The following is a 72,089-nucleotide window of genomic DNA, read 5'->3' as shown; positions in this document are numbered from 1 at the left end:
TAATTTTTATCTAAACGTAATTTTGAATGAATGTAATCCAAACCACGTTCATTTTATTATAATCTATTTTGGTACAAAATTACCAAACATAAATTACATTAACATCAACTCACTCTTTATCAAAATCAAGTTTTTAAAATCAATTTTATACAAACTCTCATTTATAAACTCTAATCTAAACAGTGGATTCTTTTTTTTTTGTGGAGAAATTCACCCAATGGACCAATATTAAAAAACAAATTCCAATAATAAATTTGATATTGAATTTAATTCATAAATAAATGAGTTAGTCTTTTCACATATTTTATTTGATGCGTTAAATAGATGTTGATATAAATTCTTAAATTGCATACCTCAAAAAAAATTAATGTCATATACTTCAAAAAAACTAATGTCATATTAACATATTATTCTTTTTATTTTTATAATATTTTTTAATTCGACATATTAAATATTAATCTATCGCAAGTTTTAAATTTTATTTAAAGATTTATTGCTGATTAACAAATTGCTACATACATTAAATAAAATTTAAAATCCCCAATATTTATTTAAAAGATTAGGTGAGTTAACCAAAATAATTAGATATTATATATATATTTTCAGAAGATTTTAGATATTAGATTTTAAACTTATTTAAGTGTCATTAAATTATTAATTTTTTTATTTTTTAGTTTGTTGGGCAAAATCTTAAAAATAAAAACAAAAGCATTAGAAAATAAAAAATTTTTGTTTAGAAATAATAATTTACATCTTATTTAATATTTTTTATTTTTAAAAAATATTTTTATATTATTTTATTTAAATATAATTGATAAATAAAAAATATTTTACGTGAATCCTAATATCAAATTATATTTTTTTAAAGATCTTAAGAAAACTTAGAAAATAATTCTTAAAAAGTGACCTAAACAGACTCTTTGATGTAATTTTTTTGTAATATGTATTTTTTACAAAAATGTTATTTGTAAATCAAAATTAGTCTCTAAAATTAACTATCAATATATTTGTGTATAAAATATATATGTGGTTTAATTTATTTTTAATATGTAACATATATTTTATATTAGTGATTGATTTTAGTGATTGATTTTGGTGTACATATAGTATAGTTAATTTTTTAAAATAAAAATATGTATTTTATTTTTAAAATTTAGTGATTTTACAACAAGTGATTTTTTTAGCAAATGACCAAAATTTTTTAAAAATAAAAAGGATGTCTAATATTATAAATGAGCTATAACTCAAATAGTATAGTCTTTCCATATTTATTTAGAAGTCGCTGATTTGAGTCTCACTCCTAACTTAAAAAAAATCTACTATTTATATTTTATTTCGACTTTCTGTATACACTTATAAATTTTTATGCAAACATTTCTACAAATCTTTAAATTAAATTTATAAATTATTTACAAATATAAAATTCTTTCGTTACTTAAAAAAGTATTTTTATTATATTTTTAAATTAATTATAAATTTATTCATTATTCGTGTCTTTCAAAATTATATTTGTCAGTTATATAAATTCTTATTATAGAAAGTTATCCTTCTTTTTCAGTCAATTTCAGAAACTTTTCATGTTTAATAATTTTGTAATTAATAAGGAGTTACTTGATTAAAATAAACCACATGCAGAAAGAAAACAAAAGGAAAAAAATTTAAAATAATTAAAAATTTATTAATCATTTGTGTCTTTTAAAATGGTATTTATCAGTTATATTAATCCTTAAGTATTATTATATAATAATTTATCATTCTCTTGTAGAAACTTTCCATGTGTAATAATTTTGTGATTAATATGGCGTTACTTGATTAAAATAAACCACATGCGGAAAGAAAAAGAAAAGGGGAAAATGGTAAACTCCAGGCTTTTTATTGAGCTCTTTTACAGTTTTACCCTTCGTTTGAAATACACTCACAGTTACACACACTCCCATTTGGTAACTGGAACTGAAGCCCCACACAATTTTCTTTATAATCTTCTCCCAAATATCTCTCTCTCTCTATACTCAGATGACATCATGATCCATAAATAATTTCGTATTTTATAACATTATCAATTAAGTGTTAAATAATCATGATAATTGATAAATTTATAGAGACTAATACAAAAATAATATTTTATGGACAAACAATTTATTTAAAGTCTCCAATAATTACTATCCAATTATATTAATATAATAAAATAATCACAATTATGTGATAGCGATGGTGTTGTGGGAGTGTGTGAGATCTGCTTCGTTGGAGTAAATAGACACAGATACAAAGAAAAGAAGAGAGCGCCTGAAATTGAGACGAGAGAAGAAGAAGCTGAAGAAGAGGTTATAGATTTTCTTCTCTCCAGAACCCTAACTAACTGGTTAACTATATACTAAGTCTTCAAATTTGTGCAACTGTTTTCTTCTATCACATGCTTCATCAGATCCAAGTCTACGTTTCCCTTTTCGTTCTTATCTTTTTCAAAAGCTTGAGCTTCTTTTGAGCTTTATCCACTGTAGGGTTTTGTTTTTATCCCCTTTCTCTTTCTTCATTTATTTGTCTTGGATTTTTAGGCTGATAAATCTGTGATTCTCTGCTTTTATATTTTGTTGCCTTTAATTAGTGTCACTGTGTGCTTTGCATTTCTGGAACCTTGAATGTAATCTAATCGGGATGATGATGCTTTCTTCGTTGATGCTTATTCCTCTGTTTTTAACATGTTCTGTATTTTTTATTTTGTTTTATTTTTTCTTTCTATTTTTTAATTACGGTAATAATGCTGTTTTTGAATCAATTTGATGCAGGATTCAAGCAGATTGAAGAGGAAGTGATTGAATTTATCTGTGGGTCTTTTCATTGTGAGCTTTGTCGTGAATTGGATTCACTTTTGGTCATGATGTGTTGATGAATGAAATATTTATTTGGGGGTGTTGTAAAATATTTTTGTGATTGTATATCAGGGTTGACTTGATCAGGAACACTGACTACATATGTATTCGATGATAACTAGCTTTTGTCTAAAACATTTAGTCAAACGGCAGGGATATAAGGATTATGCCCTTTCGTGAATTGTTTGCAAATAATTGTATCAGCTGGCTGGTTATAGTTTATATGTGAAGCTGCTACCGTGTTGATCATTGTCATGTAGGCGATGACGTCTTTCCATATGAATATAGTTAAGTTGCAGTTATATGATTATCATTGGTGCAGTGAGAGTTTTCGCTACTTGATAGCATCCCTCTGAGTATTGCCTTTTTTCGCGGTAGCCTTATTGTTGGTGTTACAATATCAGAGTAAAATGGAAGCAGGGAGATTGAATGCTAACCACCAGCGTGGCTTCCTTGATCGGTCGCTTCCTGCTGTTATACCTGTGCTTTTGATTTCAATAGGATATATTGACCCTGGAAAGTGGGTGGCAACTGTTGAAGGTGGTGCACGTTTTGGGTTTGATCTGATGGCTTTTATGCTAATTTTCAATCTTGCTGCTATCTTCTGTCAGTATATATCTGCAAGAATTGGTATAGTCACTGAAAGAGATCTTGCTCAGGTATCCTTTCTTCCTCTTTGGGGTTTTTAAACAACTGTTCTAATTCTATGTTGTACATCTTTTATTTCGGAAATTTCTGCAGCTCCACTATTTTATGGCCTGAAATTAACTTTTTCCAAACGACTCATTAGTTTTATTTCTGCTTATTAGTGTAACACCTTGCTGATTAACACCTGTAAAAAATATAGCTACATGCTTGGAAATTTGAAGTTTGAAGGGTATTTATATATGTCAGTTTCAAGAGGAATTGAACCTAAACATAAGACTCGTTCCCTCTATCAATACATGTGGACACTTAGCTTACGTTCAATGTAGACTAACTTTACTTTCTTTCTCAAAAGATTTGCAGCAACGAGTATGATACATGGACATGCATGCTTCTTGGGGTTCAAGCAGAGCTTTCAGTGATTATTCTAGACCTTAACATGGTAATATTCTTACCCAAGATCAACCTTTTACATAACGGTTGGTTCAGCAAAGTAGTTCACTGACCTGAACCTATTATTTTACCTGTTTTGCAAGATCTTGGGAGTGGCACAAGGGTTAAATCTTATTTTTGGGTGGGATTTGTTCACTTGTGTTTTTCTAACTGCCACCAGTGCTGTGTTTCATCTGCTTCTTGCTGGCCTCCTTGTAAGTATTATTCCTTGTGTGTTTACCAACCTTTGTTAATCAATTGTATTTACTAGTTTCTCTTTGTCTAGGACATTGAGAAGGCCAAGATCCTAGGCCAATATGTAGCAGGCTTTGTCTTAGTTCTTGTTGTACTTGGATTACTTATCAACCGACCAGAAAATCCATTATCTGTGAATGGAATACAAATAAAGCTGAGCGGGGAGATTGCCTTTGTGCTAATGAGTCTTCTGGGAGCAACTCTTGTGCCTCACAACTTTTACCTTCATTCCTCAATTGTACAAGTATGTTTTCCTCTCATTTTACCATGTGGAGATATTTGCAGCTCTGTTTTGCTTCTTTGTATTTTGATATATATGAAATATCTGCATCTTGTAGTAGGATGGTGGGCTTGGAGAGACAATCACCTCACCACTGTAGGTGTGTTATCTTTGGTAAATCTTACGCCCAAGGAGATAGGCACTTTAAGCAGTGCTGGCCATTAGTTAAAATTGTTGAATTTCGAGTCCTTTATACTTTATCTCACAATTGTTACATCCTCATATTGTTGCATTATCTAGTGAAGTTTTGAAAATTATGTTGGTCAAATGTTTAACCCTTTGCTAGTTTGAATGGTCAAAACCAAAATGTGTTTTGACTGCTTTTTCTCTTGCCCCTCAAGTTGCATTGTCCCTTTTGTTATGTCATGTATGGTTACATTATTTGCTTAATAGTACCCTTATGAGGGGAAATAAATGCAATTATGCCAGTGCTTTAGATTGATATTTACATGGAAGCTGGCTCATTGACTGTCATATAGCAGGAATTAACTTAAAATGAAATTTCATCTTTATCGCTAGATCTATTTTCAATGTTGAAGTCATTCGGTAAATAGTCTCATATGTGGAGTTTATTTATTATTATTTTTTATTAGTACCATGATCTGATTCTAGATTTGCTGAGCTTGTTCTAACACAAGGCGCATTAACATAGTTTCTCTTTAACAATGTTACTATTGGAGCCAATGATTCATCCAAACAATGTCACTTACCTTGTAGCTTCTATTTTCAGAGGGTTCTTAGTAGATATTCTTACAGTGTAGTTTGATTCATCCTATGGATGACTTTATTTAGAAGGATGTTGTAATATGCTGGTATCATTATGTGTGTGTGCGTAAGAAATGCACTCCAGTACTCATGCTCCTTCTTATAGTCCCTTTTCTTTATATCCTCTAACAGAATTTCCCAAAATACCTTTATTTCTAACAAGCTCGTTTTTATGGGATAGGATTAGATGCCTAGCATCTATTTTCTTTTGTATAGGGATCCCTTATCCCCACTTTTTGTATTACGCTTCTCCTCATTTCAATGAATTTCTATTTTATCTTGCAAAAAAAAAAAAAAAATCAGTGTGTCTTGGAGAAGAAATGTATAAAAGTGTATTGCTAATTCTGAAAGCATTTGCAGGCAGAATTTAGATGTAATTCCTAATTATGTTTCTTATAAGCCATATGGCAACCTCCTGGTTAAGCTATAGAGCTTTCTTGCTGAGGTTTGTATGTTGCTTAGGTGTGGGGGGAATATTGTGCATCATGTTCTCTGTCATATTGTTAGCAGTTATTTGTTTTGCCAATCTGAATTGACATTTTTTTTTTCTGCAGTGGCATCAAGGACCAACAAACATTTCTAAGGATGCCTTATGTCATAACCATTTTTGGGCTATCTTATGTGTCTTCAGTTGTCTTTATTTGGTAAATAATGCTGTGATGAGCACCTCAGCAAATGAGTTCCACAGTATGGGCCTTGTTTTGCTTACTTTTCAGGATGCATTATCACCAATGGAACAGGTCTCTCTTCCTCTGTAATTAGTTTACTTCAGAATATTTACCTAGAGCATCCTGTTATCTGCACATTCTTAACAAATATGATTTGAATATTCTTGTTGCAGGTGTTGCGTAGCCCGGTAGCTCTGTCTGTTCTTTTTCTCATTGTGTTTCTTGCAAATCAAATTACAGCATTAAATTGGGGTTTTGGTGGAGAAGTAGTTGTGCAAAGTTTCCTAAAATTGGATATTCCAGGTTGGCTTCATTATGCTACAATTAGAGTGATTGCTGTTCTGCCTGCACTTTATTGTGTTTGGAGTTCAGGAGCTGAAGGATTGTACCAGCTACTTATATTCACTCAGGTTTTGGTCGCTTTGCAACTTCCATCTTCTGTGATCCCCCTTTTCCGAGTTGCTACGTCTAGATCACTAATGGATGTACACAAGATGTCTCAGTTTGAGGAACTTTTGGCACTGATCATATTTATTGGTATGCTTGGCTTGAATATTGTCTTTGTTGTTGAAATGATGTTTGGCAGTAGTGATTGGGTGGGTGATTTGAGATGGAATGCAGGGAGTGGTGTGTCTTTTTCGTATTTATTTATTCTTACCATTGCTTTTGCATCATTAAGTTTGATGGTATGGTTGGCTGCCACTCCGTTAAGATCTGCCAGTGTCCAATTAGATGCTCAGGCATGGAACTTGGATGTGCCAGAGGCTGTGCCAAATCCATTTGTCGTCGGTGAGGAATCAAATGTTGCTGAAACAAGGTATCATGGAGATGCAGGTGCTCGGCTGAGGGAGCCAACCCCAGCTCCAGCAAGGACCTTGGACTACACAGATGTACCGGTTCATTCTAATTTACCTGAAACTATACTGGAGCCTGATCTCCATGTGACTGCTGTAAGGGAGAGTCAATCTATTGCTTCATTTCCCGGTTCTCCTAAAGCTCTTACTAAGGAGTTGGCTTACAAACCAGAGTCAGAAGCAGTATCAATGGTAACTGATGACACTTCTGTTTTTAAAATGGAAGATACTGAAACTATAAAAATAGAAAGTAATGCCCCAGTTGAGGAGGTTGGGGAAGATTCGACTGCTGAAAGGGATGATGATGATGATGGAGACTCATGGGAAAATGAAGAATCATCCAAAGTGGTCTCCGCAAGTCCCCTATCTACAACATTAGATGGCCCTCCGTCATTCAGGAGTTTTAGTGGGAAGAGTGAAGAAGGTGGGAATAGCATTGGAAGTCTCTCAAGATTAGCAGGCTTAGGGCGTGCAGCAAGACGTCAGCTAGCTGCTATTCTTGATGAATTTTGGGGGCAACTTTATGATTTCCATGGGCAAGCAACCACAGAAGCAAGGGCAAAGAAGCTGGATGTTTTGATAGCAATGGGATCAGATTCAAGGCTCACTGGTTCCATGCAGAAAATAGATTCCTTTGGAAAGGACTATCCTGATTATTTAGCATCTGTTGGAGGTAGCGGTTCCAACAGTGTACTCAACTCAGGTCCATATGACAGCTCCGATCAGCGTAGGATGCAAAGTAGCTTGGAGTCTTCATATGGTATTCAAAGGAGTTCTTCAATGCATGCGAATCCCATGCAATTACTAGATGCATATGTACAGAACTCTGGCCGCAATATCCTTGATTCTGGTGAGAGACGCTATTCCAGTGTGTCTAATTTGCCTTCATCTGGTGATTCTGGCGAGAGACGCTATTCCAGTGTGCGTAATTTGCCTTTATCTTCTGATTCTGGCGAGAGACGCTATTCCAGTGTGCGTAATTTGCCTTCATCTGAGGCTCGGGATTATCAGCCAGCAACAATACATGGGTATCAAGCTGCATCCTATCTTAGCCAGGTTGATAAAGGGAGAAATTTGGATAACTTAAATGGTCCAATGGAGTTGCCACAGTTGAAAGCCGCTTCCATAGCTAATACGAACTACAGGGATTCAGTTGCCTATGCTTTGGCAAAGAAGTTGCACAGTAATGGTTTAGGTGTGGGCCAACCGCCTGGGTTCCATAATGTAGCTGCCTCTAGAAATAGCCAGTTGCAATCTGAGAGGACCTCTTATGATTATTCATCTTCTGGACCTGCAGTCAACATGGCCGGTTCAGTTAATGCTAAGAAATACCATAGTTTGCCTGACATTTCTGGATATGCCATCCCCCACAGGGCTGGTTATGCATCTAATAAAAATGCTCCATGGGATGGTTCCGTTGGCTATGGATCTTCTGTGAGTAGAGCATCTTATGAACTGTCGTTATATTCAAATTCTGAATCAAGAGCGGGTGCTCCTTTGGCCTTTGATGAACTGTCTCCATCAAAAGTCTATCGAGAGGCACTCTCTAGTTCTGGTTTTGATACTGCATCCCTCTGGTCTAGGCAGCCTTTTGAGCAATTTGGGGTAGCTGATAAAACTCATAATGGGGGGTTGGAAGGTATCGGAAGTAGGCCTAATAATATAACCCAGGAAGGTACTGCATTTGTGGATATTGAGAGAAAACTTCTTCAGTCTTTTAGACTATGCATTGTGAAGCTCTTAAAATTGGAGGGGTCAGATTGGCTGTTTAGCCAGTACGATGGAGTTGATGAGGATCTGATCGATCGTGTAGCAGCAAGGGAGAAATTTGTTTATGAAATTGAGTCTAGGGAAATGAATCCGGGCAACCATGTGGGTGAAGCTCATAATTTTTCTTCTGATGGGAAATCTGGTTCTTTGATGAAGAATAATGAGGCGAATTCCTCTACTTCGTTGGTGTCCTCGGTTCCTAACTGTGGGGAGGGATGTATTTGGAGATCAGAATTAATAATAAGCTTTGGAGTGTGGTGTATTCATCGAATTCTAAATTTTTCACTTATGGAGAGCCGGCCAGAGCTTTGGGGAAAGTACACCTATGTTCTTAATCGCCTTCAGGTAAATTGTCTTGACGAGTTTGCATGTTCTTGAGTAATCTAAACATATTTCAGCTGCTTTCTTCATTCATGTAAAAATTATGTGGATGCATCTATTGTTCTTTTGATTGTCGTTGGTTGATCATATTGATAAATTGCTTATACATGTCATACCCTTTTCAGTCATCAATAATGTGTCCTTTGCAGGGCCACCAACTTTTTCCTTTTATGTCTTCATTGTTGCTTATAATTTTCTCCATGCCACTAACTTTATCTTTTTTGGTGCTTTGAGCAGGGCATCATTGATCCTGCATTTTCGAAGCCTCGCAGTCCTTTGGTCCCATGCTTTTGCCTTCAAGTTCCGGCATCACATCAACAGAAGTCCAGCCCCCCACTTTCTAATGGGGTGATGCTGCCCCCAACTTCGAAACCAGGCCGCGGAAAATGCACAACAGCATTGACACTGCTTGACCTGATCAAGGATGTGGAGATGGCGATCTCTTGCCGGAAAGGACGTACAGGAACTGCAGCCGGGGATGTGGCTTTCCCAAAAGGGAAGGAAAACCTGGCATCTGTTCTCAAACGGTACAAGCGAAGGCTTTCCAACAAAGCCGTTGGGACTAAGGAAGGAACTGGTTTGCGGAAGATGCCCACTTCGGCACCATACAACAACTTGTAGTACTTCGAATCTAACAAAATCAGTGTTCCTTCTTCGGCTGTTTTATGAGTATGGTGTGTAAACAGCTCATGCTCTAAGATCAAGGAGTGATCTGTCTCCATCTGTGTATCATAATCCTTGTAATGTTATATACACATAGGGCAAAGAATTGCTAATTGTAATTTCAGCGAAATCAAAGAAAAATTGGCTAGATGGGAAATTAGTTTCATGAAATTTCTTCATTTTGGTGAGACATGTTATTTATTTTGTCACGTTCTCTTGTCTAGAACCTGGGTACAACAATTTGCGGGACAAAAACCAAAAAGGAAACGACTTTAGACACGTATCTTTTTCTGTTTCCAGAACACGTCTTGGTTTTTGACCGGAAAACACGTATGGAGTTAACTAGCTTTTCCTTTTGGGGTCTGGAACTGTAATAACTTGTGTTTTCTGATTTCAGAATAATTTTTGGTAAAGTATATTTTTGGTTGTTGATGTTTTTAAAATTTTTTAAAATGAGCACCAACGATTAATTTAATTTAATTTTATGTTGAACGTTTGAAATAAATATTAATTTTTTTTTTCTTTCTGTAATTATTTTGACAGTCAACAGTTTATTCTCTAATAATTCTTATGTTAAGATATTAGCTCTTCCAGTATCATATTTTTGTAAAGTTTTTACTTTTTACTATGCTATTCTTTTTATTATGGTATTCTTTCTACTTGTTTTACGTTCTTGAAAAATATTGTTCTAAAAGCCAATTGTGTGATTGTATAATGTTTGATGTTTCCTAGATAATCTAAGACCTAGGTGGAACTCAATTATTTTTGTTGTCTATTTTCAAATATTAAATAAGACAGTGATGACAGAATTATATATATTTAGCTGCGATTAAAGAGAATTTATGTCCTTTTCATGGTTAATCTTTAAACGCTTCTTATTGAATATTACACTTCTTGACAATTTTTTTAGTTAACAGTAATGCTCAGAAATGATTTTTTTTTAATATTAGCCAATTTTCTTAAAAATTATTTTGTTTATTGTAAATTTTGAATTCTAAATCATAAACTCTTAATCTTAAATTTTAAATTATAAACGTAAACTTTAAAATTGACTAATGTAGACTAACTAAAACTTAGTTTATTATATTTTCTATTTTTGTTATATTTTAATGGTTGATATTTAAAAGAATAACTTGCTAATCAAGTTAACCATACATACGTACATATATATATTTAAATTTTTAAATATGTTACACATATTTTTACAAAATAAAAACTAAAAAAATAAAGTCTATAATCTATTATTTTTTTATTATCTCTAATAGCAAGTTATTATCAAAAGAACCTGCACTTACTTTACTTGGAGCACACTAGCATTCGTCTTATCTTAATACGCTTAATTTTGACCTTCAATTAGTGATTCTATGCGTAAAAGAATATAACCATATTGTTATGTTTTTCAACTTGATTGAGAGAATCATACTTGTAATAAAAATGATGATTTTTCATATAAGAATTCAATATAATTTTAACTTTTTGAACATGACAAACGCAAGGGCTTTACACAAATCAAGAAAATAGATCCATTTGACATGAAAAATGTTACCTTTGTAAACTTCGTGGAAATCATGTGTTCCAAAAAGTAGATAGGCACCACTCATTTGCAAAAAGAGATTATGATTCTTCAAATACATGCAAGAAAGAAAGATTTCAGACGACTAGGATTTAAAAGCGGAAGTAGAAGCAAAATTAAGAATTTAAGCAGAAAAATTATTTTGTATTTCAATGTAATTTTAAAAGTATTTTTTTATCAAAATTAGAAGTAACTAAATTATTTGGATATAACAAATATAGAAATACTTTTTTTTAAGAAATTAAATCAAAGGTTATACTTATATTTCGATTAAAAAGTATATATTATATATATTTTTAAAGAGTTAATTATTTAAAATTTTTACAATTTAATATTACATGACAGAATAATTTATTTGTGTAAACAAACAATAGGAAATAAAATTTACAATTTTACATATTAAATATTTTAGTGACAAACTAATAATGCTACTAGTTTAAAATAATATTAATATTCAATATTAAATACAAATATTTTTAATAAAATACAAAAATTTAATTTAAGCTAAGATAATTTTTGATAGTGCATGTTGTCTATATATACTACTAGTGTATTGTAATTAATTATTTAATTTATTAGATATGTATTATAACTAAAAAATTGTGGTTAGTCTATATATACTACTAAGGTTTCGTAGCCTTGCAACGGAACTCATAGCTATTTGACATGGTTTGCTCATGTCCAGTGGCGAATTTAAAAAATTTTAACAGTAGAGATAAAATATATAACATAATAATAATAACTTTTATAATAAAAATATTATATGTATATAAAAATTAGTTATTAAATTATTTATTAATTATTATATATTTATGTATAAATATATATTGTTTAATTTATTTTTAATGTGTATTTTATATTTTAATATATAATTTATACGAATAATTATTTTTTATACATATATAAAATAATTATTATTATAATTATATTTTATTATTATAAAATATGATTAATCTTCAAATATATAATTTACAAATTAAAACACTAAATTAGTAATTTAAATAATAATATATAATTTAAAATTTTATTTTTTACGTTTTATATTTTAAAAAAATTGAATAATTTTTTTTATAAATAAATCGAAATGTTTTTCTCTTTATATATATCACTAAATAGCTATTTAAAAATTTGCTTCTCATATAATTAGAAATAAATTCTTATTGATATTTATAATTAAAAAAGTTCTTTTAATTACTGTAGTTGTTATTATGAAAAAAATTAAAATTAATTTTAAATCTTATTTAAATTAAAAATTGATTATTTTAATAAATATGTAATGTGAAATTTTTATATTGACTATTAAATACTAAAAATTGAATAAAAAATTAATGTAAAATTAAATTTAATAATTTAATAAAATAAATAAATATTATTATTATATACTATTCAAAAAAAATTAAATTATAGCGAGAATAAATACCTCCCATAACAATGTATACAGATCCGTCTCTGCTCATGGCATGGTAATTTAAGTACAGAAAGATGAAATGTAAAATAGAAGGTTCAGGAGTTCTTGTATTGATTTTTCAGCAAAAATTGCTTTTCTTTTTATTGACTTGCTTTTATTTATTTATTTATTTATTTATTTATTGAGATTCTACATTTGTTCTCATGACCAGTCTTCTGCTCAATTCCAAATTTCAAAAGGTGTTTTTCATTCTAGAACTTAGTTATTTGTGGCAATAAAAATTGTTGAGCCTATTCTGTAACTTTTTTTTTTTAAAATCATTTTATATTGTATAGCAAATGCCAATACGCTCTCTAGAAAGTAAAAAGTATAGCATTCTTTGATTTCTAAACTATAAATTTTAAATATTAAATTCTAATTCGAAAACTCTAAAATTTAAATTCTAAATTTTAAATTTTAAATATGAACTATTGAAAGAGTATACTATTAAAAATATATTTGAATAATTTGTCGTTGACAAAAATGTATTTATATTTTATTATTAACAAAAATATTCTCAAATAATTTTAAAATGCGATAAAAATATCTAACATTAAATATGTATTCTCAAAAAATATTTTAGAGATTGAATTTTATTGCGATATTTTGCAAGCATGATTAAAAAAAAGAGATATTTTTATTCTTAAAATTTGGTTATTTTTCGCTAACAACAACAACAACAACAAAGCCTTGTCCCACTAAGTGGGGTCGGCTACATGAATCAAACGACGTCATTTTGCTCTGTCATGTATCATGTCTACAGAGAGACCGTTTACATGTAGATCTCGTTTGACCACCTCATGGATGGTCTTCTTAGGTCTTCCTCTATCTTTCGCCCTTTGTCCATCTTCCATCTCATCCACCCTCCTGACTGGATGTTCTATCGGTCTTCTTCTCACATGTCCAAACCACCTGAGACGCGATTCAACCATCTTTTCCACAATGGGTGCTACTCCAACTCTCTCCCTTATATCTTCATTCCTTATTTTATCCAATCGCGTATGACCACTCATCCATCTCAACATCTTCATTTCTGTCACACTCAGCTTATGTTCGTGCTCCCCTTTAGCCGCCCAACACTCCGTACCATACAGCATAGCCGGTCTTATAGCGGTGCGATAGAATTTACCTTTAAGTTTTAAAAGCACTTTTTTGTCGCATATAAAACCAGATGCACTCCGCCATTTTGACCAACCTGCTTGGATCCTATGATTTACATCATGTTCAATCTCTCCATTATCCTGTATGATGCACCCAAGATATTTAAAACTTTTAACTTTTCGTAGGATGTTCTCTCCAATTTTCACCTCTATATTGGAGTTTTCCCTTCTCAGACTGAACTTACATTCCATATATTCCGTCTTGCTACGGCTTATGCGCAGACCATACACTTCTAGAGCTTCTCTCCATAACTCCAACTTCTTATTTAGGTCTTCCCTTGACTATCCCATAAGAACGATATCATCGGCAAAAAACATGCACCATGGCACAGGCTCTTGGATGTGCTCTGTGAGTACTTCCAAGACTAATGTGAAAAGGTATGGACTTAAGGATGATCCCTGGTGTAATCCTATACCAATAGGGAATTCCTCTGTCACACCACCTTGAGTCTTCACACTAGTTGTGGCCCCATCATGCATGTCTTTAATTGCCCGAATATATGCGATCCTTACTCTCCTCTTTTCTAAAACCTTCCATAAGACCTCCCTTGGTACCCTATCATATGCTTTTTCCAAATCAATAAACACCATGTATAGATCCCTTTTATTACTACGATACCTCTCCATCATCCTTATTAATAGGTATATCGCTTCAGTGGTAGATCTGCCTGGCATAAATCCAAATTGGTTCTCTGTTACTTGTGTCTCTTTTCTCAACCTCCGTTCTATCACTATTTCCCATAACTTCATAGTATGACTCATAAGCTTAATCCCTCTATAGTTTCTACAACTTTGTATATCCCCCTTATTCTTGTAGATAGGTACCAAGGTGCTCTTTCTCCACTCATCAGGCATCTTCTTTGACCTTAAAATCTCATTAAAAAGCTTGGTTAACCAGTTGATGCCTTTTCCTCCAAGACCCTTCCAAACCTCAATCGGGATATTATCAGGTCCTACTGCCCTGCCATTTTTCATCTGCTTTAGAGCCTCTTTTACCTCGAAGTCTCGAATCCTTCGATAGTAGTCAAAGTTTTGATCTTCTTCCCTTGTGCATAATCGACCAAGGCTCGGAAGAGTCTTCTGTCCCTCATTAAATAACTCGTAGAAGTAGCTCTTCCACCTTTCATTAATCTTCTCCTCTTGAGCCAACACCTCTCGATCCTTATCCTTTATGCACTTAACCTGATCCAAATCTCTCGTTCTTCTTTCCCGACTCTTTGCGATTCTATATATACCTTTTTCTCCTTCTTTCGTGCCCAAAGACTGGTAGAGACCCTCATATGCTCTTGGTCTTGCTTCACTTATAGCCACTTTTGTCTCTTTCTTAGCCGCCTTATATTTTTTCCAGTTATCTGCATTGCGGCATAAAGACTACTCTTTAAAGCATTCCCTTTTTATCTTTATCTTTTCTTGTATACTCGCATTCCACCACCAGGACTCCTTGTCTCTTGGTCCTATTCCTTTAGATTCACCAAAACTTTCTTTTGCTGTTCTTCTAATAACTTCTGCCATCTCCCTCCACATCTCTTCCGCGCTTCCATTCCCATCCCACTTTGCCTCTTCTCCTACCCGTCTTAGGAAGCTTCTTTGTTCCTCACCTTTCATCCGCCACCACCTCGTCCTTGGGTTCTTCGTATGATGTATTTTCCTCAACTTTTGCTCAATGCGAAAATCCATGACGAGCACCCTATGTTGTGTTGTCAAACTCTCTCCCGGGATAATTTTACAGTTAATGCAAAATTTTCGGTCGACTCTCCTCAACAAGAAGAAGTCAATTTGAGAGCTTGTCATGCCACTCTTATAGGTTATAAGATGTTCATCTCTCTTTTTAAAACATGTATTTGCGATGAGAAGATCAAAAGTTGAGGAAAAGTCCAAAATAGTTTTACCCTCGGCATTGATCACCCCGAAACCATGGCCTCCGTGAATACTCCCATATCCAGTCACTTCTCTCCCAACATGGCCATTTAAATCTCCTCCTAAGAAAATCTTATCTCCCAAAGGTATGCCTTGAACCAAACTCTCTAGATCCTCCCAAAACCTTATCTTGTGTTGTTCGTCCGAACCCACTTGCGGTGCATAGGCGCTAATCACATGGAAAGCACCTCCCTCCACCACAAGTTTGATAGAGATGATCCGATCTCCCACCCTCTTGACATCCACTACGTCCTTCTTCCACTGCTTATCCACAATTATTCCAACTCTATTCCTATTCTTCACCTTTCCTGTATACCAAAGTTTGAAACCAGAAGAATCCAATTCCCTAGCCTTTGCACCAACCCATTTCGTTTCTTGTAGGCACATAATGTTAATCTTCCTCCTTGTCATGGTGTCCACCACCTCCATGGACTTTCCTGTTAGAGTGCCTATGTTCCATGTCCCAAATCTCAACCTTCTGTCGCTTCGACCTTTACCTTTTCCTTTGTGAACTAGCTTATTTACTCTCGTCTGTTCACGAAAACGTGAGAACCCTTACTCATTTAACACTACATCTGGGCACCGATGCAGCGGCTCTTGCTTTGACACCGTACTCGAGCCATACGCCGCGTTGCTTCCGGGCAATGACCTAGCTTTAGCGCAATAATGTCTTTGATTCATGTCATGGGGGGTTCGGCTATATTTTTATGTTGGTTGCCGAAGACCTAATACAACCCTCCTCCTTTATCCGGGTTTGGGACCGGCTATGTATCGCAAGTGTAACATAGGCGGAGTTATTTTTCGCTAAGTATATATTTTTCGTGATTTTTTTTGTCAATAAACAATGATACTTTTAAAAAATCACAAAAGATATATAGTTAGCAAAAAATCACCAAATTTTAAGAATAAAAAATATCTCAATTTTCTAATCATACTTGCAAAAAATCGTATCAAAATTCAAGTTCTAAAGTATTTTTTTATAAATACATATTTAATATTGAATATTTTTATCGTGATTTTAAATTATTTGAGGGATAACAAAATCTTGGTGGGACTGGCAATGAGTAGGGTAGGGTTTAGACTCTACCCTAACCCTACCCGCAGATTGAAAACTTTCTTAAAACTCTACCCTACCCTACCCGCTGAAAATCTCTCGACCCTAACCCTACCCGCACCCTAAAGTTCTAAACTCTATCCTACCCGACCCTACCCCGCAGAAACAAAAAAAATTCAAATAAATCTAAAATTCAACTATTTCAAATTTCATATATATTAATAAAATAGAAAATAAAAAACTAAGTTTAAATTAAAATTAAAAACAATAAAATCTTAAAGAAATCCAACATAAAATTACAAATAATATGATCATCAACTAGTTTAGTGATTATTTCAAGTTTTTATAAGAAGAAGATTGTGAGTACAAGACTCACTTTCTTCACTACATACATAACTTTTACATATATATTATGAAAAAGTCTAGGGGGCCAGCAATTTTATTGCATTTTGACCAGCATGTAACTAGCAGAGAAAGGTGAGTCATTAGATGAAATCTCACACCAATCTCACACCATCAAATCATCATTGATGGCTAGTTGACGACTACTAATCACAAATGTTGTTGGCCCCCTAGTATTGCTCATATATTATATAATATATTAAGAATGCAGATATGATAGGTTAGGGTATATCCTAAATCCGTAACCTACCCTACCCGCAGGCAAATTTGCACCCTACCCTATCCTACCCGAACGGGTTGGTCTGGGTTAGGTACCCGCGGGTAGGTTATATATTGCCAACCCTAAATTTTGGTACATTTTTATCAACAATAAAATTATTCGAGTGCATTTTTTGTAGTTTACCCTAAATATAATAAATAGAATTTTTTTTTATACCTAAACAACGAAAAAGAAAAAGTAAGGAGAAGTAAATTTCTCCTAGTGGGCAATTGTGTCTAACTCATCCCAAAGATAAAGCCACTTCACTTGAGAAAGACTATCCCTAACAGCTAGCTTCGCCATAAGATTTATGGCATTTGTAGTGCGTTGAATAAGCGTTATATTTGCAATCCATAACCAAAGTCAATTATCTGTAACCATGCTAGTTGATCTTCCTCCTCACCAACTCATCATACCCATTTCTTGGATGAATTCGATTTTCAGAACCATCCAGCTTCCACATCTAACTGCCTATTTAGATCAAAACTTAATTTGATCTCTTTCAGAAGTATGGAACCAATCGTTTTCAAATGCCATTTTCCATTGTTCCAAATATCACCCGAAGAGAAAGAAGAGTATGATATAAGAGACAAATCCACCCTGCTCTGTTTCAGAACACTCATACAAGACGTCCGAAACATTATTAGGCAACCTAAATTGACACCAAAAAAATTCTCTAAATCTTGAGTAAAGCGGATATGAGACATCTCAAAGAGAACTTTCCTTCTCCTACAATATACATTCTTAGAACATAAAGTCTTAGATTTTTCTCTATTTACCTTTATCCTAAAAGCTTTATAAAATATGTTCATAGAGTTAATGACCAACTGTGCTTGCCTCTTACTATCTTTACAAAATAGTAATAAATCGTATACAAACATCAGCTGCAAGACTCAAGGTCCCCCTCTCGATACTGCAATAGGAACCCAATCTCCATGTTACTTATAATTAATAAATAATACAGTATTTTTAATTAGTAAAGCATTTAAGAATAAACCTGTATTGGTTGATGTAATTTTTTTCCTATTAGATTTTTATCCCAAATCTCCACCGGATTTTTGTCTAGAGAAATTTCTATCGAGCATAAGTTACATAAGCTAAGTGTTCATGTTGTCTACACAATTTCCGTAGAACAATGTATTATATTGGGTTAAGTACGATTTTCGTCTTTAAAGTATAGGTTGAAAATTTTTTTCATCTTCAACTTTTTTTTCATACAAAATTGTTTCCAAGGTTTAACTTAGTTTTAAGTCGTCCTTTATCGTAAGGACCAAAATGGTACAAAGGTGATAACAGAAGTGAAAATAGAGGTAGATCGTGAACAATTTCTTCTTTTTCCTTTCCCCCTTTTCCTTCTTCCCTTTTCTCTTCATAGGAGCAAAAATACTCTTTTTTCTTTTATTTTATAATTTTTTTTGTTATGGATAATTTAGTCTAATATTTAAGTAAAAAGAATGATTTTAAAACTTGGTTTTAAACCATAGGAACGATTTTGTATATTAAAAAAAAAGTTAGAGACAAAAAAAATATTCGACATATATTTTAGGGATCAAAATCGTACTTTATCCTATTATATTCAAACGTATTATTTATTTTTTATGAAATTATAAAATTTTACCGTTTGTTAATTGTCAATAATTATGTTCATCACTAACGATATACAGGAGATAGATAGCCTAGAGTTTTCTATGGAGAGTCCAGCTTTGAAAAAATGTATAGTCGTAGATAATAATGTAACATATGATAGCTCTCACTCTTGTTAGGTCTATTAGGAACAATAAGTTAGGCACATTATAGGAGAAATCCGTGCATAATGATGCATGTCTTTCAACTAGCTGGATTCTAATCATCTCATAGTGGCAATGTTGGAGAGACCAGGGTGTGGACGGTTTATTTTATGAATTTAATTAGGGAGCTAACTATTTTTTATTAAAATTAACGAAGTTTTTTTAAATGATTATCTTTCTCTAAATTTTAAATTTTAAATCCTAACTTTAAATTTTTAAAAAATGCGGATTAAAAAAGTATTTTAGAATAAAAAATGAATAAATGTTGAATAATAAAAGTCGGTTATATATATATATATATATATATATATATATATATATGTCTCTCAGCTGTCGCATGTTTGTAATGTCACTTTCTTGTGTATTAACAAAATCAACCAAACCGAAATCATGGCCTAAAACCATTGTCGTGCAACTATATTTCACTTCATTAATAGCAGAAGCATCAATTACAAACATAAAGAGGTCCTTTGCGTTCTTGAACTACAAAGTGGTGGCATATCACATGCTTCATAACTCACGTATAAATAAATGAAAAATGTTACAAGAGAAATACCAACATACATATGTTCATGTTCATGTATAGATTAACATCCAATACATTTTGATTGGGACGTAGAAATTACATTTTTTTCCCAATAGATTAAATTAAAATATACTTTTTTTTATGACTTAGGATTTTTTTCTACTATAAAATTAAAAAATTATTATTCTCCAAAAAGATTATTCGAACTTTAATTTTTGGAATTCATTTTTTCTTTTTGCATTTTAGTCAAATTTGTCGGACCTCTCGGCGAATTTCAATATATTAATAAGGTTCGCCGCACTCCAACAAATTCTACGTTTTATATAGATTTCATCCTACCCCTGGAAAATTTCACATTGAGTTCGCCGAAATATAAAAAGCCGTAGGAGACCACTTGTTTCCAAACTGCTGACCAATCTCAAACTCATTCGTTGGATCTTCTTTGGGGCCTCCATGACTAAATAAACAATCTGAGGTCATTGCTTCGAGATTCAAAGTGAAAAAGTGATCCAGCAGGTCATATGGTCGAGAAATAGTAGGTTGTGTTAGTGCGATTTGTGTGTCACCATAGTATTTCATTTCTTCCGTCTCACCGTCACCAGGAATTTCCATTGGTTCATCCTCAACATCTTCACTATCATCGAAATTAACTTGATAAGGATCGATCATCAGGTCCTTGATAACAGAACCCTCGTGACTTTTAACATCTGATTGCATCATACCTTCATTAGAATGTTCAACGTTTGATCCCTCTTGACTACTTTCAGGTGGCATATTTAAGTCAATCATCGTCCTTCTAATATTTCGTCTGACTACTCCACTTAAAGGAAAATCATCAGCAGTATCTGCAAATGATTCTCGTCCACCAAACTTAACTAGGAAGACAAATAATTTTAACAAATGAACATTTGTTCATCGGTTGTGCCACACTCTTATAAGACGTATATTCTCGTAATCATGTAACTGATACCTAATTCAAACAAAATAAAATATTATCAAAACCTAAACTATAATAAAAATAATACAAAATAAACAATCACAACTATAATCTATGATATACCTTTTGTAAAATAAAAAGTTATTTACTTCCGACGGATATTTGAAGTAAATTTTTTTCACTCTTTTCATATGTTGTTGGCTAATGAAATGCAATATCAAATTTTTTAACGCTATTAGACGTTTACTTTAGGTCCCATGTATGTAATCACTGGTTGAACTAACTTAAATACGATAGAACATTCCTTATTATACACTATTTCACCATCATAATGAATAAATAACAATGAAATTTCAGACATTGTAGAGAGTAAATAAAAAGAATTCTATAGCATCAATATAGAAGTTTGCCAGGGGTACAAGGAACCCCATAAAATTCATGAAGTTTGCTAGGGATAAGGCAAACTTGGCCAAAATACAAAAAAAAAATGTATTTCAAAAATTAATGTCTTTTTAATTTTTCTTTTTGAGAAATAATATTTTTTAATTTATAATAAAAAAAATCTTATGATATTATATCATTATTTTATTCTACAATGAGTTGTATTGTAGCGTGAAGCATGTTGACGTGATGCATTCTAGTGTCAGTTTATATAATTTTTTCTTTTCATCCATATTTAAGAAAGAATTATGTAATCAATCATACACAAATTAACATTTAATGATTATTTATGTCAAAATTTGTCAATAATTTAAATATTTTATTTTATATCTTTTTAGTAATTATTATTATGATTCTTATGTTTCAATGAGTTAATCAGTAAGAATCAATAATAATTATCATCGTTATATAATTCTACAACGGGTTATATTTTAACAGCAAACATGCTAACATGAGTATTCTAGTGCTAGTTTACTACGTTTTTTCCTCAACTATTTTTTAAGAAAGTATTACGCATTCAATTATGAGTAAATCTCTATAGTGGTTCTTAAAATTTATGCTATTATTCAATTTGGTCCCTCAAATTCCAATTTTATTATATATAGTGGTCATCCAAATCGAATTTCCGTTCTATATAAATTATTCTAATATTTTATTTCATATCTTTTTAGTAATTATTATTATGATTTTTTTTATATTTCACTGAGTCAATCAACAATAACCAATAATCAATAATTTAATTCTACAATAAGTTACATCTGACACTAAGTAAGTTGACGTAGCAGGCAGGGACGGTTCTACATACATTGTTGTGGGGGCAAGCGCCCCCACTACAATTTGGAATTTTTTTTAATAGTATATGATAATAATATTTATTTGTCCCCATTAAATTATTAAATTTGACCCCACAATAAATTTTTACTCAACTTTTGGTACTTAATCGTTAATTTAAAAATTTTATATTAGAAATTCGTTAAAACTTAGAATGATCAATTCTCAAATTTAAACGAAATTAGTGTTCTTTTTTAAAAATCAACTCAAAAGAATATTATTTATCTTCTTTTCAAATTACTTTAATTTTTGCATAGCAACTGTATTAATTGAAAGAACTTTTTTAACTATAAATATAAATAAGAGTCGACTTCTAATTGTGTTATGAAGTGAATTTTTAAATAATTATTTAGTAATATATATAAAAAGAGAGAAATTTTGATGGAAGTTAACAAAAAAAATTATTTAATTTTTTAAAATATAAAACCTAAAATAATAGAAATTTAAATTATATATTATTATTTAAATTACTATTTTAGTATTGTAATTTATATATTAGATATTTTGAAGGCTAATCATATTTTATAATAATAAAATATAATCATAACAATAATTATGTTATATGTACATAAAAAATAATTATTTGTATAAAATATATATTAAAATATAAAATACACATTAAAAATAAGTTAAACAATACATATATTTATACATAGATATATAATAATTAATAAATAATTTAATATTTAATTTTTTATATATATATTATTTTTATTATAGAAATAATTATAATGTTATATAAATTTTGTCCCCACTACCAAAATTTTCTGGATCCGTCACTGGTAGCAGGTATCAGTTTAAATACATATCTCCTCTCAACTATTTTTTAAAAAAGTATGATATAATCAATCATATGCAACTTAACAAGATTAATTATGTTGAGATTTGTTAACAATTGTAATATTATATTTTATTTCTTTTTAGTAATTATCATAATTTTTTATATTTTAGGATAAATTACATCGATAAATAGATTGAGAGTCAATATTACACAAATGTCCTAAAGTAAATTGTGTTACATACTTGTCCAGTTTGTAATTTTATGTAAATCGAATCAATTAAATTCGATTTATATTTTTTTAAAATAAATTAAATCAGTTAGATTTGATTTAGTATGTATATGTTGTACCAATAGTAAATTGAATCAATTAGATTCAATTTAAATTAAATCTAATTGATTCGATTTATTATTGTACAGTACAACATACATAGTAAATAAAATCAATTTGATAATTTAATATTTTAATTGAAATAATATTTTAATTATTTTTCAAATTATATATTATATAATTATAGTTAGTCTTTTTATATTGTATAACAATCTGTTACTTCTGACTCTGGAGAAATCTAAGTTTTAACTTATATGCCACATTGAAGGGCTATACTTTATAATTTTATCAACATTAAAGTCCCGATAATGATTTTTTAGATGCCAATGAGTCAAAGAATAATTTTTAATTAATATTTAAAAATCGTTTATTGTTTCGTTTTAAATTCATTAGTTTGTAAAATTGTAGATTTTTTGGAATTTGAACTAAAACACAAATTAAATTTCTATTCTTATTCATTTTGTTTTCTTTTGATATTTTATTTAAATCCAAATAGGAGTATTTCCTTATTGATATCTATGTTTTAAAGTTAATGAACTTTAAAGTATGATGTCAATACTATATATTAGTAAAAAATAGAATCAAACTGATTCGATTTACATGTATATGTTGCATTAGTAGAAAATCGAATCAAGTATCGAATCTAATTAATTTGATTTACATTGAAAAAAGTATAAATCAAACTTAATTTATTCGATTTACATAGAATTATAAATGGGACAGACATGTAACAAAATTCAATTTAAGATATTTGTGTAATATTGACTCTCAATCCATCTAATTTATCCTATATTTTATATGAATCAATAATTCTAATATTTTATTTTATACTTTTTTAAAAAGTATCATTATTTTTTTATATTTCTGTAATTGTTATATATAGTATTATGTTTTACCATTTATAAGCGTAAGTTTTAGAGCCAAGTATGCTGTGGCGTGTTAGTGCCAATCTACATGTTGATGCTACTTTTAAAAAAATATTTTATATTAAATAATTAGATTTATTAACATTTAGTGATTATTTATGGTAAAATTTGTTAATAATTATAAGGGCAATTTACCCATTTAAATAAACAGGAAACCAATATTATCATATTACACATTATGCAATCTGGATACCAAAATACATTTTTTCACTAAACTATGTAAACCGCGACAGGGGTATCGCGGTTTACAATATAAACGTAATCCGCTACAGGAGTGTCGCAGATTACGTTGGCGTTGAATAATCACATAAACCGCTACAGGGGTGTCGCGGTTTATGTGTGATTGTGATACGTGCATAATCCGCTACATGGGTGTAGCGGTTTATACTTTGTAAACTTTGCCTATAAATACCAAGCAAGATAGGGAGTGAGTTATTTGAATGGAGTCATTTTCACACTTTCACAAATGGATAGAGTGGAAAGCTTGGTGGTTCTAGTCCACTATTCTGGTAAAATTAAAAAAAGTAACAGGCATGATGTTAAGTTCACGGATAAAGAACTGCTGAGCATTTTTATCCGTTCTAGTGATACTTTGTTGGATCTGAAGAGGAACATATTACAGAAGGCAGAGTTAGCTGGGGCTAAGTCGGTGAAGAAGATGTTCTACAAGATTTCGATGGCGGTCGTATCGAGTGGTGTGCAGTGTGAAATATTTGTCATAGGGTCAGATGAAGACATGGGGGAGTTGTTTCATTGTCGGCAGAGTTTTTCAGAGGTGAGAATAAACGAGTTGTTTGCCAAGCTGGAAGACCGAGTGGACAATTCCAGGGCTTCAACGCCAAATCCTCAATCGACGGCAGTGGGGTGTACTTCTACTTCGATGCCTGTCGTTGCACCCAGGTGTCTCCTACCTGCAGCTCCACCTGTTCTAGCATCGGCAGAGAGGTCACCTGGTTTGATTACTGGTCTTGTTGGGGTGGTGAGCCGGATCACTATGAGGACGCGATGCGGGACTATGATTCAGACGATGAGCCAGATCACATATCAGGGGATAGTGAGGACGAGACTCCAGTGCTCCCACCTGCACCTTAGGGGCCATCCAGTTCTGAGTCCCACCAACAACCGCAGCATTTCTCGACGCTCAATCCGGAATCAGTGAGCCAACAACCAGATGATTGACACACCTTCGGCTACCAAGGATTACACGAGGGCAATGCTTCTGCTGAATTTGTGATTGGTCAATCTTTCCAGACTAAGGAAGAAGCTGTGATGAGTGTTAAGGATTATAGCATTCGTCGTGGAGTTCAGTATCGGGTTATGGAATCTGATCATCTGAAGTATGTTGGGAGATGCAAGGAGTTTGGAAATGGCTACAACTGGATCATTCGTGTGGCACTTCGGCAGCGCAAGGGTAACTGAGAGGTTAGAAGGTACAATGGAGCCCACACATGCCTGGCCACATTGATATCGAGCGACCACTGACAGCTCGATTACCACGTCATTTGTGCGAGGATCTATCCCTAGGTTAGGGCGGACGTAGCGGTTACGACAAAGGTGTTGCAAGAAGCTACTGAGTCAACCTATGAATTCAGGCCTAGCTACAAGAAGGTCTGGAAGACAAAGCAGAAGGTAGTTGCACAGATTTACGGGGATTGAGAAGAGTCATATGCGGAGTTGCCCCGGTAGATCATTGGGATGCAAGCAACGATGGACGGTAGCATAGCTTTGTTGAAGAATTCTCCAGTACGTGTTGGTGGTGAGGTTGATGAGTCCTCGGAGTACTTTCATCGACTTTTCTGGACATTCTCTCCATGCGTTGAGGCTTTTAAACATTGCAAGCCACTGATCAGCATTGACAGAATGCATCTGTATGGGAAGTATGGCGGGAGTTTGCTTCTGGCTATTGCGCAAGATGGAAACTCCAACATATTGTCAGTTGCGTTCGCACTTCTTCAGGGAGAGAATGCTGAGTCGTGGGCTTTTTTCTTATCCCACTTGCATCAACATGTGACCCCACATGAAGGGATTCTGGTCATTTCTGACAGACACAACGGTATTAAGGTTGCACTAGAGGCACCAGACAGTGGTTGGAAACCGCGTCATGCATATCAAGCATATTGTATTCGACACGTTGCAGCCAATTTTGCCCTCAGTTTCAAGGGTCAGGATGCGAGGCGGTTGCTCGTGAATGCGGCGTATGCGAAGACTAAGACCGAGTTTGACTACTGGTTTGATATTTTGAGGACTTAAAATCTGGCTATGTGTGATTGGGTAAACCGAGTGTGTTAACTCTGTACTGAAGCAGACACGAAATCTTTTGATAACTGCACTTGTGAAATTCACATATGGGAGATTAGCAGAGCTTTTTGTCGTCTGAGGGTAGACAACAGAGGCACAGTTGGGATCAGGCCAACGGTTTTGCCAGGCCCTGGTCAAGGCGATAGAGCGCGACCTGAAAGATGCGAGGTGCTTCACGGTTACTCTGTTCGACAGACATCAGTCTGAATATACCGTGGCTGAGACAACTCCTACCGAGAACTTCTCGCTCGGGACGTATCGAGTTTCCCTCAGAGATCGCACTTGTGACTACGGGTACTTTCAAACTCTCCATTACCCTTGTTGCCATGTGATTGCATGCTGTGCTCAGTCCCGTTTAGACTGGGCTACGTACGTCCATGAGGTTTATACTATGAGTAAGGTGTTCATCGTATACCGGATGAGATTTTTGCCACCTATTCCAGAGGGTCTCTGACCACCATACGCCGGTCCTACTATCATCCCTGATCCTAACATGAGACGTGCTAGAGAAGGGCGGCCAAGGTCAACAAGAATCTGTAACACCATGGATGAGGCCGATACTGGTCGGCCGAAACGATGTGGGCTATGCAAACAGATAGGACACACTCGCAGGAGTTGCCCTCAGCGAGGATCCGCCCCCATTGCCGAGGCATAGTTGTCTTTAGGTCGTCAGGATTAAGTTGCAACCGATGTTGCGCTATACAGGAGTTAAACTTTCATCCAAAAAATCATTCTCCATGAAAAATGACCTAAGTACGCACTAAAGCATAAACCGCTACACTCCTGTAGCGGTTTATGCACGTATCACAATCACACATAAACCACGACACCTCTGTAGCGGTTTATGTGATTATTCAACACCAACGTAATCCACGACACCCCTGTAGCGGATTACGTTCATATTGTAAACCGCGATACCCCTGTCGCGGTTTACATAGTTTAGGGAAAAATGCATTTTGGTATCCAGATTGCATAATGTGGAATCTGGTAATATTGGTTCCCTGTTTATTTAAATGGGTAAATCGCAACACCATCCCCCTCTCCTCTCTCTCTCTCTCTCTCTCTCTCTCTCTCTCTCTCTCTCTCTCTCTCTCTCTCTCTCTCTCTCTCTCTCTCTCTCTCTCTCCTCTTGAACATCAACATAGTCTAGTCATTATCCTCTTCAAAATCACAAAAAAGAAACAAATAAAATCGAAGAATAGAATACGTATAAATTCAAAATAAAACTCTAATTCTTCAGAATCTTCTTCACCAAAAATCGTCAATTTCTCAATCCCAAATAACTATTTTTATTGCAAATAACACAGAACACTAATTCGATTCCAGAGGTAATGGGAGGAGAAGATGACGAAGATGCATTGCCAAGAGGGGAAGAAGAGGACAATGACGCCCGAGAGAAGAAGAAGATGAAGACACGACGTTTGAAAGAGGAAGGGACTCAGCAGTGATGAAGCTGTGGTTGCAGAAAATAAAGAACTCAGAGTTACTACTTCTTAAAGCTAGAAACCTCCCGAAGAATAATAAGAAGAAAGAGAGGGGAGGAGAAGATGGAGCTCGCGATGGCAAAAGGAGGAGCCACCATTGATGCACAGAAGAGAGCGAAGAACGATAGAGAAGAGAGAGATATTGGTAAGGATTGAATAAAAAGGAGAAAAGTGCGAAGATGGAGGGAAGAGAAAGAAAGAGAGGACGATTGAAGAATATAGAGGAGAAGGAACATCCTATATGCCATTGTTAGTTGGCAACCATCCTTTGTAGAGATGGCTTTCTGATTTTGAAAGAGGAAGGGGAATTATGGTTAAGTGTATGTTTGGGTGTCATTATTTTGTTCAAAAAAGATGTTTTTTCAATGAAAAAAGATTTTTTTATTTTTTAATGTGTTTGGCAAATTTCTAATAGTAAAAGTAAAAGCACTAGTAAAATAAAAAAAGATCTTTTTTGAGAAGCTGTAATTTACATCTTTTTTTAAAAGATCTTTTTTTCTCAAAAAAAAAGATGTTTTTCATGTAATAAATAAACAAAAAAGTACTTTTATATTGTTATACCCAAACATAATTAATAGATAAAAAGACCTTTTTACATGAGATATTCAAACATAAAATTACTTTTACTTCTCTATAAGATCTTTTAAAAAAAGATAACTTGAAAAAAAACCTTTTCTTAGAAGCTCGTCCAAACGGCCCTAAAAGTTAGGAATTTGAAAATAGGTTGATAGCTAGCAACTCCCTTTGTCACATCAAATATTTTCATCAATTGAGAATGTCTCTCTTGATAACTGAGTATTTTGTGTATGTTTTTAAATTATTAAAAGTTATTTTTGTCGATAACAAAAATGGGGTCATTATTGATAGCGTTTAAAAAATTTAGAGATATTTTGTGTGGTTAACTCTAAAGTAAATTATATTCGTACTTATTTTAGAGGTATTCTCAGACATAAATATAAAAAAAATTGTTTATCGTACAAGTACATATACTAGTTTAATTATATAATGTTTCAGTTTTTAACCCATTTTGTAAAAAACTTTTAGATTTGTCACCGATTATTTTAATTAAAAAATCTAAAAATTAAAAATTCTAATTTTATACTTGGCACATGTCATAACCGGGTTAAACAAAACGAGTAATATTAATTGCAAAATAAAATTGGCGTTTTATTTGAGATTTATATTAAAAAAAATTCTCATTTTACTTTCAAGAAAACATATCATAACTATAAATGTGTAATTTGATTTTTTAAATTATTATTTTAAAATTTAATTTTAATATATTATTAATATAAAATAATTTTATATATATCTCTAATTATATAATAAAAATAATTATTTTTTTAATTTTATAAATAATAATTTAAAAAAATAAATATAATTAAATAAATATATAAAATATTTTACATTATCATGCATGAAAATTAAACTTATTATTTAAAGAGTTTTGTCACAGTAAATTTTTAGAATGTTAGATTTAACAGTGTTTGTATAGTTTTCTGGAGTGTTTGAGAATACTCTAGATGGTTCTGAAACGTTCTAGAATGTCCTAGAAGTTCCTGGAATACCCTAGAAGGTTCTAGAAGAGTGTGGATTGATATAAAAGTATGAAGAGTTGTATGAAACAATCTAGAAGTATTTAGAAAGTAGTGGTAGGATAGATATTTATAAAGAAGGTTCTAGATGATTAATCTAGACCATTGATTAGATTTAATCCTAACTATCTATTGAGGAGGTGGATGGCTATAAATAGGAGGTAAGAGTTAGTGTGAGGGTGTGTGAATCATTTGTAACCACACTTGAGTACTAAAGTGTTCTATTCACCAAGCTTCCTTTTTCTTGTGTTCTCTTGTGTTCTTAGCTTTTTTGCTAAGTATTGAGGGTTAGGCTGACTTGGTCTTAGCTTAAGAGGGTGAGTAAGTCCGAGTGCCGGCACGGTAGCGTTGGAGTGTGTCCAAGGCCGTAACAACTTGGTATCCGAGCAAGGTTCGAGAGGGAGCACAAGTGGTTTGTGGGAATGGCTTCTAATATCACTATGGAGCATGTTGAGTCTCAAAGGGGAAGGGATGCTATTCCTTCTCAATGGGGAGGCAAGAAGATCCGTTCTTCAAGTGAGCCTAGAGGTAAGGACTCTAACTTCTTAGAAGAAAGAGTTTCTATGTTAGAAAATGTTCTATCCTCTATGGATGAGCGCTTCCAAAGGATAGAACATGGTAAGGAGACCCTCGAGGCTCACGTGTTAGGAGAATTAGATGCTTTCAAAGAAAGCATGCTCCAAATCGAAGAGAAGCTTGAGAATTCCTTGAAGCTATTTGAGGAAGTTCGAGTTTGGTTCGAGAAGGCAAAATCTCGACCAACCATTATAAGGGAGATGACAAAGATTGATCTCCCAAAGCCAAAGGAGTTCAAGGGCGTGAGGGACGCTCGAGAGGTGGAGAACTTCCTATGGCAAATGGAAAGGTACTTTGAAGGCCAAGGGGTGGTCGAAGAAGCAATAAAGGTACGCACTGCAGCTCTCTATCTTTCTGATAATGCTACTTTGTAGTGGAGGAGAAAGAGCGTAGATATAGAGAAGGGTACTTGCAACATAACCACATGGGAAGATTTCAAAAGGGAGTTGAAAAGACAATTCTTCCCTGAGAATGTGGTTTATGAAGCAAGGAAGAAGTTGAGGGAGTTGAAGCACAAGAGTACGATTAGCGACTATGTAAAGGAGTTCACTACTCTCACACTTCAAATCCCCAACTTAGCATCAGAGGATGCATTGTTCTTCTTCATTGATGGACTCCAACCTTGGGCAAAGCAAGAACTACAAAGAAGGGATGTTAAGGATGTCGATGAGGCCACCACGCTCACTGAGTATCATAGGGGAGACTCTAAACCCAAGTCTTCTTCCAAGCCTAGTTCTTCTAAAAGTGGGGGAGACAAGGGGAAGAGTTTCTCAACCAAGAAGGAAGGAAAATACTCTTCAAAGAAAGAGTACAAGGAAAATAAGAAGGTTTTCGTACTTAAAGGAGGATGCTTCGTGTGCAAGGGACCACACCAAATGAAGGACTGTCCCAAGTTAGGGACTCTGGCATCTATCGCCGAGGAACGAGAGGCCCAAACTCAAGTAACTGAGTGTGTTGGATCCATCCAGCACATAAATGCTGTGAAGGGCAAAGAGGCAAGCACTGCAGAAAAGAAAGGCTTGATGTATGTCAAAGCCTTTATCAATGAAAAACCTGTCATGGCTATGATCGACACTGGTGCTACACACAACTTCATCACGCCTGATGAAGCAAAGAGGCTTGGGTTGAAGATCACCGAAAAGAATGGTTGGTTCAAACCCGTGAACACCAAGGGTGAACCCCTTAAGGGAGTAGCAAAAGGGGTTGAGATGACTCTTGGTTCTTGGAAGGGCGTTGTAGATTTCTTAGTAGCACCCATGGATGATTTTAAAATAGTCATCGAGCTTGACTTGCAAAGGAAGGCAAATATAATACCTATGCCATACTACAACGTAGTATGCGTCATGGAGAAAGGGTCTTCATGCATGGTCCCTACAGTCTCTAAAGTTGGAGGACCACCGATACTCTCTTCTATGCAACTCAAGAAAGGGTTCAATAAGGGAGAGATTACATATTTGGCTCTATTACAAGAGGAGTCAACATTTGAAAGAGAAGACGTTCCTCCCAAAATCAAGGAAGTCCTTGAAGAAAATAAGGATGTGATGCCTCCCGAGTTGCCAAAACAACTACCACCTAGGAGGAAGGTGGACCACAAGATTGAATTGGAGTCAGGAGCAAAGTCGCCCGCCTCAACACCTTATAGGATGGCACCGCCAGAACTTGAAGAGTTGAAGAAGCAACTCAAGGATTTGCTAGATGCTGGATTCATCCGTCCATCGAAGGCAACTTATGGCGCACCCGACTTGTTCCAAAAGAAGAATGATGGTTCAGTGAGACTATGCGTCGACTATCGAGCACTGAACAAGGTAACCATTAAGAACAAATATTCCATTCCTTTGATAGCCGATTTGTTTGATCAACTTGGTAGAGCCAAGTGGTTCTCAAAGCTAGATTTGAGGTCAGGATAATGGTGATGAGCCTAAGACCACGTGTGTCACGAGGTATGGATCGTATGAGTGGTTGGTAATGCCTTTTGGCTTGACCAATGCTCCTGCGACCTTCTGTACCTTGATGAACGAGATCTTTCGACCTTACCTTGATCGGTTTGTAGTGGTCTACTTGGATGACATTGTTGTCTATAGCAATACTTTGGAGGAACATGTAGAACACTCACGAACCGTGTTCAAGATCTTGCGAGAGAATAACCTATATGTGAAGAAGGAAAAGTGTTCCTTTGTAAGGGACGAAGTCCACTTCTTGGGACACATCATTAAAGGTGGAACTCTCTGCATGGATCAAGGAAAGGTGAAAGCTATCAAAGAGTGGGAGCCGCCAAACAAGGTATCTGAATTGAGGTCATTCCTTGGGTTGGCCAATTACTATCGGAGGTTTATCAAGGGATACTCCGCCAAGGCTGTACCATTAACTGATCTTCTCAGGAAGAATCACACTTGGGAATGGTCAAAGGAGTGTCAAAAGACCTTTGATGAGTTAAAGGCTGCAATCACAGAAGGTCCAATACTAGCACTACCCGACTATTCAAAGGTATTTGAAGTCCACACTGATGCTTCTGACTATGCCATTGGAGGGGTTCTAATGCTAGAAGGACATCCGATTGCCTTTGAGAGTCGCAAGTAGAATGATACAGAGAGGCGATACACCGTCCAAGAGAAGGAGATGACCGCGATAGTGCATTGTTTGAGAACTTGGCGTCACTACTTGCTTGGTTCACACTTTATCGTCAAGATAGACAATATGGCTACAAGCTACTTCCAAACTCAAAAGAAGTTGAGCCCCAAACAAGCTAGGTGGCAGGACTTCTTGGCTGAGTTTGATTTTGAGTTTGAATACAAGTCAGGCAAGACTAATGTGGTAGCAGATGCGCTGAGTCGCAAGGCTGAATTGGCGGCCATTTCTATGGTTGAAGGAGATATTGTGCACACCATCAAGGAAGAGTTGCATCACGATCCATTAGCCAAGAAGTTGGTGGAGTTGGCTAGAGAAGGTAAGACCAAAAGATTTTGGCTAGAAAATGACCTTCTCTACACTAAAGGGAGAAGACTATACGTCCCTAAATGGAAAAATCTAAGAAGAAAATTAGTGAGAGAATGCCACGACACCAAGTGGGATGGTCACCAAGGTCAGCGAAGGACCTTGGCACTCATTGAATCTTCTTATTATTGGCCTCAAATGAGAGATGAAGTAGAGAGCTATGTGAAAACTTGTCTTGTGTGCCAACAAGATAAGATTGAAAACAAGACACCAAGCGGGTTGTTGGAACCTCTGCCTCCATCAGAGCGACCGTGTGAAAGTGTCTCTCTAGATTTCATTTCTGCCTTACCGAAGTCTGAGGGGTTTGGATCTATTCTCGTGGTAGTGGATCGATTTTCAAAGTATGCTACCTTTATACCCGCCCCTACTGACTGCACTGCAGAGGAGGCAGCACGACTATTCTTCAAGAATGTGGTGAAATATTGGGGATTGCCTAAAAGCATCATTAGTGATCGAGATCCACGCTTCACAGGACGACTATGGACAGAACTGTTCAAACTCCTTGGGTCAGAGCTTCATTTTTCAACAAGCTTCCATCCTCAAACCGATGGGCAGACTGAGAGAGTGAATGCCTTACTCGAGTGTTACTTGAGGCATTTTGTAAGCGCTAATCAGAAAGATTGGACAAAACTCCTCGACATTGTTCAGGTCTCATATAATTTGCAAAGGAGTGAGTCTACAGGGAAGAGTCCGTTCGAGATTGTGACTGGACAACCGCTTACACCTCATCTCTTCCTTCCCCCTACTCAGGGAAGAGCCCTGGAGCTTATCATATGATTAAGTCTTGGGAAGAACAAGCAGATGTCACTCGTTCTTACCTCGACAAAGCTGCAAAGAGGATGAAGAAATGGGCAGATAAGAAGAGGAGGCATGCAAGCTATCAAGTGGGAGACAAGGTAATGATCAAACGTCTTCCACAACAATTCAAAGCCTTTCGCAAGGTTCATAAAGGCTTAATCCGTAAATACGAAGGGCCATTTGAGATTATTGGACGTGTTGGGGAAGTTGCTTACAAAGTACAACTCCCTCCCTCTATGAAGATCCACCCGGTCTTCCATGTGAGTATGCTTAAACCATATCACGAAGACCAAGATGAACCGAGTAGAGGTGATTCGAGTCGTGCTCCGCCTGTGGTGATTAGATCCTTTGATAAAGAAATCGAAGAGATCTTAGCTAATCGCATCGTGCGACGAAGAGAAGTACCACCAAGTATCCAATACTTGATCAAGTGGAAAGGACTTCCGATAACTGAAGCTAGTTGGGAAGCTCGTGAAGATCTGTGGCAATTCCAAGAACACCTAGAGCGCTATCATGAATAGAATGCGACGAGGACATCTGCGCATTAGGTGGGGGAGAATGTCACGGTAAATTTTTAGAAGGTTAGATTTAACAGTATTTGTATAGTTTTCTGGAGTGTTTGAGAATACTCTAGATGGTTCTGGAACGTTCTAGAATGTCCTAGAAGTTTCTGGAATACCCTAGAAGGTTCTAGAAGACTCTAGAAGATCATAGAATATTCTAGAAGAGTGTGGATTGATATAAAAGTATGAAGAGTTGTATGGAACAATCTAGAAGTATTTAGAAAGTAGTGGTAGGATAGATATTTATAAAGAAGGTTCTAGATGATTAATCTAGACCATTGATTAGATTTAATCTTAACCATCCATTGAGGAGGTGGATGGCTATAAATAAGAGGTGAGAGTTAGTGTGAGGGTGTATGAATCATTTGTAACCATACTTGAGTACTAAAGTGTTCTATTCACCAAGCTTCCTTTTTCTTGTGTTCTCTTGTGTTCTTAGCTTTTTTGCTAAGTATTGAGGGTTAGGCTGACTTGGTCTTAGCTCAAGAGGTTGAGTAAGTCCGAGTGCCGGAATGGTAGCGTTGGAGTGTGTCCAAGGTCGTGACAGTTTGCTAACTTAAAACTATGATGAGCAGATGATTACTTATTACAATTTTGCCGTATTAATTGAGTGATTGACATAATGAAGGGAAAGGTGGGAGGCTTTAATTACATGGCTTGTGAAGTTGAAAGACTAAGCAAAAGTGTCCACATTGCAGTGTCAACGAATCTTTAGCTGTATAGTGTAGCGGCCAAAGACCAACACAACACATTACAACCACACATCATTATACAGCACACAATTTTCTAGAGAGACAACGAGCATTCTAGAGAGAGAATCACCATAAGACTAAGCAACCAATTATGATACTTTAATCATTCACCAAAAATGATAATGGTACTTTAATCCAAATTTTGGTTTAAGATTTGATAATAGAGAGCACATTTTTGTTTATATATGATAATGAAAAGATTATATTATTTAAATTATTATAATTTGTTGGCAATAAATAATACGCACATTTTTTATTATTAGTTTTATATCAAGATTTATTTTATAGGTCTTAAAATCTGAAACTAAGAATTTCTATGTTTAGAAATATAATTCACCTTTGTAAACACAAAAATGTAAGAAAATATTAATTTAATTATTTAAAATATTTATAGTAATTTAATATTAAACCTATAAAACAAAATTAGTTGAGAATAGTATATCAATAGTTCCATATATCTGAACATATTTTGGATTTAAAATAGACTGAAAATTTAGAATAAAAATGCTTTGTAACATTGAAAGTATATTATAATTAACAAATAGGGATATAAATGAATAGAATATCTGAATATACATGATATATATTTGCAGTGCGACAGATATACTTCGTACATGTGTGCGTAATTGATTTTTTATTGTTGTTAAGTTACATTATTTTTTAAAAGATAAACAAATATAACAAAGTATACATTAGATAAGTTTTATTTTGTTGTTTTACCTTTTATTTAAAGTTTTTATTATTATTATTATTATTATTATTATTATTATTATTATTATTATTATTATTATTATTATTATTATTATTATTATAAAGAAAAACATAGTGAAGTTTGGTATAAACCTGAAAAAGCTAAGTGGACAAACTACCGTAACCAACAGGTGTATACAGGGGAAGTTGGTGGTTACATGCATGAAGAGCTATTACTTGGTCCTTCCCGAAAGTCATGAATTCCTTGCAATCTTGTTGAGGTGCCATTGGTAGTTGTCATTAACTCATTATAATCGCCTTTGTTTACCGAGACATGATATTGAGACAGAGATATAAAAATATAAAATTATATTTAATAGATAAAATATGATAGAAACATTATATCTAAAAAAATCGAATTAATGTATTTTATGTTCATATTGACAAGAAGGCTAACAAAAAACGTAATTTTTTTTTATTATTTGTGTTAATTTTTTATAATTATATTTTTTATTATTATATTTTTTCTCAAATTTTTAAATAAAAATAATAATAATAAATTGAATTTTTATAATTTATTTTTAATTTATTACTAAATAAAATACAAAAATACTAAATTTTATGTCTCTATTTTTAGAAACAAATGCAACCTAATATAATGATAATTGATTGACAAACTTTTATAAACTTTATAAATTTGAAACAAGATATTAAAATCTTTTCAAATCTTAAAATTCGTATGCATTAGAAAATATTAGTGTGTATAAGTTCAAAAGCTTTATATGAGGTTCCTCAAAAAATATTTGAAATATTTAGATAGGTTATAAAGCATATTTTTTGAAGTTTAAATTGACTTAAAAAAAACTTTTAAAAATAAAAGGTTTATTGAGGTATTTTGAATAAAATTAAAATCCACTTTTACTCGCAATATAAATGATAAATTTTAAAAATAAAGAGATAAGAGTTTAAATAAAAAATGTATATAGACGATGTATACTAATTTGATATAAAACGTTTCCGTCTAATTCTCAAGTAATTTGAGAGTTTTGGTTTATTATTAGAATGAGTGTATAAATAATATTCTTTCGTTAAATCTTCTCAAACTAAGCATTTGATTCAAATTGAATCGCAACTTAACCCAAAAAATTTATAAATTCTATTGACGTTTTTAGACAATACTCGAATTGAATGTTCCACTAACCTAAAAACGTTACATATTGTTTTTTCAATTCTTCTCACGCTTATAAAATAACTCAGATTGACTCATTACCAATTTAAAAATTTTGGATATTTTTTCTATAAAAATTTTTAAGATTAAGCAATGATTCATATTGGATATCCACCAATTTAAAAAGTTTAGTTATTCAAGTGAATTTCTTAAGTAAGTCTCAAATTAAATAATTTATTAATCTAATAATTTCAGATATTCTTTTCTTAAATTTTTTAGGGTCAGAGATCACTATTGGATCAGTTTATAAAAAAAAAACTATGAAGTACAAAGTTGTTTAACGCTTTCTCATATATATTTAGAATTTACTTAATTTGTTTATATTATTTAAATAGAAACTCTTTTAAGTATAATTAGATGGCAGTTTTAAAACAAAATGCTAGGTGTTCAAGTATTTTCATTAACCAAATTAATCAAATTATTAAAATTTAAAATTTCAGTCACATTCTTTCTCTCTTTCTCCTCTTTCAACATCATCATCATTAGTGTCGCCATTATTATTATTATCGTCGTCACTACTGTTGTTGCTACCATTATCTTTTTGTTGTTGTTGTTATTTATTTATTATTTTTTTTTTTGTAAATTGGATGTATCTTTTTTATTGAGTGAAATTGAAAAGGTACAATACCTCTTATATTATTTTTCTATGCAATTTGTATGCTATATGTGTGAATTTGTTTGTTATATTGACAAAAATATGTGCTATGCTTAAATATTTGTGTAATGTAATAAATCAGAATGTGTAATAATTTTTTAACAAATTAGTGTGAGTTATTAGACTATTAACTTCGATTACTTGTGTTGTTTTTCTATATTCGATATTTATGTGCTATTGTATATATCTTTTTTCTTGATTATGGTTATTTATGATGATATTAGTTTTCTTTAATTGAATTGTTTGAAAAATTAGTGTTATTCTATGATTCTGATTTTTGTGCTATATATATGAATTTGTGTGTTATGCTGAACTGTGCTATGATAAATCAAAATTTGTTTAATGATATCTGTCAAATTAGTTTGAGCTACCAATTTATTAGTTTTGATTACTTGTATGCTATAAAAATGAAGGGGTATATATTGTTTCATTTGTTTGATTTACATATGTGATCTGGTATGGTGTTTGCAGCGTTAATGGATAACTGCAAGAAAGACGAGGCGATTGCTGAACGTTTCAAGAGCCATTGCATTCAAAACTAATTCGCACCTCTTGCATCTAAGGACAGCATTCCATGAATACAAAAGAGATGTATTGGTTACATTTGAAGATTGTCATGCCACACTCTCTGCGTATCCTAACCACTAAAAAATGTTGAAATTGCACATAAAGTTAATAACGATGGGGTAGGATGACATACTTAAAAGAGAATGTTAATAACACCTTTTGGTATGTATGTGTTTTTTGAAAAATGGAACCTGTAATGGAATATTGGCTTGCAATGAACATTGATTGGTTTACATACTATGAAAAAAAAGAGAAAAAAAAATGTCTAACAGAACCCAATAAAAAATATACACATAAATTTTGGAGTAGCGAAAATTCTTGTGCTGTACTTCAAAAATTTATGTGTTATGATTCAAAAATTTGTGTGCTATATCGATAAGTTTGTATTACGTTCTAATTTTTGTGTGTTATATTTTAAAAATTTATGTGCTGTAAAAAGTGTAGAAAAGCTTGTACATGTAGTGTAAGCTCTTTGAATTATACGCTAGTTAAACACTGAAGCGCGTATCATGCATATCATTTTGAGAATGATTTTATTATAGTTGGACTAATTTAGTTGGATTTAATTATTAAAAAATCTTTACATATAATATCATTTTTTAAAAAATTATTAAATTATATTTTTAATTTGTTAATCATCAAAATTTAATTTGAGATTTTATGAAGTTAAAGGATATAAATAAAATTTTGTACACAATTTTATTTTCTAAAATGCTTTTTATTGTATATAAATTTGGTTTGTATATATATATATATGTAGATTGATGTATCATTGAATACCGGGTAAGCAACCGCCATAGAGGGTTCACGCGTGACGCGCCAACAAGACACGTTCCTTCCTCATGTTCATGGGCCACACACACCCACCCACCCTTTGCCAGCTGTCCACGTTTCACTGGGCCCCACCCCTCCTACATCTCCCTATAAATACTCCTTCCTCTTTCCCTTCCTTTTCATCCCTCACACTCTTCTCCACATTCATTCTCTGTTTTTCAGCTTTCTTTCATTTTCTCAAACTCAACTCAGCAATGGCATCATTCAGAACATTCGCCGTCGTACTCTGTGTTGCTCTGTTCGCACTTTCTGCTTCCGCACAAGACTTGTCTCCAGCTTCGTCTCCGGCGCCGTCTCCTGATGCCGGAGCAGCTGGATCCATCTCCGGCTCGGCGGCAATGATGGTTGCCTCGTTGGTGGTTTCCATGCTTGCCGTGTTGAAGAACTAAATTTGATTGACTTCTTTTTTACGGAGTGATTATCTATATATACAGAGAGAGTTCGTTGTTCTTATTATTATTATTATGATGAGATTTTCATGTATTATTCTTGATTAGCTATGATTTATTATTGTTAATTTGTTGTAGGTGATAGAGGGAAATAAGAGGAATTCTGATATGATCCTCATAGTGTCATTCATGTCTATAATTTATTATGATGTAATATATGATTATATTATATATAAATACACAGCTCATTATTATTGATATACTTTTCATTCTTCATTTTTCTTCTTAATTGCTCCTATGCCACTGTTTGTTATCTCTCTTGATGATTCTGTTTCTTATACAGTTTCATGTTGTATGGGCAAGATTAGAGTATGCTTAATTAACTTCGATAAATTTTAGGTAGAAGTCAAAAATTAATTTTGTAATATAAACAGATTAAATTAAAAATTAAAAAGAAAACTAAACTAAAATTTTTAAATAATTACGAAGGAAAGTTGAAGTTTTTTGGTTGAAATTTCCCTATTGAATTATTCAAATGCAGTGTTAGTAAGGTTGAAATGAATAAAGTGAATTACATTGAATGGATTAAGAGGTTAGTGTGGTGAACAACTAGGTTTGAAAAGATGTAGCATTAAAACTAATAAAAGAGGGCATGGACTAGCTAGCATGTAAGTTTTTAGTGGAGAAGACTAATCACAAAATCAGAATAAATAAACTTCTAACTTCTTTTAAGACAGAATAAAGATTATAAGGATGAAAACTAAGATTCACCTATTTTAGGAATTTTTGTTGTATACATGCTACTGGAGACAATACAACGAATCACGGGTGTAAGTTAATAAAAGTTGAATGCTTTTTTTTTTGTATTTGTTTTTCTTTTTCCTTTTTTTGGGTGGTTGTGTTTTGAAGAAAAAGAATAATGGGAAAGGAAGGAAAATCAGTAACTTGGACAATAAGATACGTCACTTTGTTGTTGGACTAATCTTTCGGCAGCATGAATGCATTGTTTGTTTTCATATGGTTTCGTAACAGCTTTAGCCGCAATAAAGTATCGTTCTTTTCTATATATTATAAAGTTCAAAACAATGCCATGACCAAAATAAAGACGAATGTTTATTAGCCAGCTCATAAATATAACAAAAACTGAGAAACAATACACATGATGATTTAGTTGGAGACAGATATTCATAATTTTCTTAATTAGTAATGTCATGTTTAAATAAGGCTATTAGTTAATTACAACAATGTTGGTGTAACGGATAGAATGTTTACTTCTTCCACGTTAGAGGTTACATTAGCTGCTATTTGGAACAAACCCAAATGATTTCAGAATTGTTGATTTTGGTGGAAACCTTTTTCACATTAAGATTTAAGTTTAGAATACTTTACTATTTCTTTCGAGATTGATTGTAGTTTAGTGTAATTCTACCTACTTTTATTTAAAAGTGTTTACTTATAGTACCTACAACTAAGATGCCTAAATCAAATATAAAAAAGAGTCTCGTTCCACATGTAAAATGTTCAATGCTCAATCGTTGTAAGATTATACTCAAATTTTAACGGGTTATTTATTCTAAATAACTCATTCAAGTTGGCAATGAGCCAATGAGTTTAATAATCAACTTGGGTTTGGTTTATCGTTAGAAAAAAAAGTGTGAAAATAGCAAAATAAAATATTCCAATACAAAATAAATATTGTTTTAAAAGTCTTATGCTTTATTATGAATTGAAAATTACAAGATTTAAAAAGATTATGGGAGTGTTCCGTTTTTGGTCGGAGATTAAGCGCTTTTTTTATTGTTTTTTTTTTGGACAAGATATTGAGTTTGAATAAGACATAAGACCCAATCAAATCAGGCCAGTAAGCGTTTATTGGTCAAACCGAGACAAAAGGTTTGACTGTTTCATGGACACCTTGGCTACTGATTGAAAAAGAATTATAAAATCTTCAACTTTATTGACTTCGTAATTGAGCGTTACTGCTCAATAGAAATGCGTGTCGAAAAATTTTGGCTATCCATAGCCTGAAACAGAACCTGGAGATTAGATATTGGAACTCACTTTCACTCTTGCTTAGTTTCATAGTTGTTGATGATATTTTTGGGGCTTCTATGCTTCGTAATGTAACCGTTTAGTTTTTTCTTTGTCCCGGGCCTTTGGCCCCTCAATCTACCAAAAAAAAAAAAAGAAATGCGTGTCGAAAAATTTTGTAATAAACCTATAGATGTATAAGAACTTAAACACTAAAATATTTTGCAATGAACTTATAATTTTTAAAAGGAAAAAAATACAAAGTAATTTTTTAAAGAACTATAATGCTAGACTTATGGATTATGCACCAATTTATATACACGTGGTGTTGGGGGCACTGGCTAATGCAGTTAGGCGATGTTACTATGAACTATTTGAACTTGGCCATGGAATTTAAGGTTGGGGATATGCATGTTAAGCTTTAGGGTGAGCGATTGTTCCAACCTGGGGCAATTGAAAACAGGGCTCTTAATAAGATTGCTTCCTTCCTCCACTTATGTGTGCTTGAGCCAATTGACCCTACTTCAGAATCACCAAAACAAGATGAGCAAGTGCTACAATTACTACATGAATACCAAAAGGTGTTTTAAGAACCTAATCAATTACTTCTACCACGGGATATCGAAAAACATTTGCAACAAGGTGTTGATATGGTGAATGTCGCCCCTATCATTACCCCCATTACCAAAAAGAGGAGATTGAGAAATTAGTGGCAGAGATGCTGTAAGCCGAGACATTCGAGAGAGTTACATTGTCTTCTCTAGTCCGGTGTTACTGGTATGGAAGAAGGATGGGAGCTGGCGTTTTTGTGTTGATTATCGTGCTTTCAATGCTATTATAATAAAAGACAAGTTTTCAATCCCCACCATTGATGAAATTTTTTATGAGTTGTGTGGTGTAGAATATTTCTCTAAGATAGACTTGCGTTCGGGTATCACCAAATTCGAGTGCATGATATCAACATTCCAAAGACGTCTTTTCGGACTCATGTAGGACCTTACGAGTTTCTTGTTATGCCCTTTGGTCTCACCAATGCTCCTTCTACCTTCCAAGCCACTATAAACAAAGTCTTTGGCCCTTATCTCTGGAAGTTCATCACTGCATTTTTCGATGATATTCTAATTTACAACAAATTCAAAGAAGAGCACTTACATCACCTTAAGACAGCCCTCGCTGTGTTGCAGCAACACCACTTCCTTGCCAAGTTCTCTAAATGTATTTTTTGTCAGCAACAGGTTGAGTATTTGGGACATGTGGTGACTAAACATGGAGTTTAGGTAGATAATTCTAAGATTGCTGTCATCGTCGATTGGCCCAGGCCTTCCAACCTGAGACCACTGCATGGGTTCCTTGGCCTCACAGGTATTACCGTTGCTTTGTGGCTAAGTATGCACACCTCGCTGCCCCATTGACAGAACTTTTCAAGCACAACAACTTCCATTGGGGCCACATAGCTGACCTTGCTTTTGAGAGACTCAAATCAACCCTGACACAAACATCAATGTTGGCTCTTCCAAATTTCTCTCAACCTTTCATGGTCAAGATGGATGCCTCGGGTCATGGCATAGGAGCAATACTATCACAGCAGGGACATCCTATAGCTTACTTTAGTAAAAAGCTTAACCAGCACTTGTCAGTTGCTTTGCCTTATATTCAGGAGCTTTATACTATTACCCAGACAGTGGCCAAGTGGCGGCACTACTTGCTGGGGAGTCGGTTCTACATTAAGACCGATCATTAGGGTCTTTGTGAACTCATGAACCAGGTGGTCCTTACACCAAAACAGCAGTATTACCTTACAAAGTTATTGGGATTTGACTTTAAGGTAGTGTATCAATCTGGCAAGACGAACTTAGCTGCTGATGCCTTATCAAGACAGGGTGAAGAACCCTCCGAGGCCTGCTGAAATCACTTCATCAAACACATCAAGACGTCGACTGGAATTAAAGTGAATTAAATTTAGCAATTTAAGGACCTAAAATGCATGTTTTTACTCTTAAGCACAAGTTAGGAGAAATTCACAAAACCATGCTATTTCATTGAATAAATGTGAGATAAGTTGATAAAATCCACTAAATTCAACATAAAATAAACCACAAAATTAGAGTTTATCACCTGCCTACAAGCCTTTTCAACTGTCAATACCTCATTGACTCCATCACTCTTGGGTTACGTGGGAGGACCCTGACACTCCTGGGTGCCAGATTTTGAGGGCCTTCGTACTCAGCTACTTAATGAATTTCATGCGACGCCTATGACGGGGCATCCTAAGGTACTTAAGAGTTATAAGGTTGTTGGTGATTTATTTTTTTTGGCCAGGCCTGCATAGAGATATGTAAAAATTTGTTCAGAAATGCAGCATATGCCAATCTACCAAATACATGACTTCCAAATCTCAAGGACTCCTCAACCCCTTACCTATGTTGTGTGGACCATGGATAGAACTTTTAATAGACTTTATTGTTCAGTTACCCAGGTCAGCAGGATATACTGCTATTATATGGTGGTTGATCGTTCAACAAAACTGCTCATTTTGAACCTCTGAGAGCCGACTTCACTGCGAGTTCAGTTGCAAGTCTTTATTGCATCGGTGGTTAAATTACACGGCTTTCGCTCTATCATTATTTCTGACCGAGACCCCGTCTTCAGTCTTCCTCAATCGCTTCTGGTGCAGCCTCTTTGAGTTCACCGGTAGCCAACTATGTTACAGTACGGCGTATTATTCGCAAAGTGACGGTCAGATTGAGGTCATTAATAATTTCCTTGAGCAGTACCTACGTGCTTTCTCTCATTCGCAGCCGCAACAATGGGTGGCCTTTCTTCCCCAGGCCGAATTTTGCTATAATAGCTCATTCACTCTGCAATACAGATGACACCGCATGAGGCAATGCACGATTTCCCAATGAACTTGCCCCCTAGCTACTGCCCTGTTGCTCCCCGTGAGATATTGAATGATGAGTTGGGTTTTTACCTGCACCACGCAAGAACCCGCATGAAGAAACAAGCAAACCAGCACCGTTGTGACAAGGAATTCAAAGAGGGGGATTGGGTTTTGCTCAAGTTGAAGCCTTACCTTCAAATATCCCTCTTTCATAGGGAGCATCCAGAGCTTGGCAAGCGCTTCTTTAACCACATCCCGCGACGTGTTGGGAAGGTGGCGTACTGCCTCGACCCTGGGGCTGGCTGCAGCACCCACAACGTTCTAACCTGCACCTACGGCGATTTTAGGGAAGCACTCCGTCTCGAGAGATGAAAAACAAGTGGACCAGGTCCTCGTGGATTAGGAGGGCTTACCACGGGAGGAGACAACTTGGGTGGACTTCGACTAGCTGCTGCATATGTTTCCAGAATTGGACCTTGAGAGCAAGGTCATTGTCGAGGAGGGGATAGCTGATACAAGCGCTCTAACTCAGCCTCACAAACAAGCCCAATAGAAGAGATTACAGAACTTGGAGCTGGATCAACTAAGGAAGCAAGCCCAGTTGGTAAGAATGTGAGAAAATCCCTCAATTGGATGGAGGACTACTAGATGGGGAAGTAAATGGAAAGCATTGTGAAGGAAGCCAGAGGAGTTAGTTAGGATGGGGATATTCAAGAAAGGGTTATATTGTATGGGGAGAATAGAATGACAGCAAAGAAGAATAACAACTTGAGAGTGAGGAGTCTAATTTCCCTAGACTCAAAGTGAGGGAAAGTGTGACCATCATACGTTTGCATTTGCTGAATCTTTCAATACATATTCTCACAGATTTCTTTCTTCCATTATTGTTGCATTATAATTCTATTGCTGAGCCAACAATATATATATAATAAGAAAATTCCAAAGACAGACAGACATGAATATTAGGCTGCAAAATAAATTTCACCATCATATAGCATTTTGTTTATTCCTAAAGTTGTAGACAGTTTAAAATATCCAAACATTTTGTCCCAAAACAGCTAGGTGTTCATATTCTTCAAAAGCAAGTTAAAGACGGCATTATAACTAAACCTTAATTAAATCCATCAATCATCGTCAATGGATTCGCCATCACTGTCTTTGCCATCCCTGGCTTCATTGTTGCTGTATTCGTCATCACTGAATCCAAATACTGGCATACCAGACATCATAATTGATGATATTGCAGCATCAATAGGATCGAAATCTTCATCATCAAAATCATCATCACTATCAAAGAAATCATCCTGGGGAAAGAAATGTGAATCTCCGTAAGTAGGACCAGCCAGTTCATCAGCTAAAGCCATCTTCTCCATTGCACTCATATCATCGAACCACTCCATGTCTTTCAAGATGGAATAAAACTCATGAGGATGCAAATCAAATTCACTGAGCTGAGACATGATGTCATATTTGTTGAGATTGTCTCCTCCAATTTGAGGTTGTGGCCTGGTTTGCCTCTGTTTGCGCAAGACAGGTTTTACAGCATGCTGAAAGCAAGAATCAAAATATCATCAGGGTGGTCATTTGCTAAACTGTTGCAATAAAATAAATAAATAAACAATATTAATATGTCAATAAACAAAGCAAAGATTCGGAAGTGACTAAAAAAAGGAGAACTTCCTATTCATTTTGGATTTGTTATTATTAAGATTCTCATGAACATTTGGCAATGAGGCATCAGTTATCAGCTATTTAAACGCTCCGATTCCAAAAATAAAAAATTCAAGGGAATATACTCTCAACACATCTTTATTACACATCTGGTTAGAAATCAAGCCGCATTTGGTTGGAAGGAGTTTCGCAGATTATAAAATGCTAATATAGTCATGTTGATTTTGTAACAAAAGGTTATGTATAATCCAATTCAAGGAGTGACAAAAGTCAAAACACAATTAAGCTCTGTTTGGATATTGTACTGAAACATAAATATGGAGCTGGAGACAGAGACATTGGGATAGAGACATAAAAAATTGTCTCTGTATCTTGTTTGGCAAAAAAAGGATACAAAGATTGAAAAATTTAAGAGTCAGTTTTGCTTCCATCTTCTTACCATCGACACCAAACCACCATCTACTTTCTTCCAACACCATTCTTAACTGATAAAAATTTCCATCTCTGTCCGTTGTTGTGTCCCCCATTTTGGATTGTGAAGAAAATATGTACATTTCTGTCTATAAAACAATTTTTTTCCTGTTTCTATATATTTCCTTCTTTCCAAACATCTTTCTGTCTTTTGTTTTTCTATTTCTATTTCTATATATTTCCATCTTGGGGCAGAAACCTGACAGAGCTTTAGAGAACATGTATAGGTGCATAGAAAGACATAGTGAGAATATCCATCTTAATGAAAAGAGAGACATGGAGACCGCATTTTATTGCTCTATGTCTGATATTGCTTACATAGTCACGTTTAAAATGAGGCAGGCATGGATAAAATAAAAGAAACTACGAGAGAGATGGAAACTCGATTACCTTATACATACAACTAGTTCCATGAGGGCACTGCCTGGTTCCAAATTTAAAATACTTGCAATCAATCAACCTGGAAAAAGATAAAAAATAATCATGATCATCAGATAGTTCGCTAATTAGACTCGACTGAGTGTAAGAGCTCTTTTTAACACGAAAATATGGACTCCGGTGCAATGAATGCATATTAGTGGACCCGAGTTCACTAATTTGAGTAAAGCGAACTAAACAGGATAACAGACCATATTTAGATGCATGCATCTTATTAGATCAACTCAACCAATTGCCAAAGATAATTTCAAGGAAACAAACCAATCACTAAACATTCAATTCCAAATAAAGACTCTGCAGAAGAAAGAAAAATAGAGAAGAAATTACTTGCAGTTCGCCTTGTAATTGTCAATAATTGCCTGTTTTTCTTCCTTTGTAGCATACCAAATGTCACTTTGAACATAAAAAGATGAATGCTTGCGGCACACAGGGCAGTCCATTGCATTGGTTGGGGCCATATTGCGCCACCTGATGATGCAGTCTAAACAGAAAGGATGGTCACATTCAGATAGCAAACCAAACTTGCGCTGAGATGGTCTAGGCTTCCGCAGAACGCGCTCCAGGCAAACACTGCATTCTATATCTTGACTATTCTTCATTATCTCAGCCTTTTCCTTGCATATCTTCATGTGGTTCGACCTTTGTTCCAGATTGGTTGGATGCAGACAAGGCTTTCTGCAGTACAAGCAGAGGATTCCATGAATTTTGGTACACTTATCCCTTGAGGTGCAGTTGGCCGCATCAAATTCACAGAACAAATTCTCATCCAGCATAGCAGGAGCGCTCGATTCACCAACTTCACAATGAGTCCCTTGAGAATGTTGATTCTTGTGTTGTAAGCTACTAGTGTGTTTGTCAGTTGGTGACAACACTTTCGTATCCGCCTTCCGAACCCAAGTAAACTTTCCCTTAGCAGCACTATGAGTCATGGCAGATTGTGAAACCAAAGATACAGGTCCATTTGCTGAAGCTGATGCTGATGCCTGTGATGGTTTGACATGCCTATTCCTGCATTGACTGCCATAAGCACAGTAGCCCTTCTGATAGAACAAGCAAATCTGTTTATCAAAGGAGAAACCAAAGTGTGAACAAAAAGATTATATATTAATTAGTAGGTAAATAGTACTATAGAAGACAGAAAGAACTATATAGTCTCCTACATCTGAAGATACAAGAATTGTAAAGTCGTCACCTACATCTGAAGAAGCCTCATTTCTCTCATGGGAGAAGCAACACAGCTCCCCTTTCAAACATGTTCCACGGGCATAGAACTTGCAAAATCTGAAAAAAGCATTGATCAAACAATAAAATCAAATCAAATCAAAATCAACTAATAAGTGGAATTCATTGAAAGGATTAGCAATGCACTATTAAGTTAAACTCTAAAATAAAATCACTGATCAGAATCAGATCATAGATCAAACCCTAAAACATAGAACTTGCAAACTCTAAAGCAATTCATGGATAAGGAAATGAATCAAATAATAAGTTATGAATTCAATGAAGAAAGTGACAATGCCAAACAGAGAAACCCTAAACCCTAAAACATAGAACTTGCAACCTTTTTACACAATTTCATCAATAAAATAAATAAAATGAAACAAATAGAATCATCCAAGAAGCGAGGAAATTCATTGAAAACGTTAACAATGTAGAAGGAGAACTATGCAAGACCCTATGTTTAGAGATATTTCATTATCTGCACAGAAAGAATTCCTTTCACTAGCATAAAAAAGATAATACATTACTCAACAATGATATTTCTAATGGAAGCAAAAATAAATTAAAAAAAAAAAGTAAAAGAAAGAGAAAAAAAAGTGAGAAAACTCTAAAGAAAGTAGTTGGAAAAAGTTGACACTGAATATTTCGTAAAACTGTAACCCTAAGAGAAACGGGTGAAAAAAGAAAATGCAACGATGGAAGAGGAATCAGAAGAGTTGAGGAAATGCACCTGTTGCTTTTGGCGGTGGCCATGGCGAAAGCGATCGATGAAGCTTTTTCTGAGTGTGATAGAGTTCGTATTTTGGCGGCACAGTGCTTTTTCTCTTTTCTCTTTTGTTTGAAAAATAAAATTATAGATTAAAAGTTAAAAAAGGGGATAGGTGAGACCTTAAAATAAGACTGTTTGGGCCAAGTCCGTTAACTTTGTCCGTTTAATAAACAGACAGATTTTTAATTTTGATATTACGTCTGTAAAAATGAAATTTAATGGGTTTAATCTAATTAATTCGTGAAATAAATGAGTTAACCTATAAAATAAGCAGACCGATCTGTTTAATCAGTTTAATTTTTTCTTTCTTTTTTAATGTTTTTAATAATTTTTTAACAATTCAACCTAAATACTTTAAGTTTTAATAAAAAACATTTAAAATTTCAATCCAATAATACACTGAAAGAAAAAATGGTCCAAAATTAGTAGTTTAGTTCAAAAATTATTTTTTTTTAATTTTTTAATTAAAAATAATCTATTTAAATAAAAATAAAAGAGTTGGTTTATTTAGCTCAATAAACTTATCTTAAATAGATTAAACTTTTTTTTTATTAACAGCGAGGCAAGAATGTCTAAAAAAAATAAACTAGATTATGATTGTTCTAAAAAAAGAAATGTTTAAGGAGTTTGCAAGAAATACAAGGAGGTAAACTAAGAAAAATATGACCGTCCAAAGGATAAACTGACCATAATTAGCCAATCCATCTGCACAAGAGTTACCTCTCTAAATTGATGTTGAATCCGCCAACATGATAACATGTTGCATCTCTCCCTAATAGCCAGAATAAGAACTCTAGATGAATGCAAATCAGTGTCATTATGCAGAAGAAGACGAACAGCAACTGCCGAATCAACCTCAATAAAAACATGATCATAGCAAGACTCATAGCCAACTCTACCCCCATTAAAATATCCTAAAGTTCTGCTAAAGTAACCATGGAGAAAGCTAGGTTTGCACTAAAACAAGCCAGGAACCGACTATCATTATCTCTAATGATACCACCACAAGCATCTCTCCCATTTTTAAACACCAAACCATCCATATTCAACTTAACAAATGGAGAATCAGGAGGGATCCATTTAATTTGTTTTTCAACATAGTTGCCTACAACCTGCTGAACTCGACTAGTCTCATCTTGACCATACCGAAAATCCTTAGCAAGGTGGAGAGCAACATTGGCTATCTTTATATCTTCCTTAATAACATCTCCAAGATAGAAAATAAATATATTTCTTCGGTACCATAAGGAATTTATTGTTGTGATAAAAAGAAGGGGCCAATACTGTCCTTAAGAAGGAGATTTGGGTGATAAATTTTCTAACAACCAACACAAAAGAGGAGAGTTAAAAAAATTACTTGGACCCAAACTATTATCAATGCTCATTTACATTCTTTTCGCAACTCTATAATCACCGAGCACGTGAAGCAAAGATTTAGGAGCTTCCCCACAAATAGCACATCCATCAAACTGTGCCATATGTCTTCTAACACACTACTCATTTGTCAAAAGCACTTGATTCGCAACAAGCCAACAGAAAGATCTCAATCGCTGCGAAATCTCCAGCTTCCAAATTCTAGAAAAGAGAAAAGCATTTGACTCATTTGCATGATTTGAATAGACAGCACAAGCCGATGTAATCGAAAAAATACCATTTGCAACATGGAGCCAAGCCAAGTAATCAACGCTTAACTCTGATTCGGGAGGCTTGATGGATGCAAAAATGGGATACCAATCTTCCCCCAATAGGGTCACAATACAGTCAAAGTTCCAATTGCTATCAATCACGTACTCACAAACTTGATCATCTAATATCTCCTCGGTGACTTTCGGCTAAGCAAAATCAACAAGTCTCCGAATATCAGGAATCCATTGGTCAGACCAAAAGTTAAACTCAGCTCCATAATCAATCCTCCAAATAAGATTGTTTTCAAAATCTTTCCATACCGAATAGATACCTTGCCAACCATTCGATGTGGTTTTGAGATGTTTAATCCTAGGAAGGAGTGCTTCTCCACACCCATATTTACTTTGCATCACTTTGACCTAAAGGGCTTCCCGATCAAGAACAAGCTTCCAAGATAATTTTACCAAATTAGCTTTTATCCAAAACTCTCGTTAGTCTGAAGCCGAGACCCCGTGAGATTTCGGCAAACAAATCTTGCCCCCAACTAAGGAGATTATGTTTATTAACCAAATTGGCTCTTTCTTGGATTAAATTATAGAAAATACTATCAATTCTATCACAAATCTTCAAAGGAAGCTTCATATGTATAACCTAAGATGAAATAGTGGATAAGGTAGATTACGTTAGAGTGATTCTACCAGCCAAAGAAAGATTCTGAGCTTTCCAAGAATTGAGCCAATTCAACATTCTATCAAGAATGAATTGGAAGTCTTCCTTTCATGCCCTTCCACGTATCAAAGGAACTCCCAAATATTTGCCAAATCCGTCGTAAGTCTCATCCCAAGAACATTACTAAGATTATGTTTCCTTTCTAAATGCAAATTATCAGAGAAGAAGACATAAAATTTAGAAAAATTAACCTTTTGGCCTGAACAACAGAAAAAATGGTCTAAGATATCCTGCACCACTTGCACCTGCTCTGTAGTAGCTTTCGAAAATAAGACAATGTTATTAGCAAAACAAATATGAGAAAAACCCAGTCCCCCTCTATTAAGCGTAATCGGTTCCCAAAAATGATGCTCAACCGCAAAAGAAACAATTTAGGATAGGCGCTTAATACACAACACAAATAAATAAGGAGAGATAGGATCCCCATGCCGAATACCTCTAGAGGGCATGAAAGATGTTGATGGAGTACCATTCCACAGAACTTTTATCTCCGCCGAAAAATAGCAGTGATAGATCATATCAACCAAATTCTCTGGAATATTAGCTTCTAGATCAATCTTAATAGCCATAAAATCACCATCCTCCTTCTTAGACCGCATAGATTGTAGAACTTCTTGTGTAATTATTATCAGCGTTTTGCTTCCCCGGAACGAAGTTAGATTGTGAGGAACTAATCAGCTTAGGCATAATTTCTTTTAATATTTATGACAAAATCTTGGTAATAAGCTTATATGAGACATTGCATAACCCAATAGGCCAAAAATACACTATAGTTTTAGGATTATCCACTTTTAGAATAAGAGAAATAAAAGTACTATTTGCTACCTGAATTTTCTGATGATTCTAAAACACTCTACCTACCCATCTGATAAGAGTTTTTAACGACTCCCAATTACTTTGATAGAACATAGGTGGCAAACCATCTGAACCCGAAGATTTACAAGCACCCATGGAGAAAAGAGCATATCTAATTTTTTTTTTCAGGTGAGATATCTTTATCCAAACGCTCATTTTCTTCATTAGTAAACATAGAGAATAGTCTAAGGGCTTCAAACTTCTCATATTCACTATTATCCGTATAGAGATTCAGAAAATAATTAACATTGAGTTTCTTCAGTTGCTGATTATCTTCAATCCAACTACCTTCTTGATTTTTTAGCATACTCACTTAATTTCTTCTTTTCCTAGCCGTTAATAGGCTATGGAAATAAGAGGTATTTCTATCACCATAATTAATCTACTTGCACTGGGAATATTGCTTCCAATAAATCTTCTCTTGAATTAATAAAGAATTCAATTCCTTCTATATGGACTTTTGCAAATCCTCCAGATTCGGGTTCACTTCAAAAGATAAGTTTGTAGAAATTTTCTGGAGTCTAGCTAAAAAATGTGATTTTCTTCTAGCTAAGTTTTCAAAGACCTTTGCATTTCAAAGTTTAGCGTACGTGAACGACGACACATTTTTCTCAAGAGGATTTATAGAGCTCTAGCTATTAGGTAGCAAATTCTAAAAATCGTTATGAATCAACCACGAACCTAAAAATTTGAAAGGCCGCATCAGAATATTTTATAGGCCTTTCATATCTAATAAGATGGGGACATTATCAGACTTTAGTTTGGGTAAGTGTTTCGTAGCAGCCTGAAAGAAACGCTGAGATCACAAGATATTCACCACATACCTATCTAGTCTTTTTCAGACTGTGCCACATTACCAGGTGAAGGGAACCAATATATATCCTGTAATCCAGAATCTAATAAACAAGCAGCAAAATGATGATGATATCTTGACAAACTTAAGTTTCCACTAATATTAGCACTACTTAAGACAAAATTAAAATCACCTCCAACACACTATTTTCCTTGCGCCTGATCTGCTAATCGTCTAATATTAGACCATAATTCTAATCGAAGACCCAGATGCGGCAAATCGTATACCACAGTAAAGAACCAAGGCACTTTATTATAGAAAGAGACTTTAAGATGATTAAATTGTCTATAAAATTCTAGATGATCAACTTTTCAGCTCCAATCGTTTCACAAGACCCAACCTCCATTTTAGAACCCGACATCTTTCACTAGATACCAAGAAGAAAAACCCAATTTACTCGCAATTTTTGTTGTTTTAATTCTAAAGACATGAGTTTCTAACAAACAAAGCAAATGCGAATGGAATTTTTCACACAAATCTCTAACCAATCTAAAAAATCCTTTGAACTTGCACCTCTACAATTTCAAGTTATTATATTCATAAATAAAATAATAATAACAGAATAAAAGACAGAAAGAAATAAATAATAAAATTACTGAACATCTTTCTGCAGAGAGGTATAATCCTCCACCACCATGTGAGTAGATGTCTTCTCCAATTCTGGAGTACTAGACACTGCCACTTCTATCTCGAAAGCTTGAAAAATATACAAGTAAAACAACGAAAATAAGTAGTTTAGTAGTTGTAGTTTTTTTATACTTATTGACGATCAAATCAAACTTCACTTATTGCATTTTTTAATATAATATAGTTATTCATACTATTGTTGTAATAGATATTAATTTAATGTGTATAAAAAAATAAAAAAAAAATTAATTGAGATAACAAATTACTTATAATTTAACAAAAAAAAAATATTTTGTTCAAATTTTAAAAATAACAAAAGAAATATTTTTTATAAATTATATATAATAAAAATATTTTTAAAAAGATATACATCTATCTTTTTCACATCCCTCTTATATATAATTATATATAGTATAAATATATATTCATAGGTTAGGTCACAGTAAACCAAATTACAAGTTATATTAGGAGTGGCAAACGGGTCTAAATTCGCCGGACCGGTCTGCGTAACCCGTCAAAAAAGGCGGATTGGGCTGAAAAATTGGGACTGCCAAATAGCAAAAGCCAGCCTAACCCGCATCGCTTAAACCGTAGTATTTTTTAGTGAGGGGTATTTTTACAATTTTTTTGTCAAAATCTAACTTCTCCCAATCTAACTTACAAGAGTATGAAGATAAAAGTTGAGTGGTTTGGATTATGTTTATGTTACTTTAGAGACAATATTTATAATTATGTTTATTTTGCTTTGGAGAGAATATTTATACTTATGTTTTGGATGAACACTTGGTTTATAATTATGTTTATTAGACATTTATAATTACAAAGATTTTAATGTTTATGAATATAAAAATATAATTTTTTATACCTTTAAAAATTATAAATTTATTAATGTGATTGTGAAGTTAAATATATTATTTAATAGTTTTTTTTTTTTGTTTAGAAACGGGGTAAAGAAATCCAAAAGAAGAGAGACCTAGTTACAAACTAAACGGGGCAAAGCTACCCCTTGTTCATCATCAGACAAAAAAGCTACTACCTCATTTGGAGGAGTATCCCAAAAGTGAAACCCAACATCTAATAGGAATGAATATAACTTGTAGTTTGGTTTACTGTGACCTGACCTATGAATATATATTTATACTATATATTATTTAATAGTTAATAGTAAAAAAAAAAAAAGAATTTTGGCAGACTTAGCCTACCAGCCCATTAGCCCGCAGTTAAGTAGGACGGAGCGGGTCAGCCCACCAAAGAACGGGCTTCTGGCAAGGCGGGGTGGGGTTCCCCGCTTGCCACCCATAAGTTATATAACTTATTTTTATTTCTAATTCTAAGCTTGGTCCTTAATTTCTTTGAGAGGTCATTTTAGTCCTTGATTTTTGTTTATTAGACGTTGATTTTTGAATTTTTAAATTATAACACATTTTTTTTTCTTTGATAATTTTTGTTTATTTGGTGCGGCCGGGGACAAAAATGTCTCTTTCATATATGTTTAATTACCTATATCTCACCATTTAAAAGTTTATCAACTAACCTTTATTAAACAAATATGAAAAACTAGTGATTACCCAAAAAAAAATTTTGAAACCTATTTGACATTTTACTCTTTGTTTTGTTTTAAGTTCTTAAATGGTTCAAGTTTGTTTTTAACAAATTATATCAACATTTTATTTCATTAATGATATTAAGAATTAGGATAAACTATACATTTTATCTCTAATATTTATTTAATTTAATTTAATTTTATTCATAATATTTAAAATAAATTTTAATTCTATCTATATTGTTAATTTTTCGCAACCAAATTTTAGTCGATTTTCGTTTCCAATTTTCGTATTTGGTTGTAAGAATAACACAAATATAATTTGACATAAAATATACACAAATTTTATGACATGTTTAGTAATAATGTATTTAATACATTTATCTAATTCAAAAGTCAATTTTATCTTCAAATCAAAATAATTTCAATATCAATATCACCATCATTATCATTATCAATTTCTACCACCACCACTATAATCATTGCTAATTTTCAATCTTATTTTAAATAAATATAATTAACAACCCCAATTTAAATATCACTTAAAGAATTTAAATTAAAAAAACAAAAAATTAAAAAATTAAAAGAAAGACAAAAATAGACCTAAAATGAGGCAGGATGAGGGTTGGAGGTGAGGCAAATGACAGGAAAGACGATAAGTAATGGCCAAGGACGATGTAGAGACAAATGACAATGTTGGACGACGTTCTTTGTGGTCACAGTTATGGCAGTGTTTGGCAGAAACAACCTTTTTCGTGTTTGCGATTACGACAATATCAAATCTGCAATGACAATCAACCACTCTAGTCACCAACACTCTTTTTTTCATCACTAGACGAAGACAAAAATGAAGGAGATAGAGGAAGCAAAGACAACATCGTCAGAGACAGTGGCACCAAAGAGGAGAGAATGAGAAAGAGAGATCCAGAGAGAGATGTTGATCTTAGAGATAAACACGAAGTGCTTCATTTGTGTAGCTACTTGATAGATATGGGATAAATGATGGAGGATGAGGATGAAACAGATTTGGAGAGAAAGAGTTGAGACATAATAGCAATGAAGGTCAGAAGAGATAAAAAGAAGAGAAAAAAAAAACGTTAATGTAAGTTGGACAATTTTAAAATTTTGAAAAATTAATAAGAATAAAGTTGTTTAAAAATGTATTTTAATATGTGTTGCAAGTAAAATATTTATGTCTCTTTTATTTTAAAAAGATACCAAATATATATTTTTTATGGGTAGTTATGTTAATTGTAGCTCTCTTGAATTTGTCTCGCAAAATAAATAATATACATGTATTGTTGTGTGTGTCTTTGATATATATGGACATGTTAGGAAATTATTTAATTTTTTAATTTATTTGTACGCAATGCATATATTAATTATGATAACAAATTATGTTATTTCAAATCAAATGATTAACTTATGTAACGGTAATCTCATTTATTGTTATAAATGCTAAATTGAATAAGTCATGATTATTTTTTATTTAGAATTAAATGAAAATAAAATTATATATTATCTTTATGGGTTTTAAATATTATTTTTATTTGGACTATAAAATTTAATGAATGCCATGCTCAAACATAAATAGTGACTTCAAAGTTTTGAATCCAATATACCAAAACTATTTCAACAATTCTTTTCTCGATCAAAATTGCAATTCAGCCATCCTAAAAATACAAAAGATTTTAGTTGAAGAAGACTTTTTTATTAATTTTTAATTTTTAATTTTTATAAATAAAGATACATTTCTATACTATGATATATAATTTTTGGTTATTTAATATAAATAATTTGAATTATAAATAATTTATTTCAACATGGACATGAACTAAACGCAATGCAGGAGGCACAAACTTAATAGAAGGACAACTTATTATGAAATTTTTTATAGACAAACATAATAAAGTTTGCCCTAATCGCATTTTAAGCGTGTCCTAATCCTATTTTTTATTCTAAATTTGAACCCATTTACATTATTAACAGGGTTAAGTACTTTTTTGTTCTTAAGATTTGGGATCAAAATTAAAATTGTTTTCGACATTTTTTATATTAAAATTATCCTCAACATCATAAAATGTTATAAAATCGTCTTTTTTATTCTAAAAAGATAAATTTACCCTTAAAAACATAAATTTTAAAATTAAAAAATACAAAAAATAAATTATAAAATAAAAAAATTAAACTCCATTCTCCTTCTCCATTCCAGATTCCACCATCATCTTCAGCTTACCCCTCCCTCATCAACATCCTTTCATCTCTCTCATCTATTCCTAAAAAGACACTCACACAGCTGCGCCGCCAGCTTCCTAACCGGTGCCGACGAGCTTCCATCCGCAACAAACCGCCGCCTATCAACTCGCCGGTGACGACGACCACAGCCACCACGAAGGGAGTCTCGAGCCCCGTCGACCAAAAGTGCCCCACGTTCTCAAGACTTCTTCACTGGCGACGACGACTACGGCCTTACGAACGGAGTTTCGAGCACTGTCGTTACCCCGCTCAACCAAAGCTCTCGACCCCTGACTCCATGCCGTCCGTTCCTCCCGACAAAGTAATTGACAGCGTCTTCTCACAGCAGAAGACGACATCAAAAATCACGCAAAGGTAGCCCGTCTCTTCCTCGTGTCCAACCATATCCTCCATCATCTCTAATCCACTTGTTTGTGTTCTGTTTGTTTTCTCTTTTTTTTAACCATTAATTGAAAGGAACGAACATGAATAAATTAATTATTGTTAATGTTGTTGTTGTTAGCAGAAAAGATATGAGAATGGATAAGAAAAAAATTATTATTATTTTTTTCTGTCTTTTCTTCTATTGTTGTTGTTGATACTTGGTAATGTTGGTGGATTGTGAGAAGGAGTTTGTGGGTTGCGTCTGGTGGTGAGAGATAAAGATAGAGGTGTGGATGACTAGGTGCGTATGATGGTGGGTGGGTGAGGTTCAATGGATCTCGTGCATATGAAGTAATTAACATCCCTCTTGAACTTTTGTAATGGAATATTATCTTTAATTTCCGGAGATGGTGGCAAAGTTTCCACATCTTGTATTCCATTTATCCTAGTATCTTTTGTAATGGATTTGTCTAATGTAACTGGAATGAAGAGTTTTGTTGGGCAAAAGTTTTTTAATTTTAAAATTTATTTTTTGTAAGGGTAAATTTGTTAATTTTATAACGTTTTGTGACATTAAGAATAATTTTAATACAAAAAAATGTCGGAGACGATTTTAATTTTGATCTTAAACCTTAGGAACGAAAAGAGTACTTAACCCTTGTTAACAAAACTCTCTCCAATGTACGATTTAAAAATTATTTAGCTAATTTTTAATTTAAATTTGGATTTAAAAGAGATCAAATAAAATCCTCTTCGGTTTAATTAGTTGAAAATTTTCAAAAAAAAAAATTATTGATAAATTTGAATTTAAAAAATTATCTAAATTACAAAAAAATATTTATTTTTGAAAAAATAAATTCTTTTGATTTGATAAACTAATAATTAATTTATGAAGAGTGTTAGGGACCAGCAGATTTTATGATTTATAGTTATTAATTAGTCATTAATAATATTGTGAAATTTTATTTAATAATAAAAATTTATTTATTTTTCTTTTGCTAGCTAAATACTAGCCAAATTTTAATAAAAGTACTTATTCTCTAAATTTTTTTAATTTATTATTTGTCTAAATTCTATTTAAGATTTTGAACTGATTAATAAATTATTGATTATTTTATATACTAAATAAGATTCAAATTTTTTATAATTATTTAAACAAATGAGTAAATTTTTTCAGCCTAAATTGATTGTTAGTACTTAGTATTCAATAAATATTTTTGAATAATATCTAAATATAAGTACTATAAGATTATCCATGTGTTTAGAAGTGATAAAAGAAGAAAATGAATGGCCAACAACAATTGACAAAACTGATCTAGTGTCAATTATTGTAAGTTTAGAAGTGACCTTAAAGAAAGTGCTTCACTTAAGTAAGTATTACCCATCATTATCCAAACACGTGTCAATGGAATGGATAATGGAAAATCGTTACAAAGAGAATAGATGTTAAAAACTTAAAATCGAATTAAATTTTAAAAGTTTTCTATTTTTATTTTTTATAGTTTCTATTTCACTGTCTAATTTTATTTTCTTATTTTTTATTTTCAAAATTTTATAAAATAAAAAACCAAACAGGTCCTAATTTTTCAAATAACCATTGGCTAATTTATATATAGTATTCTGAATAATATACATAAATATTTAATACATATCTAGATCACATTTCACATATTAAAGCGTGGCAAGAAGACAAATAATAATACTCTGGTCAATTATAATTTTTAAGTGTTTTTTTTCATAGGCTGATGAAATTAATTTATTTTTTCTATGTTAAAAAGAATGAGAATCGCTTTGTCATTTTTTTTAACGGGACAGAGATAACCTTGTGTATATATAGATCTCTAAAATAACATGTAAGTTATTCTTTATGATGTGTCATATTTTAATTGGTTATTATCTTAACTATAGTTGAGTTATTTTATAATTTATTATTTTAGATGGGTAATTGTATAATTTTTTAAAATATTAAAATTCTACCCCGTTAATTGAAGCACGTTCTCACGCAATCTCTTTTTACAGTAACGGGTCATTGAATTCTCATGACTCGTAACTTCTCCGTTCTTCCCAGTATAGCCAGCGTCGACTTCATTTCTATCTCTTGTCCTCTCACTCAATTCCTTTTTTGGCCATGACCATGAATCACTCCTTACCAATATCAACATCATTAATGCTTAGTTCAGTTATTAAATTTTTTTATTAAAAAAATATATTTTTATTTAATTACATGATAGAATATATATTCATATGTAAAATATAATATAATAAAATAAATCTATTCAAAATACTTAAAAGTATATTTAAAATCATGAACATATAAATATAATAATAAAATTTGTACTCTAACTAAGTAAACATATTTTTTATCATACATAAATTATTTAAAAAATAAATATATTATTAAAATTAATAATACAAATTTAAAATAATAAAATCCAATTTTTTTACTGTATTTTTTATAATATTTTTATTTTTTTAATTTACAATTTATTAGTACTTTATTATTTAATTAATGATTAAACAAATTATTTTTATAAAAAATTATTTTTTGTATTATCTTAGAGAAGAGACCAATATAATAGTTTAAAAAATAACGTAAAAATAAAAATATTTAATATTAAAATTTTTAAATACAAAAATAATTTGTATTAATATTTAAAAGATAAATATAAATATATGCATAAAATAAATAAAATAGTAAAATGGGAGTACTCATGAGAAATAAATAATTATTTTTATCTTCTTTATTTATTTTAAACATATATTTTATATTTATATCTTGAATATCTATACAATTTATTTTTGTATTTAAAAATTTTAATATTAACTATTTTTTATTTAAAATATCATTTTTACATTAATTTTTAAACTGTTATATTGGTCTCTTCTTTAAGATTATACAAAAAATAATTTCTCATGAAAATAATTTGTGTAATCATTAATTAAATAATAAAATATTAATAACTTAAAAATTAAAAGAATAAAAATACTATAAAAAATACTTGTAAGAAAGTTGAATTTTATCATTTTAAATTTGTGTTATTAATTTTAATAATTTATATATTTTTAAATAATTTATGTATGATAAAAGATATATTTACTTGTTTAGAGTACAAATTTTATTATTATATTTATATATTTCTGATTTTAATTATACTTTTAAGTATTCTGAATAGATTTATTTTATTATATTATATTTTACATATGAATATATATTCTATCATGTAACTAAATAAATATATATTTTTTTAATAAAAAAAATTTAATAACTAAACTAACCATTAATGATGTTGATGTTGGTAAGGAGTGACTCATGGGTCATGGCCAAAAAAGGGATTGAGTGAGAGGACAAGAGATAGAAATGAAGTCGACGCTGGCTATCCTGGGAAGAATGGGGAAGTTACGAGCCATGAGAATTCAATGACCCGTTAATGAATGATACACTATAGAAAGAGATTGCGTGAGAACGTGCTTCAATTAACGGGGTAGAATTTTAGTATTTTAAAAAATTATACAATTACCCATCTAAAATAATAAATTACAAAATAACCCAACTATAGTTAAGATAATGACCAATTAAAGTGTGACACATCATGAAGGGTAACTTACATGTTATTTTAGAGGGGTTAGATAGAATTCACCATTTATATATATATATATATATATATATATATATATATATATTATTGTATAAAACACACATTTTTTGGTTTTTCTTATTTTTTATTTATTAGTTTTTATATAAAAAGTGATAAATATTGTTGTAAAATAAATAAATAAAAAAATAAATATAAAATAGAGAAATATAAATATACTCTTATCTCACTATAATAGAAGTGATTATATATTTACTATTATTATATATATTAGGAACCTATAAAAGAGAAAGAAGAAAAGTTTTGCATAAAGAGAGAGATGTTTATTATTTATGTGTGTATCCTCCTTCAGAGCAAAACTCCTATTTATATGATCACCTTTTTAAACTTAATTAATTATACAATTTCTCTTGATATTCTCAATAACATAGAGAAATGGTCATCTACCTCAGATTCATTTCACACTTATCACAACACTCTCTCTTAGATGACCATTTAGGATTATGCCTCGTTAAAACCTTACTAAAGAAAAATCCAATAAAAAAAAATTTTAGTGAAGGAAAAAGAGTATAATATCCTTTGACGGGGACTGCCTCATTAGAAACCTTGTCAAGAAAAATCTAATGGGAGAAAAACCTGACCAAGGAAAAAAAGAGTACAGTCTCCCCCTCTTGTCGACATCATTTAATGTCTCGAAAATGGCGCATCTCAATCTAATGTACCAATCTTTCAAAAGAGTATTTTGGGAGTGGCTTTGTAAATGAATCTGCCAGATTATCACTTGAGTGGATCTGTTGGATATCAATTGTCCTTTGATTTTAAATATCATGAGTGAAGAAGAATTTGGGAGAAATATGCTTTATTCTATCACCTTTGATATATCCACCCTTAAATTGAGCAATGCATGTTGTATTAACTTCAAACAAGATAGTTGGATCTATCTTATGGTCAATCAGTTCACATGATGACAAAACATATTGAATCAAATTCCTGAGCCAAAAACATTCGCGACTAGCTTCATGTATCGCTAGTATTTCAATATGACAAAACATATTGAATCAAATTCCTAAGCCAAAAACATTCTCTCATTCATTGCTTCAATATGATATCCATTTCGGCGAATATCTTTAAACTCAACAAGTTTCTCAGAGAATTGGTAGATAATAGTGCATTATTTATTATGAATTTTATTCCTCTAGGAAACAAAATTATAGCTCTTCCGGAATCTTTTATCACATTGTCAAAGCCAATAATATCATTACCATATTCTTCTTTTGGCACAAGATGTGTAAAATATATATTACTTTAGAGAATGGTGTACGAACTTGCACTATCCGCAAGGCAAAACATCTTCACTATATGTTCTTGCCATTCTTTTCAAAGACAAATAATAATAGAATAAGTAGAAATATTTGCTCAGTAAAATTATTTCCTTGATTGAAAATATTTTTATAAGAAGTATAATATTTACTAAAAATTTTATTATTATTAGTACATTGAGTAATGTTGAAATTCAAATGCATAAAACTTAATAAGAAGTTTCTTACATTATTTATTCACATGCACACTTGCACATATTAAACTATTCTATCATTGATCAAATAGCCAATATTTTCTTCAGAATCCTCAAAGAAATCAGATACATCATAATGAGTGGTTGAATTTTTAACATCATTTGAAACAAAATTCAACTCTTTTCCTTTGTCATCCTTTTTAAAAAACGCTTGATAAAGATCGACTAGGTGTCTTGGGGTACGACAGGTACATGACTAATGGCCATTTCCACCACAACGAAAACATTTATCCTCAATTGATTTATTTTGCCTATTGTTTCTTTCTTTATCCCATTTCTGGTGAGATTCTTTCTTGCGAACATAATTCGTTTTTCTTCTATAATTTTTCTTACTACTAAAATCTTGCCATTTACCTCTTCTGGGGTAATGATTTGCCGCATTTATTTCAGAAAATGGGGCAGCGCCAACTGGGCACGTTCCATGATTTCTTAAGAGCAACTCATTGTTGCGTTCAGCAACAAGAAGGCAAGAAATTAGTTCAAAATATTTTTAAATTCTTTTCTCGATATTGTTGCTACAGGAGCACATTCGAGGCATGGAAGGTTGAGAAAGTTTTCTCTAACATATCGGACTTTAGGAAGTATCACCGTCTTTTGATAATTGTACATTTTTTCAAAATCTTTTCATAGATCTGCAGAATCTTTTAATGTGAGATATTTATTTTTCAATCATACGTTAAGATGACGACAAAGAAAAATTATGACTTTGGCTTTATCCTTCGGAGATGTATTATTTTCAATCTTAATGGTATCTCCAAGATCCATTGAATTAAGATGGATTTTAGCATCTAGTATTCATGATGAATAGTTGTTTTCAAATATAACAAGAGCATTAAATTCAAGATGAGAGAGTTTCCACATAATGAAAATTTGTCACCTGAAGTCTTCCTAAAATTTGATTAGAGTCACGTACTGATAACGTATTGTAAAATAAATAAATAAAAAAGAAAAATAAATAAAAAATAAAAAATATAAATATGCTATTATCGCCCTATAATAGAAGTGATTATATATTTACTACTATTATATATATTAGGAACGTACAGAAAGAGGGAAAAAAATTTTGTATTAAGAAAGAGAAATATTTATTATTTATGTGTGTATCTTCCTTTAAAGCAAAACTCCTATTTATATTCATATAAAAAGGTTACCTTTTCAAACTTAATTAATTATACAATCTCTCTTGATATTCTCAATAACATAGAAAAATGGTCATCCTCCTCGTATCCACTTCACACTTATCAAAACAAATATAACATTTTTCCTCTCTCTATATATATCCACTCTCGCTCTAAATATGACTGTGAGGAAACAAAGAATTAAGAATGGAAGAAAGCAAAGGAAGAGTGTGTGTTACAGGGGGAACAGGTTTCATTGGTTCATGGATAATCAAGAAGCTTCTTGAAGATGGTTACTCTGTTAATACAACTGTCAGATCAACCCCAGGTATTAAGAACCAACCATTTTGTTTGTTGATTGTTTCAACCAATGTTATTGCTTCAATATTAACATTTTTGCTATTCATTAACAAGTATATAGTATCTAAATTACAGTTCTCTACTTCTCTTTGTGGAAATAATTTAGTTTCATTTAGGTTTTATGATTGCTGATTTTGTTCTTTATTGAAAGTGATGAATTTAGCTTACCAGATTTTATATTCACTTGTGCTACTCAAATAACTAAATACTGAAATTAGTAATAATTAATAAATTTGTTATTAAAATAATATCATATCTTAGCACAAAATATAATAATAATAAACAGAATTTTCAAATTACTTAAAGAATTTAATTTTGACACGTTATTAGTGTTAATGTAAAACAGTTTTACACATGCATCTAATTATATAATGTTATGTTCGTGTGAACGATTATTAAAAATAACGGATGTAAGCACATGACTTGATATTAAAATAGCACTGTTCTTTTTGGAGTAAGTTCTTGTATCAGACGAAGGAGTAACTATGAGTTGAACTTGAAACTTGATTCATAAACCAAAATGACAATTTTGTTTTTGATATTCCAAATTAAGCAGAACACAAGAAAGATGTTAGTTTCCTCACCAACTTACCCGGATCATCCCAGAGGCTTCGAATTTTCAGTGCCAATCTCAGCGAACCATCGAGTTTCAACGCAGCCATTGAAGGTTGCATTGGAGTTTTCCATGTTGCCACCCCATATGACTTTGAAGACAAAGAATCAGAACAAGTATTAACACAAAGATCCATTGATGGTGCACTAGGAATTTTGAAAGCATGCCTAAATTCCAAGACTGTGAAGCGAGTTGTTTATACTTCAAGTGCCTCTGCTGTTGTTAGTTCCAATAACCAAGAACATAACGAGGCGTTGGACGAAACTGTCTGGAGTGATGTCGATTTTGTCAGAGCTTCGAAGGCTCCGGCTTCGTCGTACGCAGTTTCGAAGACACTAACGGAGAAGGCAGTGCTGAAATTCGGAGAAGAGAACGGATTGGAGGTTGTGACAATTGTTCCAACTTTTGTTTTTGGACCCTTCATTTGTCCTAAGCTTCCCGGCTCTGTTAGTGCTTCATTGTCTATGGTATTTGGTAAGTCATTATGCGCATCAAATTCTACTAATTTTAAACTAACTTTTACAAAGCCTCACCAATATTGATTCATACTACTGCAATATTTTGTTTTGCCTTATTACATTGTGCTTTAAGATTTATAATAAAGGGAAATTTATTCAGGTGAAAAAACACTATTTGGTTTGATCCTTGAGACACCTATGGTGCATGTGGATGATTTGGCCAGAGCACATATATTTTTGCTTGAACATCCAAATCCTATAGGGAGGTACAATTGTTCATGTTGTTTGGTCACTGCTGAAAGGATGTCTCAGATTGTTGCTACCAAATACCCCGAGTTTCGTGTCCGGATACCATCTCTAGAGTAAGTTCTTTTCTATCTTTATGTTTCATTGATTTGAATTATGATTTGTGACTCTCTCTCTTCTTGCAGCTGGTTCAAACAAATTGAAGGTACCAGGATGACGAATTTATCATCAAAGAAGCTCATCGATGCTGGATTCGTGTACGAATATGGACTTGAAGAAATGGTTGATGATGCAATTCAATGCTGCAAGAACAAGGGTTACTTGTGACTTTTGTGATGATTGAAACTTATTTAATTAAATAATTTCAAGATGGCTATCAGTTTGTAATGACTTGAAGTTGGAGTGATATGAAAGAAATTAATTAAATAAGTTCCAAGATAGCTATGCTAATGTTGGTTTATGTAATTTGAGCTTTTTTTAGTACAAAAGATTTTGCAAATATGTACATTCAGAACATTCAGCTTCTTAATCGAGATTGTTAAATGGCTGAAACAAGAAACATTATTGTTCAGCACTCATTGATAGCAATTAAGTTAAATCCCTATAGAACATGCATTTTCGCTTGTTATCAAATGTCTCAAGGTTAATTGGTTAAAGGATTGTTAACAAGACTTCTCGAATTCAACATCAACTATACACTTGACGATCCAAAATCCAAATCTTCTCAAACCTTTGTATCTTTTAGCCATGAAACAAGTAATAAACCAACTGAAAGAAGAGATGAAAACTGTAATGATAGCTAAGCTAACAGAAAAGACTACTGTTGGGCTACATACACCATATCCAACTCAAAATTTTAAGGTATTAAGTTAACGAGTCTCTCATCTTATAAACTGCTTGCTAGCACTTGGACCACTCGACCAAGTTGGTTAACTAATAGAGAGTTTCACCGTCATCATAAGAAACATGCCAACCGAGTCTACAAGGGGGTGAATTCTCATCATACTCAGCACAACAGCTCCATCTTCTCTTCCAATTGGCGCGGCCAGTGTTTGGTCTGTTATCTTTGTCATTCCATTTGTAAACTATAACTCCAGATTTATCGCTCCATTCCCCATCTATTCCTTGGTGCGGTGGCGCCAACGAAAACAGACCCTTCTCCCCTGCATATATATATTTCGGTTTAAAGAAACAGTTACGAAATCCGAAGATTGGGGGACGGAAATGCATACCGTTGATGTGGCCGTGGAAGGAGCAAGAAATTGGGGAATTGTCTTGGTCTGAGTAGAGAGTGTGACATCTCAAACAGCGTTTCTTGGTTTGCGACTGAGAACAAGACTTGACCTGCAAAGTACCATGGCCATGAAGTAGGTTCGGAGAGAAACTGATTGCAAAAGAAACCATCAATAACTCAATAAGCTCCTTCCTTTTTAGTAGCGCTGATGAATGGCTCTATCTCCTTCAAGATAGGGAGACAATAAAATATTAATTTAAACAGTTTAAATTTATTTTATTTTATTTTTATTGATTTTAATAACAATTAATAAATATTAAATAAAATAAATTTAAATTATTTTTTACTAATACTTTTTTATTATCAAACATTTTGGCAACCAAGAAGACAACTACTGCCTTCTAGTGAATTCACTTATCCATTTTAATTGGAATTAATATTGGTATTTTAAATTAGTTTCTAATAATTTTTAGATGTCTGCTATACATACGAGCTATTTTGACTTACAAGTCTTACAAGTTGGCACAAGTCTAACAAAATACACGCGCATTACTCCCACGTTCAAGAGTAAATATATGCACGTTATTTAACCTTAGCCTTTTCATTCGTTGTTTTACCTACGTTTATCACTGTCTTGCTTCGTTTTTTTTTTCGATTTTCATGGTTTTTAAAATCAAGTTTTGAAATCTTTTTTAAGATAATGGAATTTCAGAAATACACTCAAACGATTATAGAAGTACACTCAAACGATTATAGAAATACACCCAAAAAATTACAGAAATATACCCAAACGGTTACAGGAATTCATCCAAACGATTATAGAAATACGAGATAATTACAGAAATACACCCAAAGGACTTAAGAAATACACCCAAAATTCGTTGAAGTATACCTTATACATAATTCAGAATTCTTTCTCTTTCTCCTCCTCTGCTGCTTCTTCTTCTTCATTTTCTTATTTCGTATTCTCATAATTCTTTCTGGGAGAAAAGAATTAAACAAAGAAGAAAAAAATACATAAAGTTGCAAAATCAAAAAAAGAACGAGGAGAAATACGACGATGAAGATGAAAATATTTCAAAAACAATTTCAGAGCTTGATGTCAAAAAACAATGGAAATCAAGAATAACGAAAAAAGAAAATAGAGAGAAGCACGTAAATAAAGAAGGAGAAAGAGAATGCAAGAAATTCGAAAAAGGAAACGAAATCCTTTCAAAAATTAAAAATTTGTTAGAGACGCATTTGAGCGTAATATCAATTAGAGGACTTATAAGACTTGTATAGCAGAATCATATATGTAGAGATTAATCCTAGTTTTTGCACTAGTAAATTCATTTTTAATGAAACAAATCATCAAAGATGCCTTTGAAATTTGAATTATAGCCAACATATACCTTCTAAATTTATTAGTAAAAATATATTTTCAAACACAATAAAAAGTATTTAATGTTAAATATATAGTGACACATTTTTTGCGATTGAATTTTGATATTTTTTTAAGTATGATTAAAAAAATATAATATTTTTATTTTTAGAATTTGATAATTTTATATTAAAAAAACTTTTTGACATTTTTTTGGCAATAGTCAAATATATTTTAAAAAATAAAAAATATTGTTACGGTGGGTAACCGGAGATTAATAGGATGGATGGCGTAGGTTGGCCCAATCGTCCGCGGATGGTGAGCTCCGAGTTGGTTTGCACGCTGGAGCCTCCTTCCGACTTATACGCGTGGATGAATGGGGGGTGGTACCTGCAAAGACACTCCGATGCCTAAGTCAGCAAGGGTGTTAGCAAGTCTAGAGAGTATTGGCTTAGAGATACTTGAGGGGTGTCAGTGTATTTATAGTGGTGAACCAATAACCACCGTTGGAGTAGTGCCGTATCTTTAGGGTGTTAACCGCCCCACTATCTTGGGGAGGTTAAGATATGGCCTTATGAAGCGGTTAGAGAGATTTTAGGGGCGGTTACTCATTTGAATGAGTGTTTATCTGCCAGCTAATCTCATGTCCGACTTCTTTAGAGTAAGTCATGGTTGATACCGACTTCTTACGTGAAGGTCGGTACTTAGCTAGGCTTAATCCTTCAGACTAGGCCTTTTATTTGGACCTGGGCCTTTGTCATTGGGCCAGGGTATGAACAGTGCCCCTACTTGAGCCCAAAGTCTCTTTAGAGCTTGGGTTCAAGTATTTAACTCGGGTTCGTAGCCGACTTTCTTGGAGGAAACACAGGTTTTTAAACCGACGTGATTTTCGCGACCTTTTGTTTCTGACAGTTACGTTAATTCAAGCGTCGTGTCCGTTGGGGAAGCGTTTAGGGATTGAGGGCTTTGGTAACGGTGCAATCTCATTAATGACTGCTCCGCTTTTACCATTATGCCCCTTAGCATGTTTATAAATACTTTCCCTCTCTTTCATTTTTCCGTTTCTGCAATCTTTCAAACTTCTTCTTTCCTTGTTCGTGCTGCATTTTTGTGCTCGAAGATTTCTGCTTTTTCCAACCTTCACTTTTCGGATAAAGGTTAGCTTTGCTTCTTTCATGTCATGCCTTATGTTTGCATGCTTTTGTTTTGTGGGTGGATAGGTTGGTCTGTAGATTTTGGCTTCGTATCTCTCCTCTTTAGGGACCGTGTTTTTTGATTTTCTTTTTCTTTTTTCTTTTTGTAGGTTTCTGTCACCTTTCATTATATAAAGAAAAAATGGCTTCTGTAGATGTTCTTTCTCAGTGGGTTGATGTCACGGTCCTTGGGGAGGAACCCTTGGTCGACGCTGAGTTTATTACTCATCTTCGTACTCATCACAGGCTTTGTACTTCGGAGGAGGACGAGCCAAAATATGAGTTGATAACCCCGGGTCCGGAAGACCGGGTTTGTTTTGGGAGAGTCAATGAGGCGGCCCCTCATTTTTTCTTTATGTATGAATGTATGATCACCCGCTTGGGTGTTTTTCTTCCTTTTTTGGATTTTGAGATATCTGTTTTGCACCACTGTCGAGTTGCCCCTACTCAACTTCACCCCAATTCTTGGGGTTTTCTGAAGATTTATCAGTTTGTTAGTCACGCTTTGGACTTTCCGACCTCTTTGAGGATTTTCTTCTTTCTTTTTCATATGACTAAGCCCTTTAGTGGGCTAAACAACAAACAGCAATGGGTATCCTTCCGAGCCATACAAGGTCGGAGGATTTTCACTCTTTTTGACGAATCCTTCCATGACTTCAAAAATTATTTTTTCAAAGTGCAAGCTGTAGAGGGTCACCACCCCTTTTTCCTGGATGAGCATTCTTCCCCTCGCTTTCCCCTTTATTGGCTGGAGGCCTCCCCTTGTGAAAAGTATGGTCTAGATGACCTGGACGAGGTGGAGGCGGCCATTGTGGGGTTTTTCCGAGAAGCGTGGGGGAGGGCCCCATACTTGGATACTAGGAAATTCCTCCAGGGGACGCCGACCTTTGTTCGGTCGCAACTAGGTAGTAAATGCATTTTCTATATGCGACTTGTTTCTGTCGACTTGAGTTTTTGCCGACTTGTAAATTTTGCTAATTATTTCTTTTGCAGATATGGCAAGGAAGAATGCTCAGGAATCTTACCAGAGAGTTCAGGAGGCTAAGGCAAAGTCTCGGGCCAGGGCCGGTGGTGCCAGGACAATCGTCTCCCCTCCTCCTCCTACTCCTCCTCCTCAGAACGTGGGGACTCCCTCTCAGCCCATTGTGATTTCTTCTTCCAGCTTGTCCCGACCACTTCCTTCTGCCCGACTTCTTTCTGAGCCAGAGAAGAAGAAGCGTAAGACTTTAGAGTCTGGCTCTTCTTTTGATGGTGGGGTTAAGGCGGATGCTCTTGCATTCGTCCGAAAGAACATCTATCCTCATATAAGTATGGATGATGTTTCTGTTCGAAACCACCTCACCATCCTGGCTGAGGAGAGTTTTCGGGCGGCGGGTGTTTGTGGCAAGCTTTTGGATATCTTCGAGAAGACTCCCCTCAGCTCTTTGGGGGTAACCTCGAAGGTTGAAGAGTTGGAGGGGAGGCTTCTTGCTTACCAGGATCATGAGAGGGAGTTGAGGGAGGAGGTAGCTAAATTGAGGGAGGAGAGGGATAGCCTTCGAGAGAAGGAGAGCAAGCTGCGGGCCCAATGTACTATGGAGGCGAACTTGAGGAAGACAGCACAGGACAGTTACTAGAGTTTATTTCAGGATCTTGTGTCTGTGAGGAAGGATTTGCTGAATTCTCAGAATGCGTACGCCGAGTTGGAGGACTCTATCGCTGATGGTGCCGAAGAGTCTTGGAGAATTTTCCTGGAGCAAGTCAGAGTTATTGCTCCCGACTTGGATCTTTCTCCTTTACATCCTGATAAAGTCGTTATTGATGGTGCTATCGTGGATCCTCCTGTCCCCGTGGTTGTTTCCGAGTCAGAATTGAAGACTCGGGGGCAGAGGATTATTGAGTCCCCTCCTCGTCCAAAAGATGTTCCGAGCTCTTCAGTTATTCCTCCGACTTCCTCTTCAGCTTCTCTTCCTGGTCCCGGTGGCGCTCCTCCTGACTCTGGTGGTGGTGATCCGTCTACTCCTCTGCAGAAATGACTTTTTTATGGCTATATGGGGGCTCGGCCTGTGAGTCCTCCCTTTTTTAAACTCATTTATATGTTGTTTGGTGACGCTTGAACAATTTCTTTTGGCCTTTTAAGGCCGTAAACAAAATATTTCGGCAAGTGCCCTTTTGAATAAGGGTTTAGATTAACAAAATAAATACCCTTTTTTGGATAAGGGTTTAAGTTACCTTATGCGTGTATGCTTTTCTAATTTAAAACCCTCTTGATCTTTCTCTGAAAACCTTTCCCTTTGGCTTGTCTTGTTTTTCCGAGCCTTTTTGTTTAAGGGCTTTTAGGCAGCCTTTAAACTTTCCTCAGGTTTTCCAATCTCTTTTCGTTATCCTTTATACTCGACCTTGCTTTAGTGAGTTTTTATGACTTAGGTTATTTTTGTGATGTGTTTTTTTCTACTCGGAGTACTTCCGAGTTTGTTTACTCGGGTTCCAATTTCGACTTATGAGTCGGATTGTTCCCGAGTTTCTACGATCAACTCATACAACCTCTTTACGCCAACTTGTACCTCGTCGTTTTATCCTGACGACCATCTAGGTCGGTTCATGGGATTTTCACGTTTTGTCGAGCTTAAGTCGGCGCGTTTCGTAGAAAGACTTA

The 72,089-nt window shown here is 33.5% G+C and overlaps 5 protein-coding genes and 2 long non-coding RNA genes across 12 annotated transcripts; 4 read left to right on the top strand and 3 right to left on the bottom strand.

Annotated features, from left to right (window-relative positions):
- Positions 1-1,923: 1,923 nt before the first annotated feature.
- Positions 1,924-9,751, top strand: LOC112707707 (ethylene-insensitive protein 2.2). 5 transcript variants are annotated; one of them, XM_029288599.2, is made up of 9 exons: positions 2,202-2,321; positions 2,784-2,822; positions 3,272-3,526; positions 3,868-3,954; positions 4,049-4,159; positions 4,231-4,443; positions 5,799-5,984; positions 6,086-8,881; positions 9,155-9,751. In XM_029288599.2, exons 3-9 carry the CDS (start codon positions 3,278-3,280, stop codon positions 9,536-9,538), a joined length of 4,026 nt encoding a protein of 1,341 aa, XP_029144432.1. In that variant the 5' UTR covers positions 2,202-2,321; positions 2,784-2,822; positions 3,272-3,277; the 3' UTR covers positions 9,539-9,751. The 5 variants fall into 5 exon arrangements, with proteins under 5 accessions (XP_072057843.1, XP_029144432.1, XP_072057846.1 ...); XM_072201745.1 differs by having other exon boundaries at positions 2,292-2,494; XM_072201742.1 differs by having other exon boundaries at positions 1,924-2,321; positions 2,784-3,526.
- Positions 9,752-25,656: 15,905 nt separating this feature from the next.
- LOC112705415 (uncharacterized) lies at positions 25,657-26,199 on the top strand. The gene has a single exon (XM_025756246.1). The coding sequence runs from the start codon at positions 25,657-25,659 to the stop codon at positions 26,197-26,199; it is 543 nt and encodes a 180-aa protein (XP_025612031.1).
- A 5,346-nt stretch (positions 26,200-31,545) lies between these two features.
- Positions 31,546-32,479, top strand: LOC112705414 (uncharacterized mitochondrial protein AtMg00860-like). The gene is made up of 2 exons (XM_025756245.1): positions 31,546-31,765; positions 31,953-32,479. Exons 1-2 carry the CDS (start codon positions 31,546-31,548, stop codon positions 32,477-32,479), a joined length of 747 nt encoding a protein of 248 aa, XP_025612030.1.
- A 9,141-nt stretch (positions 32,480-41,620) lies between these two features.
- LOC140174905 (uncharacterized) lies at positions 41,621-45,107 on the bottom strand. Its single transcript, XR_011865041.1, has 5 exons — positions 44,474-45,107; positions 43,819-44,371; positions 43,516-43,721; positions 43,196-43,302; positions 41,621-43,119 (listed from the first exon to the last, which is right to left on the bottom strand). It is a non-coding gene; the product is annotated as an uncharacterized lncRNA (long non-coding RNA).
- A 136-nt stretch (positions 45,108-45,243) lies between these two features.
- LOC112707706 (E3 ubiquitin-protein ligase makorin) lies at positions 45,244-48,951 on the bottom strand. 2 transcript variants are annotated; one of them, XM_025759601.3, is made up of 5 exons: positions 48,813-48,951; positions 48,058-48,142; positions 47,189-47,919; positions 46,814-46,883; positions 45,244-45,828 (listed from the first exon to the last, which is right to left on the bottom strand). In XM_025759601.3, the coding sequence occupies exons 1-5, from the start codon at positions 48,833-48,835 to the stop codon at positions 45,406-45,408; spliced, it is 1,332 nt and encodes a 443-aa protein (XP_025615386.1). In that variant the 5' UTR covers positions 48,836-48,951; the 3' UTR covers positions 45,244-45,405. The 2 variants fall into 2 exon arrangements, with proteins under 2 accessions (XP_025615386.1, XP_029144429.1); XM_029288596.2 differs by lacking the exon at positions 48,813-48,951 and having other exon boundaries at positions 48,054-48,145.
- A 15,036-nt stretch (positions 48,952-63,987) lies between these two features.
- Positions 63,988-66,252, top strand: LOC112707704 (vestitone reductase). Its single transcript, XM_025759597.3, has 4 exons — positions 63,988-64,315; positions 64,904-65,434; positions 65,579-65,780; positions 65,850-66,252. Exons 1-4 carry the CDS (start codon positions 64,195-64,197, stop codon positions 65,989-65,991), a joined length of 996 nt encoding a protein of 331 aa, XP_025615382.1. The 5' UTR covers positions 63,988-64,194; the 3' UTR covers positions 65,992-66,252.
- Positions 66,253-66,286: 34 nt separating this feature from the next.
- Positions 66,287-67,237, bottom strand: LOC112707705 (uncharacterized). The gene is made up of 2 exons (XR_011865040.1): positions 66,897-67,237; positions 66,287-66,827 (listed from the first exon to the last, which is right to left on the bottom strand). It is a non-coding gene; the product is annotated as an uncharacterized lncRNA (long non-coding RNA).
- Between the last annotated feature and the right edge of the window lie 4,852 nt (positions 67,238-72,089).

The sequence above is a fragment of the Arachis hypogaea genome, chromosome 8, assembly GCF_003086295.3.
Source record: "Arachis hypogaea cultivar Tifrunner chromosome 8, arahy.Tifrunner.gnm2.J5K5, whole genome shotgun sequence".
NCBI classification, from domain to species: domain Eukaryota; kingdom Viridiplantae; phylum Streptophyta; class Magnoliopsida; order Fabales; family Fabaceae; genus Arachis; species Arachis hypogaea.
Note: the sequence above shows the minus strand (reverse complement) of the source record. Positions and strands in the feature narration are given on the sequence as shown.

Bases quoted from the DNA above. Each gene is read 5' to 3' on its own strand.
- LOC112705414 (XM_025756245.1), top strand. From the start codon at position 31,546: ATGGCACCGCCAGAACTTGAAGAGTTGAAGAAGCAACTCAAGGATTTG. The intron at 31,766-31,952 runs GTAGAGCCAAGT...ATCGGTTTGTAG, and splicing joins CGATTTGTTTGATCAACTTG to TGGTCTACTTGGATGACATT.
- LOC112707706 (XM_025759601.3), bottom strand. From the start codon at position 48,835: ATGGCCACCGCCAAAAGCAACAG. The intron at 47,920-48,057 runs GTAGGTGACGAC...TTTGATAAACAG, and splicing joins GAAATGAGGCTTCTTCAGAT to ATTTGCTTGTTCTATCAGAA. The intron at 46,884-47,188 runs GTAATTTCTTCT...ATCTTTTTCCAG, and splicing joins AATTACAAGGCGAACTGCAA to GTTGATTGATTGCAAGTATT.
- LOC112705415 (XM_025756246.1), top strand. From the start codon at position 25,657: ATGGACGGTAGCATAGCTTTGTTGAAGAATTCTCCAGTACGTGTTGGT.
- LOC112707704 (XM_025759597.3), top strand. From the start codon at position 64,195: ATGGAAGAAAGCAAAGGAAGAGTGTGTGTTACAGGGGGAACAGGTTTC. The intron at 65,435-65,578 runs GTAAGTCATTAT...AAATTTATTCAG, and splicing joins TTCATTGTCTATGGTATTTG to GTGAAAAAACACTATTTGGT. The intron at 65,781-65,849 runs GTAAGTTCTTTT...CTCTTCTTGCAG, and splicing joins GTCCGGATACCATCTCTAGA to CTGGTTCAAACAAATTGAAG.
- LOC112707707 (XM_072201742.1), top strand. From the start codon at position 3,278: ATGGAAGCAGGGAGATTGAATGCTAACCACCAGCGTGGCTTCCTTGAT. The intron at 4,160-4,230 runs GTAAGTATTATT...CTCTTTGTCTAG, and splicing joins TGCTTCTTGCTGGCCTCCTT to GACATTGAGAAGGCCAAGAT. The intron at 5,985-6,085 runs GTCTCTCTTCCT...TTCTTGTTGCAG, and splicing joins CATTATCACCAATGGAACAG to GTGTTGCGTAGCCCGGTAGC.